Here is a 72,089-nt window from a genome sequence, read left to right as displayed (position 1 = left end):
TGTATGATATGTGTGTGCTGTGTGTGTGCTGTGTGTGTTGTGTGTGTGCTGTGTGTGATATGTGTGTGTGCTGTGTGTGTACGTGCTGCGTGCAGTATGTGTGTTGTGTGCTGTGTGTGTGCTGTGTGTGTGCGCTGTGTGTGCTGTGTGTGTGCTGCGTGCTGTGTGTGTGCTGTGTGTGTGCTGCGTGCTGTGTGTGTGCTGTGTGTGATGTGTGTGTGTGCTGTGTGTGTACGTGCTGCGTGCGGTGTGTGTGCTGTGTGTGTGCTGTCTGTGTGCTGTGTATGATATGTGTGTGCTGTGTGTGTGCTGTGTGTGCTGCGTGCTGTGTGTGCTGTGTGTGTGCTGTGTGTGTTGTGTGTGTGCTGTGTGTGATATGTGTGTGTGCTGTGTGTGTACGTGCTGCGTGCGGTGTGTGTGTTGTGTGCTGTGTGTGTGCTGTGTGTGTGTGCTGTGTGTGCTGTGTGTGTGGTGTGTGTGGTGTGTGTGTGTGCTGTGTGTGTGCTGTGTGTGCTGTGTGTGTGTGCTGTGTGTGTGTGCTGTGTGTGCTGTGTGTGTGCTGCGTGCTGTGTGTGTGCTGTGTGTGTGCTGCGTGCTGTGTGTGTGCTGTGTGTGTGCTGTGTGTGTGCTGTGTGTGTGTGCTGTGTGTGTGTGCTGTGTGTGTGTGCTGTGTGTGTGCTGCGTGATGTGTGTGTGCTGTGTGTGTGCTGTGTGTGTTGTGTGTGTGCTGTGTGTGTGCTGTGTGTGCTGTGTGTGTGCTGTGTGTGTGCTGTGTGTGCTGTGTGTGTGCTGTGTATGATATGTGTGTGTGCTGTGTGTGTACGTGCTGCGTGCGGTGTGTGGGTTGTGTGCTGTGTGTGTGCTGTGTGTGTGTGCTGTGTGTGCTGTGTGTGTGGTGTGTGTGTGCTGTGTGTGTGCTGTGTGTGTGCTGTGTGTGTGTGCTGTGTGTGTGCGCTGTGTGTGCTGTGTGTGTGCTGCGTGCTGTGTGTGTGCTGTGTGTGTGCTGCGTGCTGTGTGTGTGCTGTGTGTGTGCTGTGCTGTGTGTGCTGTGTGTGTGGTGTGTGTGTGCTGTGTGTGTGCTGTGTGTGTGTGTGCTGTGTGTGTGTGCTGTGTGTGTGCGCTGTGTGTGCTGTGTGTGTGCTGCGTGCTGTGTGTGTGCTGTGTGTGTGCTGCGTGCTGTGTGTGGGCTGTGTGTGTGCTGTGTGTGTGTGCTGTGTGTGTGCTGTGTGTGTGCTGTGTGTGTGTGCTGTGTGTGTGTGCTGTGTGTGAGCTGTGTCTGCTGTGTGTGTGCTGCGTGCTGTGTGTGTGCTGTGTGTGCTGTGTGTGCTGTGTGTGTGCTGTGTGTGTGCTGTGTGTGCTGTGTGTGTGCGTGCTCTGTGCGTGAAAATAAAACACCACCGCCGCTGTTGCTGCTGTTGTTGTCACTACGACTACAACAACAACAACACCACCACCATCATTACACACTTGGGCTCTCCGGCTCCTCCACGGCACCCTAATCTGAGTAAATCTCGCCTCGCAAACTCCTCCATCCCCTTACACCCGGGACGACAACAACTACAACACAACAACAACACAACAACACAACAACACAACAACAACAACAGCGGGGGCAGTGGCGGCCGATCTCAAATCCTCACCACCCCCCTCCCTCTTGCAGGATACATGTGGCCAGCTGGGGGCGGGGGCGATGGGGGGCGGGGGGAATGGGGGGCGGGGGGAATGGGGGGGCGGGGGGAATGGGGGGTAGGGGGACGGGGGGGATGGGGGGCGGGGGGAATGGGGGGTGGGGGGGGCGGGGGGATGGGGGCGGGGGGAATGGGGGGTGTTTTCTCCTACAACATCAGAGTGTAGCGCCACATTAAATACGCACTACAATGACAATAGTTCAAAGCGATTTGAAGCATGTTTTATTTTTTGGGGGGGAGGGGCAGAGCTTTGTGACGTCATATTTGAGGGGGGGGGGTCTGACTTTTTGTGACGTCGTGTGACGAGGGGGTCAAAAATCGTCCAAAATCGCGTGACGTCATTTATGGACGGCCCCTATGGGCGCCGCGGTGGCTATGAGATGTTAACTACCTCGCCTGGTGTACAGGAGGTCGTGGGTGCGATCCCTACCCTAACCGCATGCTGCTGTATATTTGGAGTTTGCGTGTCTCTCTCTCTCATCATCATCACGGTGGCTGGAGATGTTAACTACCTCGCCTGGTGTACAGGAGGTCGTGGGTTCCATCCCGACCCCAACGCTGCTGCTGTATATTTGGAGTCTGCATGTCTCTCTCCACGTGGTCGCGTGGATTTTTGCTCAGGGTCCTCCGGTATTTCCCTCCGCGTTTAGAATCGACATCGCGACGCGTTTAGAGTCATTCGGCCGCTGCTGTACATGCCCACGTGATGGCGATGGTGGTGATGATGATGACGATGAGAATCCACTTGGTCGAGCTTTCATTTGTGAGAGCCCAGGAGGTCGCTCCTGAAAAGGTGCCACGTAGCTCAGCGGGTCTTACACCTGGTGACATCAAGAGTGAGTTCATAGGAGTGACTATCTTCTTGGTTCTTTCGGTAAAGTCACGTAGAATGGATATAATAAAATTTTAAAAAATTAAACATAATAAAGTAATATTATTGTATATTTGATTATATTATATTATTAATATATAATTGCATTATGTTTTATTATTTTATTATATCCATTCTACGTGACTTTACCGAAAGAACCAAGAAGATGAATCCCTGCAGTCACGAAAGCTTTAAATCGAGGAGTGAGTATGTCTGTGGGTGTTGGGATTCTCTCGTGCCGGAGCGGTGGCGCAGCGGTTAGCACCACGATGCGCCACGAACCCCGGCCACCCGAGTTCGATTCCCGCTCGCAGCCAACAACCAGTGACGAGTGTCTAAATATGGTCCTGGGCCTCCCCTAGGTCGACTCAACCTCAAATGAGTACCTGGTGCGGTGTGTGGTAAACATCGCCACTGGGGAGACAAAGGCGGCCGGGTGTGGTGCTGGCCACCCACCCCTTCGTGTGCCACAGTGCCGGCCTTCATAGGTGCTTCTCGCTAACAGCACTTGCCCCTACAGTCTGTTCAGGCTATGGGGGGATTTTTGTCTTTGCTTTTTCTCCATGGTGACCCCGCGTGAGTGCCCACGTGATCCCCGTTGGGACCCACGTGATCCCCGCCCACGTGATCCCCGGCCACGTGGCTCCGGTGAGCACAGCAGTCGCGTTTCAGACTCTTATCAACCGGACCATATTTTGTTATGTCGGTATCAGAATTACGAGAAAAATAAATAAACGTTACCCTTTCCGGCAAATAACACAGGAGTTGTGTTGATGCTAATTGGAGGATGGGTCAGTGTGTGTGTGTGAGTGACCATGTGAGTGGGTGAGTGACTATGTGAGTGGGTGAGTGACTGTGTGAGTGGGTGAGTGTTGAGTGACTGTGTGAGTGGGTGAGTGACTGTGTGAGTGTGTGTGTGTGAGTGACTATGTGAGTGATTGAGTGACTGTGAGTGGGTGAGTGACTTTGTGAGTGTGTGGGTGAGTGACTGTGTGAGTGGGTGAGTGACTGTGTGAGTGGGTGAGTGACTATGTGAATGTGTGAGTGACTGTGTGAGTGGGTGAGTGACTATGTGAGTGGGTGAGTGACTGTGTGAGTGACTGTGTGACTGTGTGAGTGTTGAGTGACTGTGTGAGTGGGTGAGTGACTGTGTGAGTGTGTGTGTCAGTGACTGTGTGAGTGGGTGAGTGACTGTGTGAGTGGGTGAGTGACTATGTGAGTGGGTGAGTGACTGTGTGAGTCTATCAATGTCATAGCCATAGAGTCAACATTGGGGGGGACCAAATCTTCCAGGGTGTCTGGGGGTCCCAACCCAGAAAAATATCGAAATTTTATAACTCGTTTCCTGCCTAAAATAAATATATATAAAAAGTCACTAACACATGGGATGGACTTTATTTATTTATTTTGACAATAATGTCTAATAGCGTATTGTATTACATTGCTCTGTTTTTACTTTTTAAACATTTCTTCAATCATTGAATGCAATGGCAGAGATTATGGATTAATAAAATACAACTATAACCACAATCACATAAACAGAAATCTATGCATTGATTTCTATGAAGACAAGTCCAGATATTTTGGCCAAGTTTTAGCAAATAGTTTTTTTTATTTACATAGCATAGCAATTCTTTATTTTTATAGCGATATATTGGGGGGGGGGGGATATTTTGAGCATATTTGAATATTGGGGGAGGTATACCCCCCCAATTTCTATTATAATTACGGCCTTGGAGTCTATGTGTGTACGTTGAACTTCTTTCGCACCGTACGTAGCTAACCATGCTTATCGGAGGTGTCGGGAAAGTACAATTAAAACTAAGCACAACGTGACAAAGTTAACACGAGAGATGTTCAAACACCTATTATCACTTACAGGGCATCATCAAGAAGTCCGCATTAGCCACACACCATCTTGTGCCACAACGTGCAAACGACCGTGCTCTGACAATGACGTCACGCACTGCCTTTGAAACCGATTGGCCCACAGCAGAGCTACGGCCTCGCGTCACCACCGACGTCAGAGTACAATGGCCGACAAGGCGTGCAGCACAAAGGGAATTTATATATGAAAGCGTTAATCGCTCGGGCTGAGCACTTCCATCTAACGGGGGACCCATTCTTTTTTGCGCGGCGTCCAATTTGGCGTTTGAACGTCTTCAACAGCCTCCTCGTATTGTCGCCCGAAAGGGTACGAAGCCGCGTTGCATTTTTCATGCGTTTCGCGCTTAATTCGGGGTTTCGTTTCATCTCGCGGCGACGCGCAACGGAGGAGTTCGGCCCGGCGTCAGCGGAGGGGAGAGAGGGGGGAGAGTGGAGGGGAGTGAGGAGCGAGAGGGGAGCGAGGGGTGAGAGAGGTGAGAGTGGAGAGAGAGGTTAGGAGAGAGAGAAGAGAGAAGAGAGATTTGAGAGTGAGGAGAGGTGAGAGAGGTTAGGAAAGAGGTGAGTAAAGAGGTGAGAGAGGAGAGGTCGTCACGCCGAGTCGTTGACATTGGTGGTGGGGGGGGGGGAGGCGCCACCCGCTCCCCACTCACTGACCCCCAGTATTCTCAGCTCAGCCAATCAGTGAACTCAATTTGTTTTGTATATAGCCACAACAGACGGCCAATTTGCCGCGTTGGTGGTGGTCTCCCGGCTCTAGCGAACAATGTCGGTCCGTGACCCGAGTTGAGTTCGTCTCGTCACGGTCCGTCACGCGCCGGTTGTGGTCATCGTCACGCTCGGTGGCTCCCCCGTCACGTTCGCCACCGCTGCCACCGCCACCGCCGTCACCGCCACCGTCACCGCTGCCGCCACCGCCACCGCCGCCACCGTCACCACCACGGCGGCGGTAGGGGTCACGGACACGGCTAGCGGCTGCTGGCGGCGCACGAGTTCTCCGGGCACTCCCTCCGGCACGGGGGTCCACCGCCAACATCCACCGCCGGCACCGCCACGTAGCCCGGCCGGCACTCGCACCGGGCGGTGCGGCCGTCGGCGCTCACGCGGCACCGCGACGTCTCGTCGCACCGCACGAGACGGCACGCCTCCTCCGGCTCCTCCGGCTCTGTTCCTGTGCCTGTTGGGAGAGGAGACGGGCGGTGACGACGATCGGTGACAATGTGTGGTGACGATGTGCGGTGAAACTCGGCTTGATCGCACCGGTGCAGACACGTGAAGGAGGAAGCTCGAGATGAGTGGGACAGCATGGAGGGAGGGCAGTTCGAGAGAGTTGGCAGCAGCTCTGGGGAGACTTTCATCCCACAGCGGAGAGATCACCGCTGACCAACAAATCTAGAACCTCAATGTCGCAGTGGCAAATGCAGCCGGGGGGTTGATATTGTTCCTCTGCTCAGGCTGTTTTTGCAGCGAATCCAAAAAGCAGAGATGCTGACCGCAGCGGTGGAGTGACACTGGGCATCACACTGGACTCGCCACCCCACGGGGGACCGGTTAGACTCCATCTCCCAGCATGGCAGTTGAACCGCAACGGAGCAGGTTTCTTAAATCCTCTCGCCCGCCACCACCGGCACCACCGGCACCACCGGCACCACCAGCTGCACCACCACCACCGTTGCCTCCACCACCACCGCCACTACCGCCACCACCGCCACTACCAGCTGCACCACTACCGCCACTGCCACTACCGCCACCACCAGCACCACCGCCACTGCCATCACCGCCACCACCAGCACCACCACCACCACCGTCGCCTCCACCACCATCGCCATTACCACCACCACCAGCACCACCGCCACCGTCACCACCGGGACCACCACCGCCACTGCCACCACCACCAGTAGCACCACCGCCGCCTCCACCATCGACGCCATCACCGCCGGCATCACCACCTCCAACACTGCCACCACCACCACCACCATCACCACCACCACTATCATCGCCACCTCTGCCACCACCACCACCGCCACCACCATCACCACCACCACCGTCGGTACGTAGTGCAGCGCCCTAACCGCTGCCCCACCGCTCCCCACACCACCACCGGTGCCACCCCACGCGACGTGCCGACCGTGGGCTCCCTGTGGTTAACCCGTTCACGCTGCTGGGTGGACAGAGCAGGTGCTGATGGTGGTGGTGGGGAGGAGGAGGAGGAGGTGGGTGGGGAGGGGATTGAAGAAACTTGCTCCGTCGTGTCGACCGTGGCGCCAGGAGATGGAGTCGAACCCGGCGACCTCTGCGTCTCCACCCTGTGGCAGCAGCGACGGCAGTCTCCATGTGCAGCAGCGTGCAGCAGGATGCACTATGCAGCAGCTTGCAGCAGCGTGCAGCAGGCTGCAGCGGGGGCCGCAACAGTGTACAGCAGAGTACATCGTGCCGCAGTGCAGAGCGTGCATGGTGCAGCGTGCAGCAGCGTGCAGGGTGCAGCAGGGTGCACTATGCAGCAGCTTGCATCAGCGTGCAGCAGCGTACAGGGTGCATGATGCAGCAGGGTGCAGCAGCAGGGTGCAGCGTGCAGCAGGGTGCAGCGTGCAGCAGGGTGCAGCAGCAGGATGCACTATGCGGCAGCTTGCAGCAGCGTGCAGCAGCGTACAGGGTGCATGATGCAGCAGGGTGCAGCGGCAGCAGCAGCAGGGTGCAGCGTGCCAGACGACGCGTAAACCTTGGCGCACTCCCCCCCGTTGATGAATGGCCGGCGTGGAGAAATCATTTGGCTCCATTAGAATTTTTTTTTCTTTCCGCTTTTCTCATGAATGCTGCACGAAGTTCATTCGTGACTGTAATTGATGTTGAGCGGATTTAACTCGGCGATTAATACTCCACTGCCTGAGAGGCAGCCAGCCCCCTGCACTGGGCAAACCGAGCCGATGAGAGAGCCTCTCTCAGTGCTTCGATTTAAAGCTTTCGTGACTGCAGGGATTCATCTTCTTGTTTCTTTCGGTAAAGTCACGTCGAAGGGAAGTAATAAAATAATAAAAATAAAACATCATAAAATTTCGATTTAAAGCTTTCGTGACTGCAGGGATTCATCTTCTTGGTTCTTTCGGTAAAGTCACGTAGAAGCGAAATAATACAATAATAAAAATAAAACATTAAATTTTGATTTAAAGCTTTCGTGACTGCAGGGATTCATCTTCTTGGTTCTTTCGGTAAAGTCACGTAGAAGGGAAGTAATCAAATAATACAAATAAAACATAATAAAATAATTCTCACGACGTTTCGGCCACAACGCAAGCAGCCGTCCTCAGGTGAAGAACAGGTCTGTCGGGAAGACAGCGTCTGAATGAAACACCCCAGGCTTGGAGCGTATATTTAAGCTGGGTTGGAGGGGGAAGAGCGCCTTGACAAAATAATTTGCATATCAAGAGGAATTTTGCATATTTATGGGAAATGCAGATATGGGATTGTGTACAACTTGTGAAATGCGTAGGAGGTGGGCGGGGGTTTTCAAAGTCATATTATGCCCGTGCATTATGCAAGGATTAGCATAATGCACGGGCATAATATGATTTAATTATTTCCATTCTACGTGACTTTACCGAAAGAACCAAGAAGAAGCCTCTCAGCGCTTCAACTAAGCAATTTTATTTTACTCGGTGGAATGCCCCGCGGAGCTACGCAGTTCTTTTATTAGAAGCAACCTGGCCATCACAAATGATAACCCAACGGAGTTGGGGGACTCCACATCATCGTGTGGACATGTATAGCAGGAGGCAAATACTCTTAAACGCGTGACGTCGATTCTTCATGTGGAGGGGGAAAAACCGGAGGACCCGGAGAAAAATCCACGCGACCACGGGGAGAGAGAGAGAGACACGCAGACTCCAAATATACAGCAGCAGGCGTCAGGGTCGGGATCGAACCCACGACCTCCTGTACACCAGGCGAGGGAGTTAACGTCTCCTAGCCACCGTGATGATGATGAGAGAGAGAGACACGCAAACTCCAAATATAAAGCAGGCGTCAGGGTCGGGATCGAACCCACGACCTCCTGTATACCAGGCGAGGTAGTTAACATCTCCTAGCCACCGTGATGATGATGATGAGAGAGAGAGAGACACGCAGATTCCAAATATACAGCAGCAGGCGTCAGGGTCGGGATCGAACCCACGACCTCCTGCACACCAGGCGAGGTAGTGAGGGGCAGGGCCCGTTCTGACATCGCTCACCGCTGATGTTGGCCGTGGGTGCTAGCGGTGTGGCTAGGGTGCTAGTGGTGCTAGTGGTGCTGCTAGCGGTGCTGCTAGTGGTGCTAGTGGTGCTGCTAGTGGTGCTGCTAGTGGTGCTGCTAGTGGTGCTAGTGGTGCTGCTAGTGCTGCAAGTGGTGCTGCTAGTGGTGCTGCTAGTGGTGCTAGTGTTGCTAGTGGTGCTGCTAGTGGTGCTGCTAGTGGTGCTAGTGGTGCTGCTAGTGGTGCTGCTAGTGGTGCTAGTGCTGCTAGTGGTGCTAGTGGTGCTAGTGCTGCTAGTGCTGCTAGTGGTGCTGCTAGTGGTGCTAGTGGTGCTGCTAGCGGTGCTGCTAGTGGTGCTAGTGGTGCTGCTAGTGGTGCTGCTAGTGGTGCTAGTGGTGCTGCTAGTGGTGCTGCTAGTGGTGCTAGTGGTGCTGCTAGCGGTGCTGCTAGTGGTGCTAGTGGTGCTAGTGGTGCTAGTGGTGCTAGTGGTGCTGCTAGTGGTGCTGCTAGTGGTGCTGCTAGTGGTGCTAGTGGTGCTGCTAGTGGTGCTGCTAGTGGTGCTGCTAGTGGTGCTAGTGGTGCTGCTAGTGGTGCTGCTAGTGGTGCTGCTAGTGGTGCTAGTGGTGCTGCTAGTGGTGCTGCTAGTGGTGCTGCTAGTGGTGCTAGTGGTGCTGCTAGTGGTGCTGCTAGTGGTGCTGCTAGTGCTGCTAGTGGTGCTGCTAGTGGTGCTGCTAGTGGTGCTAGTGGTGCTGCTAGCGGTGCTGCTAGTGGTGCTGCTAGTGCTGCTAGTGGTGCTGCTAGTGGTGCTGCTAGTGGTGCTAGTGGTGCTGCTAGTGGTGCTAGTGGTGCTGCTAGTGGTGCTGCTAGTGGTGCTAGTGGTGCTGCTAGTGGTGCTGCTAGTGGTGCTGCTAGTGCTGCTAGGGTGCTAGTGGTGCTAGCGGTGCTGCTAGTGGTGCTAGTGCTGCTAGTGCTGCTAGTGGTGCTGCTAGTGGTGCTAGTGCTGCTAGTGCTGCTAGTGGTGCTGCTAGTGGTGCTGCTAGTGGTGCTAGTGGTGCTAGTGGTGCTAGTGCTGCTAGTGGTGCTAGTGGTGCTGCTAGTGGTGCTAGTGCTGCTAGTGGTGCTAGTGGTGCTAGTGGTGCTAGTGGTGCTGCTAGTGGTGCTAGTGCTGCTAGTGGTGCTAGTGGTGCTAGTGGTGCTAGTGGTGCTAGTGCTGCTAGTGGTGCTAGTGGTGCTGCTAGTGGTGCTAGTGCTGCTAGTGGTGCTAGTGGTGCTAGTGGTGCTAGTGGTGCTAGTGGTGCTGCTAGTGGTGCTAGTGCTGCTAGTGGTGCTAGTGGTGCTGCTAGTGGTGCTAGTGCTGCTAGTGGTGCTGCTAGTGGTGCTGCTAGTGGTGCTAGTGGTGCTAGTGGTGCTAGTGCTGCTAGTGGTGCTGCTAGTGGTGCTGCTAGTGGTGCTGCTAGTGGTGCTAGCGTTGTGCCACCACCTCCTCCGTCGTCATCGCCGCCCACGTCGAGCGAGTTGCGGTCGATGTTGATGTCGGCGCTCGCCGGCGCGGCGCTGCACAGCTCCCGCAGCAGGCACAGCAGAGCGGCACGCGGCGTGGCGGCTGCACCGGCGTCACCGTCACCGTCACCGTCACCGTCACCGGCGTCACCGTCACCGGCGCCGGCGCCGTGGCGGTGGCGGCGAAGGCGCACGGTCGCCCCCCGCGCCAGCGTGACGCGGCTGCGCACCACCACGCTGCCGCGCTCGAAGCGCACGATCTCCAGCTGCTTGAAGCCCTCCAGGTTGGCGCCGATGTAGGGCACCAGCTGGGGGCGGGAGGGGAGGGGCCGGAGTCAACGTTGGTGGAGGCGGGGGGTGGCGGGGACATGCGCCGTCGCACTCACTAACAAGGCACACGCGCATCATCGTCAAGCCCACTGACCTTGCGTCATCATCGTCGTCATCGTCGTCATCAAGCTCACTGACCTTGCGTCATCATCGTCATCATCAAGCCCACTGACCTTGCGTCATCATCGTCATCATCGTCGTCATTGTCATCGTCAAGCCCACTGACCTTGCGTCATTATCGTCATCATCGTCACCATCGTCGTCATCAAGCCCACTGACCTTGCATCATCATCGTCATCATCGTCATCATCAAGCCCACTGACCTTCTGTAATCATCGTCATCATCGTCATCATCGTCATCATCATCGTCATCAAGCCCACTGACCTTCTGTTAATCATCGTTATCAAGCCCACTGACCTTCTGTAATCATCGTTATCAAGCCCACTGACCTTCTGTAATCGTTATCAAGCCCACTGACCTTCTGTAATCATCGTTATCAAGCCCACTGACCTTCTGTAATCATCGTTATCAAGCCCACTGACCTTCTGTTAATCATCGTTATCAAGCCCACTGACCTTCTGTAATCATCGTTATCAAGCCCACTGACCTTCTGTTATCATCGCTATCAAGCCCACTGACCTTCTGTAATCATCGTTATCAAGCCCACTGACCTTCTGTAATCATCATTATCAAGTCCACTGACCTTCTGTAATCATCGCTATCAAGCCCACTGACCTTCTGTAATCGTTATCAAGCCCACTGACCTTCTGTAATCATCGTTATCAAGCCCACTGACCTTCTGTAATCATCATTATCAAGTCCACTGACCTTCTGTTAATCATCGTTATCAAGCCCACTGACCTTCTGTAATCATCGTTATCAAGCCCACTGACCTTCTGTAATCATCATTATCAAGTCCACTGACCTTCTGTAATCATCGCTATCAAGCCCACTGACCTTCTGTAATCGTCGTGATCAACGTCAAGCCCACTGACCTTGTGTCATCATCGTCATCATCGTCGTCGTCGTCATCGTCATCATCAAGTCCACTGACCTCGTGTAATCATCGTCATCGTCGTCATCAAGTCCACTGACCTTGTGTAATCATCGTCGTCATCATCATCAACAACAAAAGACCCACTGCGTCTCTCGAGATGCGGTGGGGTTTTTGCACTGATTGCTATTCTCTTCATCTGCCGCGCGAGTTACACTCCACATCACGGCTACCTCTCGTTTTACGGGGGGGGGGGGGTTGTGTTCTTGAAAAACGGCGCCTAACTCAAAATCGCATGGATTAAAACGTAAAGTTTTTTCCCCATAAGAAATCAAGGAAACGTTTGGGGTTAGGGGAGGGCATGCTCTTACGTCTATATATTTCCTTGCTTACGGTAACATTATATTTATGATACCACCATACGTGTACTAAAGATAGTAAACAGACGATTTAAATAATTTTTTTAAAAACAAAATAAGTGTAAATTAATAAAACGTGCGCCCATTTTTAAAACCGCATCACGTAAATGCCCGTAGAACGCGAGCCAGACGGTTTTTTGCTTTTGGCTTCTCTCATCTTTGGTGTTACGCAAACAACCCCAGGTCGGTGACTCCACTCCAAACGTGGCTCTTTCTACCCCCCTCCCATCCTGCGCCCCCCTCCCGAGTCCCCTCGAGTACTCGCGCACCCCCCCCCCCCCGGGGTTCCACAAAACAGAACGGACCCGGACCGGCGGACTCGACCCCAACCCTCACCAGGTCCAGGAACTTCTTCTCGAGGTCCCTGTACTCGGCGGACTCCCTGTCGAAGAGCGCCTCGCTGAAGCGCATGTTGGTGACGCGCATGCTGAACAGCACCGACACGTCGCCCCCCGCAGCGTCCGGGGAGCCCCGTGGCTCCTTCGCCGCTTCGTTCACTACGTCCGCTCCAGGTGCCACGTCCGCTGCAGGTGAAACGTTCGCTTCAGGTGCTACGTCCGCTGCAGGTGAAACGTTCGCTCCAGGTGCTACGTCTGCTCCAGGTGCTACGTCTGAATCAGGTGCCATGTTTGGTTTGGGTGCTACGTCCGCTGCAGGTGCCACGTCTGCTCCACGTGCTACGTCCACTCCAGGTGCCATGTTCGCTCCAGGTGCTACGTCCGCTGCAGGTGCCACGTCTGCTCCAGGTGCTACGTTCGCTTCAGGTGCCACGTCTGAATCAGGTGCCATGTTTGGTTTGGGTGCTACATCCGGTTCGGTCGCTACATCCAATTCAGGTGCCATGTCTGCTTCAGTCGCTACGTCCGGTTTGCCACCACCACCGTCAGCGCCACCAACACCACCGGCGGCGAGAGAAGGAGGAGGAGGTTCAGGAGAGACGCCGAGGCCCTTGATGATGGTGGGGCGTCGAGAAGAGGCGTGGAGACCCTCGACGGCGGCAGGAGGTTGAGGAGACGCGACGAGGCCTTCGTGAACTTCTCTTCGTGCTGTGGGTTCGTGTGACGCATCCGGGCCTTCCATCAAGGCTGCAGGTTCAGGAGATGTGTCGGGGTCTTCTATCATAGCTGGAGCTTCAGGCGAAGGGTCCAGATCGTTGATAACGGTTCTAGATTCAGGTGAGTTGTCAATGCCTATATCTGCTGCAGGTTCCGGTGACTCATCTACTCCTGCTGCAGCTGCAGGTGACTCATCTACTTCTGCTGCAGCTGCAGATTCAGATTCAGGTGACTCGTCTACTCCTGCTGCAGCTGCAGGTTCAGATTCAGGTGACTCGTCCACTCCTGCTGCAGCTGCAGGTTCAGATTCAGGTGACTCATCCACTCCTGCTGCAGCTGCGGGTTCAGATTCAGGTGACTCGTCTACTCCTGCTGCAGCTGCGGGTACAGATTCAGGTGACTCGTCTACTCCTGCTGCAGCTGCGGGTTCAGATTCAGGTGACTCGTCTACTCCTGCTGCAGCTGCGGGTACAGATTCAGGTGACTCGTCTACTCCTGCTGCAGCTGCGGGTTCAGATTCAGGTGACTCGTCTACTCCTGCTGCAGCTGCGGGTACAGATTCAGGTGACTCGTCTACTCCTGCTGCAGCTGCGGGTTCAGATTCAGGTGACTCGTCTACTCCTGCTGCAGCTGCGGGTACAGATTCAGGTGACTCGTCTACTCCTGCTGCAGCTGCAGGTTCAGATTCAGGTGATTCGTCTACTCCTGCTGCAGCTGCGGGTACAGATTCAGGTGACTCGTCTACTCCTGCTGCAGCTGCAGGTTCAGATTCAGGTGACTCGTCTACTCCTGCTGCAGCTGCAGGTACAGATTCAGGTAACTCGTCTACTCCTGCTGCAGCTGCAGAATCAGATTCAGGTGATTCGTCTACTCCTGCTGCAGCTGCAGGTTTAGATTCAGGTGACTCGTCTACTCCTGCTGTAGCTGCAGGTTCAGATTCAGGTGACTCGTCTACTCCTGCTGTAGCTGCAGGTTCAGATTCAGGTGACTCGTCTACTCCTGCTGCAGGTTCAGATTCATGTGACTCGTCCACTCCTGCTGCAGCTGCAGGTTCAGATTCAGGTGACTCGTCTACTCCTGCTGCAGCTGCAGGTTCAGATTCAGGTGACTCGTCTATTCCTGCTGCAGGTTCAGATTCAGGTGACTCGTCTACTCCTGCTGCAGGTTCAGATTCAGGTGACTCGTCTACTCCTGCTGCAGCTGCAGGTTCAGATTCAGGTGACTCATCCACTCCTGCTGCAGCTGCAGGTTCAGATTCAGGTGACTCGTCTACTGCTGCAGCATCTGTAGGTTCAGATTCAGGTGATTCATTTACTCCTGCTGCAGCTGCGGGTTCAGATTCAGGTGACTCATCTACTCCTGCTGCAGGTTCAGATTCAGGTGACTCGTCCACTCCTGCTGCAGCTGCAGGTACAGATTCAGGTGACTCATCCACTCCTGCTGCAGCCGCAGGTTCAGATTCAGGTGACTCGTCTACTCCTGCTGCAGCTGCAGGTTCAGATTCAGGTGATTCATCCACTCCTGCTGCAGCCGCAGGTTCAGATTCAGGTGACTCGTCTACTGCTGCAGCATCTGTAGGTTCAGATTCAGGTGATTCATTTACTCCTGCTGCAGCTGCGGGTTCAGATTCAGGTGACTCATCTACTCCTGCTGCAGGTTCAGATTCAGGTGACTCGTCCACTCCTGCTGCAGCCGCAGGTTCAGATTCAGGTGACTCATCCACTCCTGCTGCAGCCGCAGGTTCAGATTCAGGTGACTCGTCTACTCCTGCTGCAGCCGCAGGTTCAGATTCAGGTGACTCATCCACTCCTGCTGCAGCCGCAGGTTCAGATTCAGGTGACTCGTCTACTGCTGCAGCATCTGTAGGTTCAGATTCAGGTGATTCATTTACTCCTGCTGCAGCTGCGGGTTCAGATTCAGGTGACTCATCTACTCCTGCTGCAGGTTCAGATTCAGGTGACTCGTCCACTCCTGCTGCAGCTGCGGGTTCAGATTCAGATGACTCATCTACTCCTGCTGCAGCTGCAGGTTCAGATTCAGGTGACTCGTCCACTCCTGCTGCAGCTGCAGGCACAGATTCAGGTGACTCGTCCACTCCTGCTGCAGCCGCAGGTTCGGATTCAGGTGACTCGTCCACTCCTGCTGCAGGTACAGATTCAGGTGACTTGTCTACTCCTGCTGCAGCTGCAGGTTCAGATTCAGGTGACTCATCTACTCCTGCTGCAGCTGCAGGTACAGATTCAGATGACTCGTCTACTCCTGCTGCAGGTTCAGATTCAGGTGACTCATCTACTCCTGCTGCAGCTGCAGGTACAGATTCAGATGACTCGTCTATTCCTGCTGCAGCTGCAGGTTTAGATTCAGGTGACTCATCTATTCCTGCTGCAGCTGCAGGTACAGATTCAGGGGACTCGTCCACTCCTGCTGCAGCTGTAGGTTCAGATTCAGATGACTCATCTATTCCTGCTGCAGCTGCAGGTACAGATTCAGGTGACTCGTCTACTCCTGCTGCAGCTGCAGGTTCAGATTCAGGTGACTCGTCTACTCCTGCTGCAGGTTCAGATTCAGATTCAGGTGACTCGTTTACTCCTGCTGCAGGTTCAGATTCAGGTGAGTCGTCTACTCCTGCTGCAGCTGCAGGGTCAAATTCAGGTGACTCGTCCACTCCTGCTGCAGGTTCAGATTCAGGTGAGTCGTCTACTCCTGCTGCAGCTGCAGGTTCAGAATCAGGTGACTCGTCTACTCCTGCTGCAGCTGCAGGTTCAGATTCAGGTAACTCATCCACTCCTGCTGCAGCTGCAGGTTCAGATTCAAGTGACTCGTCCACTCCTGCTGCAGCTGCAGGTTCAGATTCAGGTGACTCGTCTACTGCTGCTGCAGCTGCAGGTTCAGATTCAGGTGACTCCTCTACTCCTGCTGCAGCTGCAGGTTCAGAATCAGGTAACTCATCCACTCCTGCTGCAGCTGCAGGTTCAGATTCAAGTGACTCGTCCACTCCTGCTGCAGCTGCAGGTTCAGATTCAGGTGACTCGTCTACTGCTGCAGCATCTGTAGGTTCAGATTCAGGTGATTCATTTACTCCTGCTGCAGCTGCGGGTTCAGATTCAGGTGACTCATCTACTCCTGCTGCAGGTTCAGATTCAGGTGACTCGTCCACTCCTGCTGCAGTTGTAGGTTCAGATTCAGATGACTCATCTACTCCTGCTGCAGCTGCAGGTTCAGATTCAGGTGACTCATCCACTCCTGCTGCAGCTGCAGGTACAGATTCAGGTGACTCGTCCACTCCTGCTGCAGGTTCAGATTCAGGTGACTCGTTTACTCCTGCTGCAGCTGCAGGTTCAGATTCAGGTGACTCATCTACTCCTGCTGCAGCTGCAGGTACAGATTCAGATGACTCGTCTACTCCTGCTGCAGCTGCAGGTTCAAATTCAGGTGACTCATCTACTCCTGCTGCAGCTGCAGGTACAGATTCAGGGGACTCGTCCACTCCTGCTGCAGCTGTAGGTTCAGATGACTCATCTACTCCTGCTGCAGCTGCAGGTTCAGATTCAGGTGAATCGTCCACTCCTGCTGCAGCTGCAGGTTCAGTTGAATGATCTGCTCCTGCTGCAGGTGCAGGCGGTTCGTCAACTCCCGCGTGCGGCCGCCGTGACTCTCCCGCCGTCGCGAGCTCCGTGCTCGTGACGGCGCCCTCCTGGGACGCCCCGAGCTCCTCATCCTGCAAGGCGCCCAACGCATCCTCGTCACCATGAACCTCCTCCTCTTCCCCCACCCCCTCCTGCCCCACCTCCTCTTCCCCCACCCCCTCCTGCCCCACTCCCTCCTCTTCCCCCACCTCCTCTTCCCCCACCCCCTCCTGCCCCACCCCCTCCTGCCCCACCCCCTCCTGCCCCACCCCCTCCTCTTCCCCCACCTCCTCTTCCCCCACCCCCTCCTGCCCCACTCCCTCCTCCTCCCCTGCGGACGGAGCGAGGATAACGAGCAGCTCTTCGGCGGATCCTTCAAGGCCGCCTCCGTCTGGCGAGGAGGAGAGGAACGGGCCGGGGTTGATGGTCGTTGTCGTCTTCCTCGCCCCGGCGGTCCGCACCTCCTCGCCCGTCTCCTCCGAGCGAGAGGCGGGCACCGCTGGCGCCAGGGAGATGCTCGCGGATGCGCTTGGGGGTGCGGGGGCGGTCGACGGCGCCCACTCGTCCAAGAGCGCGACTGCCGGAGGACCTGCAGGTAGACTTAAATATAAACTAAAATATAAACTTAAATATGAGCTTAAATATAAACTAAGCTATAAACTAAACTATAAACTAAAATATAAACTTAAATATAAACTAAACTATAAACTAAGCTATAAACTAAAATATAAACTTAAATATAAGCTTAAATATAAACTAAGCCATAAACTAAACTATAAACTAAGATATAAACTAAGCTAGAAACTAAACTATCAACTAAACTATAAACTTAAATATAAACTGATCTATAAAGTGAACTATAAACTTAAATATAAACTAAGCTATAAACTAAACTATAAACTGAACTATAAACTAAACTATAAACTAAGCTATAAACTAAACTATAAACTACACTATAAACTAAGCTATAAACTATAAAATAAACTATAAACTAAGCTATAAACTATAAAATAAACTAGTAACTGAACTCTCAACTAAACTATAAACTAAACTATAAACTGAACTAATAAACTATAAACTAAACTACCAAACTATATTGTATTTCATCAGGTAAAGCCCCACTGAGCTGCGAGAAAACCCTTTCTCAGCAGCAACCTGCTCATGAAAAGTTATCACCCAACGAAGTGCTTTCTTCTTCTTGGTTCTTTCGGTCAAGTCACGTAGAAGGGAAGTAATACAATAATAAAAATAAAACATAATAAAACAATTCTCACGACGTTTCGGCCACAACGCAAGCAGCCGTCCTCAGGTGAAGACCAAGTCTGTCGGGGAGACAGCGTCTGAATGAGAATTATTTTATCATGTTTTATTATTTTATTATTTTATTACTTCCCTTCTACGTGACTTTACCGAAAGAACCAAGAAGATGCTTTCTCATTGTTGCGTGATTATAAATCAACCGGAGGAGGCCGGAAAGATGAGATGAGTCGACCAAAATACGTCTCTGCCGCTAACTCGAGTTGGGGAGGCTCCTCCCGCCAGCGGCGGTGGCGTTCGTGAGCGCGCCAGCGATTGCAGGGGCTGCGCCTTCACCCGCGAGTGACGCAGGAGCAGAGGTCGCAAACGGGTTTTGATTCCTTACCCGTACCCGGCCGCACCAGGGTCGCAAATGGGTACCCGTACCCGTACCCGGCCGGGTACGGGTATCAGGTACCCGATTGCGACCTCTGGGATGAAGCCATGTTGCAGGCGCGGGTGGGTTGATTCGAGGAACTTGAATTGTGAGAAGAGACAAGACGTTGGGAAATGAGTGACAAACGGTGACTCACCAGTGACTCACGGCCTACCCGTACCCGGCCGCACCAGGGTCGCAAACGGCTACCCGTACCGTACCCGGGTAAGGGTAGCCGGGTATCGGGTAGGGTACGGGTATCGGGTACCCGGTTGCGACCTCTGCGCCGGAGGGTGAGGTGGCTGGGCCGTGTGTCCAGGTGAGAGAGGAGTTGGATGGTGAGTGCGTGCTCCGACATCAAAGACAAAGTTCTGTTGGCGGGCAGCAGCAGCAGCACCTGTGCAGGCAAGCACCACCCCTGACCCGCGTCATCGTACCTGAGGACATCTGCAGGTCGTAGTGGATGGCGTCCACGGGGAGGTCCGTCAGGAATTCTGCAGCGCGCACAAACACAAGTTCAAGTTTCATGTATTAGGTATAGCCCTGTGAGCCATTCGGCTCTTGAATCGGGTGCAACCGCAACAAACAAAAAACTAAAACATGAACAAAAAAACATCTTAAAGTGAATATGTGACTAAGTGCAAACAGAAAATCCAAGAAAAGACAGCAAAATATTGCAGAAAAAAACAACGTACACCAACGCTGTGTGCAAAAATCCCTGTGGGATGCAAGTCAAACAACAACAACAACCACAAGACAACTTAGATTAAGGCCATCAGTCTAACTCTGTACTACAACAAACAAACATGGCTAAACCAATACACTTTTCGAAATCACCAAAATAAAGCCATGAAAGCAATGAAAAAGCAATCATAGGAACTGTGACGGAATTTTCACACGCCGAAGACAAAGACGTCCCATATACACAACACACACACACCACACGCAGCGGGTCACAGCGGGACGCACCGCGCGTCAGCTGGAAGGAGTCGGGATCGATTCCCGTCAGCTGCTGCTCCTTAGGCTGCTGCTGCTGTCTGTGCAGAGCGTCCGAGACCATTTGTGGCAGAGCCTGGATGGACCCTGGCGTGGCCCACCCAGCCTCCTCCTCCCACTCCTCACGGGGGTCATCTCCATCTCGTTCCCCCTCGGCTCCCGGAGCCAAGGCGAGGTGCTCGTCCCGTTCGGACTCGTGTGTCTCCTCCTGCTCCTCCTCAATGTCCAGGTCTTCCTCGGAGTTGGCAAACTCATCAAGGCCACGGCGATCACCGGAGGCATCATCGGCCGAACCTGGATTCCTCCCCGAACTGCGGAGGTCATCGGAGTCCACGGCCTCCACCTCCTCCTCTCGCGAGACGTTCGGCTGATCCGTCCGTCCATTCGGCTGCGTCTCCTCGACAAGGCCTCCTCCTCCTCCACCATCTCCTCCATCTGCTGCTCCACCTGTTCCTGCACCTGTTCCTGCACCATCTCCTCCACCTGCTCCTCCACCACCTCCTCCACCTGTTCCTGCACCATCTCCTCCACCTGCTCCTCCACCACCTCCTCCACCTGTTCCTCCACCACCTCCTCCACCTGTTCCTGCACCATCTCCACCACCTCCTCCGCCTGCTCCCAATCCTCCTGGTCCGAGCTCACCCCCCGCTTCAGGACGAGGGCCGGCCGACAGCGGTGGCGGTGGAGGCGGAGGAGGGAGGCTGCTACCCGCACCCTCCACCTGGTTGGTCTCCATAGCCACGAGCTTTGCCTCCCCGTTGTTGTTGTTGTCGTTGTCGTTGTTGTTGTTGTTGTTGGGCTGCCCCTGCTGCTGCCCCGGACGACCGCCCTGGAAGACTGCGGCGTAGTGCACCACCTTGTTGCCACACCTGCGTTCGCACGGACGCACGTGGGACAAGAGGGGAGAGGAGGTGGATGGGTGGTGGGTGGGTGGGTGGGTGAGTCGGGGTGGGTGCGGGGTGGGCAAGCGGTAATTGACAGGAACGAGCGACGCCATCGGGGTTGGAGTGGCACGGTGGTCAGAGCGCTCGGCACGGTTTAACCCCGTGTCCTTGTACAGGGACATTGAGTCTGCAGGTCCACGCGGCGAACAGCCGGTTCAATACGGGCAGAGAAATGCGTATTTGTTTATTTGTTTGTGTTTCTCCCGTGTGATGGGACTTTGTAGGATGAACGTTGAGATGTTTAAGGGGCACGGGGTGACCAATAAGGTCTGAGTTGGTCTGTAATAAGGTAGGCACAGATACGAGGTGGCTAGGTATGAAGTATGTATGTGTGTATGTGTTAAACGGGATAAATAAAAACGTGTGTACATATGTTGAATTTCTTTTGCGCCGTACGTAGCCAAACCATGCTAATCGGAGGATGGGTTAGTGTGTGGGTGAGTGACTATGTGAGTGGGTGAGTCACTGTGTGTGTGGGTGAGTGACTGTGTGAGTGCGTGAGTGACTATGTGAGTGGGTGAGTGACTGTGTGAGTGGTTGAGTTACTGTGTGAGTGGGTGAGTGATTGTGTGAGTGGGTGAGTAACTGTGTGAGTGGGTGAGTGACTGTGAGTGGGTGAGTGACTATGTGAGTGGGTGAGTCACTGTGTATGTGGGTGAGTGACTGTGTGAGTGGTTGAGTGACTGTGTGAGTGGGTGAGTGATTGTGTGAGTGGGTGAGTGATTGTGTGAGTGAGTAACTGTGTGAGTGGTTGAGTTACTGCGTGAGTGGGTGAGTTACTGTGTGAGTGGGTGAGTGATTGTGTGAGTGGTTGAGTGATTGTGTGAGTGGGTGAGTAACTGTGTGAGTGGGTGAGTGACTGTGAGTGGGTGAGTGACTATGTGAGTGGGTGAGTGACTGTGTGAGTGACTGTGTGAGTGACTATGTGAGTGACTGTGTGAGTGGGTGAGTGACTATGTGAGTGGGTGAGTGACTGTGTGAGTGGGTGAGTGACTGTGTGAGTGACTATGAGTGGGTGAGTGAGTGACTACGTGAGTGGGTGAGTGACTGTGTGAGTGGGTGAGTGACTGTGTGAGTGGGTGAGTGACTGTGTGAGTGACTATGAGTGGGTGAGTGAGTGACTATGTGAGTGGGTGAGTGACTATGTGAGTGGGTGAGTGACTGTGTGAGTGGGTGAGTGACTGTGTGAGTGACTATGAGTGGGTGAGTGAGTGACTATGTGAGTGGGTGAGTGACTGTGTGAGTGAGTGAGTGACTATGTGAGTGGGTGAGTGACTATGTAAGTGGGTGAGTGACTGCGTGAGTGGCTGTGTGAGTGACTATGTGAGTGACTGTGTGAGTGGGTGAGTGACTATGTGAGTGGGTGAGTGACTGCGTGAGTGGCTGTGTGAGTGACTATGTGAGTGACTGTGTGAGTGGGTGAGTGACTGTGTGAGTGGGTGAGTGACTGCGTGAGTGGCTGAGCTGATGAGTGACTATGTACAGCAGTGGATCGATCGTGGCCGATGATGACGGTGATGAAGATGATGATGGAGTCTTTGTGTTGCGTAGCGGTGGTGGTGATGTGTGCCGGGGTAGGGTTGGGTGAGATTACAAAGTGTGCCCAGGCCGCTACAATTCTCCCCCCCCCCGCCCCAGTGGGAAATGAGATCGTACGTCTCAGTGGGGGGCACGCGCTCTGTTAAGTGAATGACGCTGAATTTTAAAAGGGTCCCTTACGACTCAGTCAGGGCCCCGGAGAGAGACTCAACGCCTCACGCTCTCTCTCTCTCTCTGTCTCTCCTCCGTTCTCTCTCGCTTTCCCACCCTCTGTCTCTCTCCTTTGCTCTCTCTCTGTCGCTCTCTCGCTTATTGTTCTCCCTCTCTCCCCCTCTCTCTCCGGAGAATGAAACAAATTCTCGGGTTTGCACAATGTGATGACTTCAAAGGCGTCGCCGTTGACATCGCGCGCACGCACGCGCATACATACACACGCACGCACATACACACGCACGCACGCACACACACACGCACGCACATACGCACGCACATACACACGCACGCACATACACACGCACGCACATACACACGCACGCACAAACACACGCACGCACGCACATACACACGCACATATAAAGATCCCCCGTATAGCCTTAACAGACTGTAGAGACAAGTGCTGCTAGCGAGCACGAGCACCTATGAAGGCCGGCACGGCACACGAGGGGGTGGGTGGCCAACACCACGCCCGGCCGCCTTTGTCTCCTCAGTGGCGATGTTTACACATCGCACCAGGTACTCATTTGAGGCTGCGTCGACCTAGGGGAGGCCCAGGATCGGTTCAGATAATCGTCACCGGTGTTGGTCGTGAGCGGGAATCGAACCCGGGTCGCCAGGTTTGTAGCGCAGCGCGCTAACCGCTACACCACCGCTCCCCACAGCACACGCGCACACGCACATGCGCGCACGCGCACACACACGCGCACACATGCGCACACGCATGCGCGCGCACACACGCGCACACGTACATGCGCGCACGCGCACACACACGCGCACACATGCGCACACGCATGCGCGCACACACGCGCACACGCACATGCGCGCACGCGCACACACACGCGCACACATGCGCACACGCATGTGCGCACACACACGCGCACACATGCGCACACGCATGCGCGCACACACACGCGCACACGCACATGCGCGCACGCGCACACACACGCGCACACATGCGCACACGCATGCGCGCACACACACGCGCACACATGCGCACACGCATGCGCGCACACACACGCGCACACATGCGCACACGCATGCGCGCGCACACACGTGCACACGTACGCAAAAACATACACGCGCGCACACACACGCATGCACAAACACACGCACGCACACACGTGCACACACGTGCACACACACAAGCGCGCACACACGTGCACACACACACGCGCCCACGCGATGTTTCTCAAATGTGAATTAATCTCTGTCGCGCAAACACCGCCTCTCCGCTCCGCGTGGCTGTGTTTTGGCGTTTGCTCGGTGGAGTCACAAGGCTCTTTACTTTTCATTAAAATAAAAAAGCTAAACAAACACGCACACACACACGAGCACAACAACAACAACAACCGCCATTTGCCACTAAGTGGCGGTGATGTCACCACGACGCTTGTACCAGGCTATGTGCATGTTGAGGCTACCACGTGAAGTGTCGAACGCCCGCTGGCAGGTCACGGGGCACGACCTCTTGCAAATCAGGTGAGGAAGTTAACATCTCCTAGCCACTGCGGAACACCTTAGGCAGGACCCTCCTGGAAACGAGTCTTGAGACTCGGTGTGAGGCTCGCCTGGCTGAATGAGGGCAGTAATAACAATACTAATGTTTCACCTGAAGACGGAAGCTTGTGTTGCCTCCGAAACGTCGTGAATTTATTATTTTTATTTTTTATTAATAAAAATTTCATTTTTTTACCTACGTGACTTTACGGAAAGAACTAAGAGTATGAATCCTCGCAGTCACGAAAGCTTCAAATCTAGAAATACTGATGTCTCCTTTGGTGTTGGCCACCCACCCCCTCGCGTGCCGTGCCGGCCTTCATAGGTGCTCACTAACAGCACTTGCCCCAACACTCTGCCACAGGCTATACGGGTGACTTTGTCTTTGTTGTCACTCAGTTTGCGATGCACCGCTGCCTGATGACCACCCCCGCACCGTGATGTCTCCATGACCTAATTTTGTAATTGTCCTGCGATCGGTCTGAAAGGTGATCCTCCGCGAGACGGGGAATGTATCGCTTCACGTTGATTGATGTTCGCACGATTCTCTTCCGATGTCTCGCGCGAACACGGCGGCGGTTATGTTTGGGGCCGATGTCTATCCATATCTTGCTGTTTGTTTGTCGTGCGTACATTTAAAAAAAAATTCGGATTTGATTTGAGTTGTGTTTTTGTTTTTAATCATCGTAGTGGGTCACAGTTCCTACGATTGCTTTTTCATTGCTTTCATAGCTTTATTTTGGTGATTTCGAAAAGTGTATTGGTTTAGCCATGTTTGTTTGTTGTAGTACAGAGTTAGACTGATGGCCTTAATCTAAGTTGTCTTGTGGTTATTGTTGTTGTTGTTTGACTTGCATCCCACTGGGATTTTTGCACACAGCGTTGGTGTACGGTGTTTTTTTCTGCAATATTTTTCTGTCTTTTCTTGGATTTTCTGTTTGCACTCACTCACATATAGTCACTTTAAGATGTTTTTTTGTTCATGTTTTTTTTTTTGTTGCAGTTGCACCCGATTCAAGAGCCGAATGGCTCACAGGGCTATACCTAATAAATGAATTTGAAACTTGAAACGCTTGCAAATGAGACTCCTGGGTTTCCTTGCTGCCTCACCTGGTCACAAATAAAAAATAATCGTCCACTCTGATAATAATCATCATCATCATCATGATGATGACGATTATTTGCCTTTTGGCGATCTCTGGTCTGACACTGGTGAGACGAGGCCCTAAAGAAGCCTGTCTCTTGTGTAGGCCAACCAGTTGCAAAGACAATGCCATACATTTCGATTTGAGACCCCCCCACCTCCTACGCATTTCACAAGTAGTGACTAATCCCATATCTGCATTTCCCATAAATATGCTAAATTCCTCTTCATATGCAAATTCCTTTGTCAAGGCGCCCTTCCCCCTCCAACCTCAGTTTAAATATACGCTGCCAAGCATGGTGGTGCTCATTCAGACGCTGTCTTTCCGACAGACCTGTTCTTCACCTGAGGACGGCTGCTTGCGTTGTGGCCGAAACGTCGTGAGAATTGTATTTTATTGTTTTATTTTTATTATTTTATTATTTCCCTTCTACGTGACTTTACCGAAAGAACCAAGAAGGTGAATATCATACATATGTAGAGGAGTAAAATGGGGACGTGACGTCATGTGTGCCGTTCAGTGCGATGACGTCACGTCTCCTGGGGTACTTAAGGGAGACCCCGTGATGTAAGCGGGGTCACTGTGGGAACGGGTAGAGTAAGCAGGGTGAAGAGGGAACCAGTGGGTAGAGAGAGGGATCGAGTGGTGAGTCTGGGGAGAAGCCGGTGGTAGCCGTAGAGGTGCTTCTCTCTCCGCTCGGTGGAGTCGGCAGAGTCCACGATCCGACACGAGAGAGAGAGACCGGAGCTAGCCGGCAGGGACCCGGACTCAGAGTAGGACCCCTAGCCCCTGGGAGTTGTGTGCCCTGCTGTGTGTTATTGTTCACCTTTAATAAACCCTGGCAAAAGCCCTTAACTTACCACAGCCTCCGAGTGCGTCCGTGGGAACTCCTCAACACATATTTAGAGCATTCAAATATGGGACCCTTCTTGGGTGTCGAGATGTTAAATCACCAAATAGAAACCTTTTGCAAGGAGTCCCGTCTGCATTGACCACACACGGTACTTGTGGTGAACACGCAAACACAAAACATGCTCTGATAATATAGGCATGGTGTGGACCAATCAGTTTCAAAGACAATGCAAATATTATTAGAGAAAATACGTGTCGTTAATGCAGACAGGATTCCTTGCAAAAGGTTTCTATTTGGTTTTTAAACATCTTAACACCTCCTGTTTTTTTTTGCCAGAAAGAGCAAAACACCCTTTTTCTCATCAACATGATGATAACTTCGTACATAAGAGGTTTTTTTTAGTTTTGGGGGCAGGGGGGCAGATCGTGTAAATATAAATGTGTCGTCATTACCGCCACTGCCACCGCCACCCCGAGGCGGCCAATCAGGAAGGGGTTTGTCACGGAACACAAAATTTGCCCAACTAGTCGCTGGATCAGCAACTTCCCGCAATTTGTATATTTCCGCCATTTTACATAGCGGCCCGGCCACCATGGGTATAGTCTGCCAATGTAGGCGGCAGAGCGTTAGGTGTGAATAGCGAGGATATTCTCCATGTGGGGTGCACTGATAGTTGGGGGGGGGGGGGGGGGGGTGGTTATGTGGAAGTGGGCAGGGCTAACGGAAAAGCTGGGGGAGGGGGGCACTGTGAGCCTGTGGTCACGGGACAGACCCAGCAGGTGCCATGGGTTGACTGGCTAATTTGTGCCAACTCGATGCGTTTTAGCCGCCCCGGTGCTCCGTTCGTTGTTGTGAGTGTCGCTCCTCTGCCCTCCGTTGTTGCCGGAGGGCGACTGTTCTCCAACTTCCCAGTAGCAGCAGCAGCAGCGTCCTTCACGAGCCCTATCCACAGAGGCCGATCGTGACACCGCTGACCTCCGGTGACACGGCAAAGTCCCCTCAGCTCCACATCCTCCTCCCCCCTGTACCCCCACCAGCTTCCACCTCCTCTCTCTGGCCCGCGTCACAAAGGCGTCGTGGTGACGTCACCGTCACTCGCTGTGGCTGCACGTGGCGGGCGTCGTCGTGCTGTGCCGCCGCCACCCCGCCACGCTGAGCCTCCCACGGGGGCCCCCTTTCGTTGGCTTACCGGAAACCCAGGACGTGCAGCTTCTTATATCCGGGCATCTTCTCGAACACGGGCAGCATCTGCGCGTGGTAAGACGAGGGGCGGGGACAGTCGACGAAAGGGAGGAGGGGAGGGGGGACTTCAATTAGAGCGAGAATCAACGCGGCGCTACGATCACGTCGCCCCGTGCTAACCGTGGTGCCACCACAGCCGCGTCTTCCACACCCCTCACCTATTTCCTCTCTTAACAACGCCATTAAGATGGCCCACAATTCCCCTCCGCTCCCACTCCGGGCGTAAAACTGGGCCGGCTAAATCGTCACGATCGTAATCATTGTGTTCAGTTTGTTGTCCTTCCCCCACCACCCTTTCCCCCCACTACCGCGCATTCGGTTAGCACGGTTGGAAAGGTACGGTGCGAAAGAAGTTCAACATACACACACATAGACTCACATAGTCACTCACCCACACACACAGTCACTCACCCACTCACATAGTCACTTACCCACTCACACAGTCACTCACCCACTCACATTGTCACTCACCCACACACACAGTCACTCACCCACTCACATAGTCACTTACCCACTCACACAGTCACTCACCCACTCACATTGTCACTCACCCACTCACACAGTCACTCACCCACTCACACAGTCACTCACCCACTCACACGGTCACTCACTCACTCACACAGTCACTCACCCACTCACACAGTCACTCACCCACTCACATAGCCACTCACCCACTCACACAGTCACTCACCCACTCACACAGTCACTCACCCACTCACACAGTCACTCACCCACTCACACAGTCACTCACCCACTCACACGGTCACTCACTCACTCACACACAGTCACTCACCCACTCACACAGTCACTCGCCCACACACTCACCCATTCTCCAATTAGCACGGTTGGCTACGTACAGTGCGAAAGAAGTTCAACAAACATATACACTACTGTACAGTACACTATACACTACACACCACTAATATGCACTACACCACGATACTACACGACTATACACTACAATATACACTACACTATACACCACTAATAAACACTACACACCACTAATATAAACTGCACTATACACTACACTAATATAAGCTGCACTACTATAAACTACACCATACACTACACTAATATACACTATACTACTATACACTACACTATACACTACACTAATATACGCTACACTATACACTACACTAATATACACTACACTATACACTACACTAATATACTCTACACTACACTACACACTACACTAATGTACACTTCCACTACAATACTACACGACTATATACTACAAACTACACTCATATACAATACACCATACACTACACTAATATACACGACACTACTATACACTACACTAAAATACATTACACTATACACTACACTACTATACACTACACTATACACTACACTAATATACACTATACTACTACACTAATATACGCTACACTATACACTACACTAATATACACTACACTACTACACTAATATACACTACACTACACACTACACTAATATACACTACACTATACTAATATACTCTACACTACACACATATACACTTACACCACGATACTACATCGACAACGCTCGCTCTGGCCGAGGGAGTGGCGACAACTTTCGCCAGCCCCCCGCCCGCCCACCCCCTACGCGAGTGGGAAGGGGGGGATGCCGTGAACCGCCTCCGATGACGTACACGGGAGAGAGACAGGGACATACCAAACGCACGTCATCGAAATGGGGATTCGGAAGCAAAACTGATGACTTGTACACACGGCCATCGGAACCCGAAAAGGGTTTTTAACTGGCGCACACTCGCTGACTCTCACTCGCTCACCCTCGCTCACCCTCTATCGCTCACCCACGCTCGCTCACACTCGCTCGCTGACCCTCGCTCACCCTCTATCGCTCACCCACGCTCGCTCACACTCGCTGACCCTCGCTCACCCTTTATCGCTCACCCACACTCGCTCGCTGACCCTCTAACCCTCTCTCGCTCACCCACGCTCACTCACACTCGCTCGCTGACCCTCATTAACCCTCTAACCCACGCTCACTAACCCTTTAACCCACGCTCGCTCACCCTCTAACACTCGCTCACTAACCCTATAAACCACGTTTGCTAACCCTCTAACTTTCGCTCGCAAACCCTATAACCCACGCTCCCTAACCCTCTAACCCACACTCGTTAAACCTCTAACCCACGCTCCCTAACCCTCTAACCCACGCTCGCTAAACCTCTAACCCACGCTCGCTAACCCTCTAAACCCACGCTCGCAAACCCTCTAACCCACGCTCGCTAACCCTCTAACCCATGATCGCTAACCCTCTAACCCACGCTCGCAAACCCTCTAACCCACGCTCGTTAAACCTCTAACCCATGCTCGCTAACCCTCTAACCCACGCTCGCAAACCCTCTAACCCTAGCTCGCTAACCCTCTAACCCACGCTCGCTAACCCTCTAACCCTAGCTCGCAAACCCTCTAACCCTAGCTCGCTAACCCTCTAACCCACGCTCGCAAACCCTCTAACCCACGCTCGCTAACCCTCTAACCCACGCTCGCAAACCCTCTAACCCTAGCTCGCAAACCCTCTAACCCTAGCTCGCTAACCCTCTAACCCACGCTCGCAAACCCTCTAACCCTAGCTCGCAAACCCTCTAACCCTAGCTCGCTAACCCTCTAACCCACGCTCGCAAACCCTCTAACCCACGCTCGCAAACCCTCTAACCCACGCTCGCAAACCCTCTAACCCTAGCTCGCAAACCCTCTAACCCACGCTCGCTAACCCTCTAACCCTAGCTCGCAAACCCTCTAACCCTAGCTCGCTAACCCTCTAACCCACGCTCGCAAACCCTCTAACCCACGCTCGCAAACCCTCTAACCCACGCTCGCAAACCCTCTAACCCTAGCTCGCAAACCCTCTAACCCTAGCTCGCTAACCCTCTAACCCACGCTCGCAAACCCTCTAACCCTAGCTCGCTAACCCTCTAACCCACGCTCGCAAACCCTCTAACCCACGCTCGCAAACCCTCTAACCCACGCTCGCAAACCCTCTAACCCTAGCTCGCAAACCCTCTAACCCTAGCTCGCTAACCCTCTAACCCACGCTCGCAAACCCTCTAACCCTAGCTCGCAAACCCTCTAACCCACGCTCGCAAACCCTCTAACCCACGCTCGCAAACCCTCTAACCCACGCTCGCAAACCCTCTAACCCACGCTCGCAAACCCTCTAACCCTAGCTCGCTAACCCTCTAACCCACGCTCGCAAACCCTCTAACCCACGCTCGCTAACCCTCTAACCCACGCTCGCAAACCCTCTAACCCTAGCTCGCAAACCCTCTAACCCTAGCTCGCTAACCCTCTAACCCACGCTCGCAAACCCTCTAACCCACGCTCGCAAACCCTCTAACCCACGCTCGCAAACCCTCTAACCCTAGCTCGCAAACCCTCTAACCCTAGCTCGCTAACCCTCTAACCCACGCTCGCAAACCCTCTAACCCTAGCTCGCAAACCCTCTAACCCTAGCTCGCTAACCCACGCTCAACATTCCCGCGTTGAGCAGACGAACTTGGGGGCGGCCGCGATTAAGCTCATTACGAAGCGCGCGGCCTCTCATCCGCGCTCCCATTAATCGGGGACGGGACACGCCGCCTCGCACCCCAGTGACCGTCGCTCCGTCTCGCTAATTGATGCAACCGATGATAACCGCGCGTGCTCGACCGACGTAATTGGACGGGAGTGGCGACGGGCGCATTCGCCAATTTGCAGGCCCCTTAAATTGACGACGCGCCGCTTGGCTACGGCCGCGACGCTCGCTGGGGGTGGGTCGCGCAGCGCGTAGCTTCCAAGGCGCAATGATCATTTCCCGTGCGCCGCTTAAGACCTCCCAAATAAAATCAACGGTAATTAGAGCGCGACCCGCCGATGCATCAACCCTCCGCCCTCCCGCCCCCGAACTACCGCATCCGCGTGCACGCGCGCGAACCCGAACGCGACTCGGCAATTGCATTCGGAGTGACGAGCCTGCCACAGCCGCCACCACCACCAGGGTAATAAGCCGCCACGTCGAGCCATCGTTTGTGATGGGCCAGGGTCCCTTCTGAAAGAGGAGGAACAAACAAAGGAGCCGTACAGCTCAGTGTTGCGTGGGCCTCGCCTGGCAAAGGAAACGAAATAAAATCACAGTTTTGGTGTCGGTGCCACGGTGAGAGGCGCGCACCGGATTGCAGCGCAGAATCGGTCCACGGTTCGACTCCATCTCCTCCGGTGGGCAGTTGAAAAGCAATGGAGGGAAGTTTTATGAAATCACCCACCCCCCCCCATGCCCAGCCGCCACTGCTTCCGTCCACCACCCGGCAGGCGCGGTCCACCGCGGTTAGTCAACGGCGGGCAGGTTCGCGTGCGGCGGCGGCGTCCCGTGGCGGTGGCACCGGTGGCGTAAAACGTGGGTTACCCTCTAGGCGGCGCCTCCGCTAGAGCGGCCCCCCCACGCGGAGGCCACCTTCCTACTGGCGGTGGCGAGGGCAAAGCACTTGCAGCGGAGGGGAATGCGAGCAGAAGCTGCGCCTTTGCCCTCCTCCAAAAAAATAAATGCTGGATAAAACGTCTTCTCAATTCGACCTCCGCTGGAACGCAGGCGTGAATCCGCGGCGCAGAAAACCCGACGTATAATTAATTCCTCTCTCCGTACCTCTGACTAACGACCACCCCTTCGCACGCGACCTTCGCCGTGACCTTCCTGCTGCCGGGGGCTGTGGGGGGCGGTTTCCGGGGCCGGGGAGGTTGGCCGTGGCCGGTGGAAAGTTGTCGAGTTCCATGTATTTGTCGCACCAAGCGGAGGACTCCGGACGCCAGGGGTTAGTCGGGTCGTCCCCTGTGTGGGCGATCGAGGGTGATCGAGCCGCGGCGGTCGTCGTCGGATGTGCCGGCAGAGAACGTGGAGATCGAATCGAATCAGAGCAGGGTAAAGCGGTGACGTACGTTTAACTTTTTTGGCACCGTACGTAGCCAACCGTGCTAATCTAAGGACGGGTGAGTGTGGGGCGAGTGACTGTGTGAGTGGGTGAGTGACTGTGTGAGTGGGTGAGTGACTGTGTGAGTGGGTGAGTGACTGTGTGAGTGGGTGAGTGACTGTGTGAGTGGGTGAGTGACTACGTGAGTGACTGTGTGAGTGGGTGAGTAACTGTGTGAGTGGGTGAGTGACTGTGTGAGTGGGTGAGTGACTATGTGAGTGGGTGAGTGACTATGTGAGTGGGTGAGTGGCTAAGTGAGTGGCTATGTGAGTGGGTGAGTGGCTATGTGAGTGGGTGAGTGTCTGTGTGACTGTGTGAGTGGGTGAGTGTCTGTGTGAGTGGGTGAGTGACTGTGTGACTGTGTGAGTGACTTTGTGAGTGGGTGAGTGACTATGTGAGTGGGTGAGTGACTATGTGAGTGGGTGAGTGGCTAAGTGAGTGGGTGAGTGACTGTGTGAGTGGGTGAGTAACTGTGTGAGTGGGTGAGTGACTGTGTGAGTGGGTGAGTGACTATGTGAGTGGGTGAGTGACTATGTGAGTGGGTGAGTGACTATGTGAGTGGGTGAGTGGCTAAGTGAGTGGCTATGTGAGTGGGTGAGTGGCTATGTGAGTGGGTGAGTGTCTGTGTGACTGTGTGAGTGGGTGAGTGTCTGTGTGAGTGGGTGAGTGACTGTGTGACTGTGTGAGTGACTTTGTGAGTGGGTGAGTGACTATGTGAGTGGGTGAGTGACTATGTGAGTGGGTGAGTGGCTAAGTGAGTGGGTGAGTGACTGTGTGAGTGGGTGAGTAACTGTGTGAGTGGGTGAGTGACTGTGTGAGTGGGTGAGTGACTATGTGAGTGGGTGAGTGACTATGTGAGTGGGTGAGTGACTATGTGAGTGGTTGAGTGGCTAAGTGAGTGGCTATGTGAGTGGGTGAGTGGCTATGTGAGTGGGTGAGTGTCTGTGTGACTGTGTGAGTGGGTGAGTGTCTGTGTGAGTGGGTGAGTGACTGTGTGAGTGGGTGAGTGACTGTGAGTGGGTGAGTGACTGTGTGAATGGGTGAGTGACTATGTCAGTAGGTGAGTGACTGTGTGAGTTGGTGAGTGACTGTGTGAGTGAGTGGGTGAGTGACTGTGTGAGTGGGGGATGCGACTGTGTGAGTCTATGTATGTATGTTGAACTTCTTTCGCACCGTACGTAGCCAACCGTGGTAATTAGAGGCACTGTTACCATGAAAGTGGTATAGCGGTCGGTATCACACTGGACTCGCCATCCTGGCGAGGTGTTACCTCCCTCGCCTGGTACGCAGGAGGTCATGGGTCCGGTCCCGACCTTGACGCCTGCTCTATGTTTGGAGTTTGCATCTCTCTCTCTCTCACCATCATCACGGTGGCTCGAAGATGTTAACTACCTCGACAGGTATACAGGAGGTCGTGGGTTCGATCTCTCCCCGTGGTACCGCGTGGATTTCTCTCCGGGTCTTCCCGTTTTTCCCTCCACATTTGGAATCAACGCCACGCGTTTAAGAAACTTGGCTGCTAGCTATAAGTTTCCACCTATTAATTAAAATAGTAGTTCATTTTCCTCGAGTGCTACGTTTCTGAATCGATGTTGTCCACGATGCTGCAAGGCTGGCTCAGAGTAGGGATTATCGGCATACGGCACTACCACTAGAGTTAAAAACATTTCCATATCCATAATATTCCTACGTTATTCTCCCTCTAGTCCTATGAATGGGTGGTTTGTACCAAACCACAAGGGAAGATGGATGCAGCCGGGTGCCAAAATAATTCCCGGAACGATGTTCTGGCGTTCCGACGTTCCGGACGGTTCTGGATCGTTTTGGCGTTCAGGACCGTTGCCGGACCGTACCGACATTCCAGACCGTTCCGGCGTTCCAGACCGTTCTAGTATTCCGGACTGTTCTGGCGTTCCGGACTGCCGCCGGCGTTCCGGATCATGCCGACATTCCGGACTGTTCCGGACCGTGCCAATGTTCCGACATTCCCGACTGTTCCAGACCGTGCCAATGTTCCGACATTCCCGACTGTTCCAGACCGTGCCAATGTTCCGACATTCCCGACTGTTCCGGACCGTGCCAATGTTCTGACATTCCCGACTGTTCCGGACCGTGCCAATGTTCCGACATTCCCGACTGTTCCAGACCGTGCCAATGTTCCGACATTCCCGACTGTTCCAGACCGTGCTGACTGTTCCGACGTTCCGACGTTTCGGACCGTTCCAGACCGTTCCGGCTGTAATAAATTTCTTTTTGACACCGCAGGTCGCACGCGCGCACGCAGTGGCGGCGGCGGCGGTGGTGGCGGCGGCGGTAGGGTAAAGCGTGCGTACTCGCGGCCGCGAGCGCACCTTGCGTCGGAGTTGCTCGGTGATCCGGTGGAGCTGCGTGGAGCTGGGCGGAGCCACGCAGGGCACCGGCTGGGTCACGCGCACGCTGAACTCCACCACCTGCACCAGGGGGTGCTCCGGAACGGCGTTGGGAAGAGCCGGCTCCTGCGGGACGCCACCGCCGGCCCCCACGTTGCCCAAACACAACGCCACACAGCGCGAACGAGGCGCCGGTCACGAATAGTGTCTTTTTTTTTCTTAAACAGAAATCAAACGCTGTTTTTGCAGTTTAACACGTAGCAACAGATAACAACTTAATTTGGAGCTTTCGTGACTGCAGGAATTACTCTTTGGTTCTTTCGGTAAAGTCACGTATAAAGAGAAAATAATAAATTAAATACTAGCATACGATGTTTCGATTGCAACACAAGCAATCATCATCAGGTATAAATGAAATGGAAACACAAATCTAGTATACTTAGAAATGTAAATACTAGATTTGTGTTTCTATTTCATTTATACCTGATGATGATTGCTTGTGTTGCAATGGAAATGTCATATGCTAGTATTTAATTTATTATTTTCTCTTTATACGTGACTTTACCGAAAGAACGTAGCAACAGTAGTAGTAGTGTACGGCTTTCACAACCAAATGTTATCCATAAGTGAGGTTATTATTTTTTCCGGTTAGATCACGTAAATATATAAATCTGGTCGTTCAATCGGCCACCACCGATTAGTAAGGTTTGTTACGGAAACAAAACTGCCTAATTCGTGACTAGTTCAGCACTAAGCGGTTGTGTGTCGTAGAGTAAACCCACAACAACGTTTACAATTCGAGTAGCCTTGACGTTTCGCCAGTAATTGCAACAACCAGCATCATCAGGCGACAGACAAAATTGTGGACATATCCTGTTTTGATTGCGCCTGCAAATTGTTGAAGCTATCACTCTGCCACTTTTTGACGACTGTGACGCCGCTTGCAGATCAGCTACTGATTCATCGCTAAACATACTAAATGAGCTTCACCATTCTGCTCTGTGCTTTGCACTGGATGTACCGTACAGGATCCACCATTGTAACCTCTACTTAAATACGATTTCACATCACTTGGTGCAAGAAGAAATCTACATCGGGCCCTGCTCATCCATAAAATAATTGTTGGCAAATCTGCTCAATACTTAGCTAATTCAAACCCAACAAGCCCATGACGTCCATCTCATGGCTTATTATCTATCCATTGCCTGGTATACAGGAGGCCGTGGATTCAATCCCGACCCTGATGCCTGCATATTTGTAATTTTCGTGTCTCTCTCTCCCCACGGTCACGTGGATTTTTTTACGGGTCCTCCAGGTTTTTTCGCCCCACGTTTAGAATCAACGTGACGTGATGGTGTTGAGCCACTTCGTCGAGTTATCATTTGCGACAGCCTGGTCGCTTCTGAAACAGAGCTACAAAGCGCAGTGGGCCTTAGTTTTATATTTACACGGCATACAAAGCTGCAGATGCCGGCATTGTGCAACGGTCAGCACACACTGTATTCAACCTTACTTGATACCAGGGACACGTCTTGTTAATGCCTATCCCACCTGAGCTCCTGCCTACACTGCAGTCGGGGTGAAGCGATGGATTAAACCTCGCGTGCAGATGGAGTGTGACGGCATTTGCCGCGAGGGATGTCCGTGCCTCGAAGAGGCCTTCTTCCAGTAGTGGATAGACCACGGCTGGTGGTGTTGATGTCATTGGTAGCGAGCGTGTTTTACCGTGCCAGGCCCGGCCGCGCTGCCGATGATCTCGTTGGAGGAAGAGGCGTTCCCACTGCCACCGACATCACCCTTCCCCGACGCCTCGGCTGCACTACCGCCTTCTTCAGCGGCGATGCTGCCCTCTTCAGCGGCACTACCACCCTCTTCAGCGGCGCTACCACCCTCGTCAGCTGCACTACCGACCTCTTTGGTACCGCTACTGCCCTCTCCAACTACACTAACAGCGTCTTCAACGGCGCTACCGCCCTCTTCAGCAACTGTTCTCCCCTCAGCTCCAGAACTACCCTCTTCAGCTCCAGAACCACCCTCTCCAGCTGCGGTACCACTCTCTTCAGCTGCGGCACGAACCTCTTCAGCGGTGCTACTGCCCTCTTCAACTGCGACACCATCCTCTCCAGCTGTAGCACCATCCTCTCCAGCTGTAGCACCACCCTCTTCAGCTGCGGTACCACTCTCTTCAGATGCGGCACGACCCTCTTCAGCGGTGCTACTGCCCTCTTCAACTGCGACACCATCCTCTCCAGCTGTAGCACCACCCTCTTCAGCTACGGCACCACCCTCTTCAGATTCTTCGGCTGCGGCACCATCCTCTTTAGCTGCAGCACCACCCCCTTCAGCTGTGGTACTGTCTTCAGCGGCGCTACCACCCTCTTCAGCTGCACTACCGACCTCTTTGGTACCGCTACTGCCCTCTCCAACTACACTAACACCGTCTTCAACGGCGCTACCGCCCTCTTCAGCAACAGTACTCCCCACAGCTCCAGAACCACCCTCTACAGCTGTGATACCACTCTCTTCAACTGTGACACCACCCTCTCCAGCTGTAGCACCACCTTCGTCAGCTGTAGCACCATCCTCTCCAACTGTGGCATCACCCTCTTCAACTGCACTAGCGCCCTCTTCAGCGATGGCACCGTCCTCTTCAGCTGCGGCACCACCCTCTTCAGATTCTTCGGCTGCGGCACCACCCTTTTTAGCTGCACTACCGCCCTCTTTAGCTGCACTACCGCCCTCTTCAGACGCACTACCACCCTCTTCAGACGCACTACCGCCCTCTTTAACTGCACTACCGCCCTCTTCAGACACACTATCACCCTCTTTAGCTGCACTACCGCTCTCCTCAAATACACTACCGCCCTCTTCATCTGCACTACTGCCCCCTATAGCTGCACTACCGCCCTCAGCAGGTGCACTACCACCCTCTTCAACTGTGCTACTGTCTTCTTCAGCGGCACTACCACCATCTTTAGCTGCACTACCGACCTCTTCAGTAGCGCTACTGCCCTCTCCAACTACACTAACACCGTCTTCAACGGCGCTACCGCCCTCTTCAGCAACAGTACTCCCCACAGCTCCAGAACCATCCTCTCCAGCTGTAGCACCACCCTCTTCAACTGCACTACTGCCCTCTTCAGCTGTGGCACCACCCCCTTCAACTGCACTACCGCCCACTTCAGCTGCACTACCGCCCTCTTCAGCGGCGGCACCACCCTCTTCAGATTCTTCGGCTGTGGCACCACCCTCTTCAGATTCTTCGGCTGTGGCACCACCCTCTTCAGCTGCGGCACCATCCTTTTCAGCTGCACTACCGCCCTCTTCAGACACACTACCAACCTCTTTAGCTGCACTACTGCCCCCTTCAGCTGCACTACCGCCCTCTTCAGCTACACTACCGCCCTCTTCAACTGCACTACCACCCTCTTCAGCGGCGGCACCATCCTCTTCAGATTCTTCGGCCGCGGCATCACCCTGTTCAGCTGCGGCACCGGTGACCTTGGGCGGCGCTGGCGTCCCGGCGTTCCCAACAGCGGCGGGCGCCACCACCGTCGGCGTTTCTATCGTCGTGGCGAAAAACCCGGCAAATGCAGTGGTCACGACCCTCACGGCTGTCGAGAGGATAGAGCCGGTGACCCCCGGGGGGGTCGTGGTTCCGGTCAAGGTCACCGGCGGCGGCGGCGGTGTCGTGAGTTTACCGGCTTCGGGGGCGGCTGGGGGCGGCCCGGTGAGATATGGAGGCGGCGATTCTCGTGTAGTTCCTGCGGGGAGGATGAGGCGGGGGGTTAAGATCGCGAGGGGTTGAGTGTGGACAGCCTACGGGGTCCCAGGGCACCGTGGGAAGCGGAGCGGGTCGGTCAATAACAACGATCTCTCAACCGTCATCATCATCATCACCACCACAATAATCAGTCATTATCATCATTGTTATCATCATCATCATCATTTGATGCCATTCCCATCCTTTTATTGCTAAACCTCACTCCATCATCGTTTGCATGGAAATCATCAAGATCGTAATTTTTTAATCGTAATTTTCACGATCATCATCATCACCATTCATCATCGCATCTCTGTGATTGGTTAAGCCATCATCACCCGGGGGCCGCAAACACTCTCGTTGTCAGGCCCACGTGGTCAAGTAATCGTCACCGTACGGACAGACATTCCACTCTGCCTTGCCATGAGCACGTGGAATTGCCTCGCTGGCATCAGCCAGGCGAAGGAGAAGGATCAACGGTCCCATTTGGGAGGCGCCTCTGAGGCTCTTGAAGACACCTCTGGGGGGAGTGGGCAACCGACGAAAACAAGGGGAGATATTTAGCCTCGAATTCGGTCAAACAAGAAACTCAAGGACCACTCAACATTTCAAGAGACGCACCGATGCACCCGCGGGGAATTCCCCGGAAACGGTGGGCCCCTTAAAGAGTCTATGGGCAATGGTGGGGGGAGGGAGCCTAGCCCTCACACACGGCTCTGGGCGGCATACAGATCCCCGGGGAGGTCCTTCGTCCAGCAGCGGATTGAGCAAGGCACGGGGGCAATACGACGCGTGAGATCGTAACTACGAGAGGAGTTGGAAGAAAGATGAAAAAAAAAATTAAGAATTAAAAATTAATATTAATAAAATAAGTTAATATTGGGATGTGAATGTAAAAAAGAAACCCACTAAAATTTACTGACTAGGAAAATAAGCACAAAAATATCGAGTAAAAAATAAAAGGTTAAAATAAAATGAAAGTCTCCACACAAAAATATCGTGAACATAAAACAAACAGCGTGGAGGGATTTGTGACGCGGCTGTGCACATCAACACCGAGGACTGGCGGCAGAGGACAAACAATAACGAGGGGGTCGTGAGCAGCGCCATCATTCACACTGCGCACTCAAGCACCGTCAGAGCTCTCGCATGCCACCACCACCACCACTCCTGCCACCGCCACCACCACCGCCACCACCACCACCACCACCACCACTCCTGCCACCGCCACAACCACCGCCACTACTACCACCGCCGCCACCACCACCACCGCCACTACTACCACCGCCACCACCGCCACCACCACGGCCACTACTACCACCGCCGCCACCACCACCACCGCCACTACTACCACCGCCACCACCACCACCACCACCGCCACCACCACCACTGCCACCACCGCCACCGCCACCGCCGCCACCACCACCACCGCCACCACCACCACCGCCACTACTACCACCTCCACCACCGCCGCCACCACCGCCACCACCACCACCACCGCCACTACTACCACCACCACCACCGCCGCCACCACCACCGCCACCACCACCGCCACCACCACCACCGCCGCCACCACCACTGCCACCACCACCGCCACCACCACCACCGCCACCACCACCGCCACTACTACTGCCACCACCACTGCCGCCACCACCACCGCCACCACCACCGCCACCACCACCACCACTACCACCACCACCGCCACCACCACCGCTACTACTACCGCCACCACCACTGCCGCCACCACCACCGCCACCACCACCGCCGCCACCACCACCGCCACCACCACCGCCACCGCCACCACCACCGCCACCGCCACCACCACCGCTATAATCTGTCTCGTCAAACCGCCTGGAGGCCACCCGGGGACGCTGGTGGATTTCTCGCGCGACGGCGGCAGCGGTGACGGCGGCGGTGACGGCGGCGGCGAGAGATTCATCATCGGCCGTCGCACGAGATGTGAGGCTCCCTCCCCCCACCGAGGAAGCAAGGTGTCAAAACCTCGATTTTTTTTTCTCTTTGGTTATGGTGGGGGGAGAGGAGGGGAGGGAGGTGGGTGGGTGGGGGGGCCCAGATCTTAACGGCGTGGGTTTGGCTGAAGAGTGCCAGGGCGCGGGATACCGGGGCGCGACGAGGCATGAGGTCGACGCAGAGGTCACCCTGCGGGACGATTTTTTTTCCGCACTTCCATCGCCGCGACGGCGGTCACCGCTCCCGTGAACGTCACTCGCCGGACTCCTCCTCCAGCCGTGTGGGAGACAGCGGCAACTTGTAAGGACCTCAAATCCACTCTGAATCAAGACCTAAACACCATGGGGGAATATTTCCGGAAATGGAGGCTCAAGCCAAATCCCCAGTAAACAACAGCCACTGCATTTCATCTTGATAGTAAGGGCGCCAAGCACACAGCGAAAGTGACCTTCTGCGGCAACACCGTGCGACACGACCCCGCTCCGACCTATCTCGCCGTGAAGCTGGACCCGACGCCAACCTTCCATGACCACCTGAAACAGGAGGCCACCAAGACCAAGATCCAGCAACTGGCGAGCACCCTCAGTGCTAGGGGCATCAACGATGGCGCTTGTGTAGCCGAATACTGTGCACCAGCATGGACCAGAGGGAGTCACCACTCGACTCGATGATGTCCAACTGAACCCTCCAGTCGACCCCGACACCCTGGGGCTGCCCGTGCTGTCACCAAATCTCTCCCCCAACGCTGCAACCCACCGGACAGCCCCTTCTCAATCATCGGGACCTCAACAACGCCCCTCGCCATCGCTTGAAGTCACGCGGCAAGCCCTTTAGGACCCACGGCGCTTCACCTACAACGATGCGACTTCAACCCCCCGGTGAAGCTTGGATAGCTGAATGGAGTTCAAAATAACTCACAGACACCTTGTTGTGAAAGAACCAACACAGAACTCCCCTGGGTTTGCTGTTCCAATAAGCTCATGGTCCACCATATTCTTAGGTTTTTTCGGTAAAGTCACGTAGGTAAACAAATTAAAATTAATAAAAGTAAAATAAAAATAAAATAAAAATCACGACGTTTCGGAGGCAACACAAGCTTCCGTCTTCAGGTGGAACCGTCACAGCACGATAGCTGTATCAAGTGAGAGAAATTCCAAGAACACAGTATTTGTATATATACTGGTTGAGGGTGGGGTATATTTCTAACATTAATTAATTTAGTTGTATTATTTATTTATTTACCTACGTGACTTTACCGAAAAAACCTAAGAATATGAATCCTTGCAGTCACGAAAGCTTCAAATCATGGTCCACCCTAAATCGCACCCAGCACACAAACCAGGCTGCAGATGCGGATAGCTGATGCACAAATAGAAAATTAAAAACTCTCCAGGAGTGGTGCGACTGCGATCATCCAGAACAGATTTCATAACGTATGACGCAATCTCCAATCCACAAATACAAAGGAGACATCGCAGCGATGATACACTCCGCTGCTCCTGATGCAGTTGTCTGGCTTAACCCACTTGAATGTTAAATTGTTTCTCTCCAACTACATCAGCCGTACTAAAGCAAAATACTTTCACCACCACCACTCACTCACCCGCCCACTCAATCAGTCACTCTCAATCACTCACGCACCCACAATCACTCACCCACTCACAATCACTCACCCACTCACTCGCTCACAATCAATCACCCACTCACTCACCCGCCCATTCAATCAGTCACTCACAATCACTCACGCACCCACAATCACTCACCCACTCACTCACCCACTCACTCACCCACTCACTCGCTCACAATCAATCACCCAATCACTCACCCGCCCACTCAATCAGTCACTCACAATCACTCACGCACCCATAATCACTCACCCACTCACTCACCCACTCACTCGCTCACAATCAATCACCCAATCACTCACCCGCCCATTCAATCAGTCACTCACAATCACTCACGCACCCACAATCACTCACCCACTCACTCACCCACTCACTCGCTCACAATCAATCACCCAATCACTCACCCGCCCACTCAATCAGTCACTCACAATCACTCACGCACCCACAATCACTCACCCACTCACTCGCTCATAATCACTCGCTCACAATCAATCACCCACTCACTCACCCGCCCACCCAATCACTCACTTACAATCACTCACTCACGCACCCACAATCACTCACCCACTCACTCGCTCATAATCACTCGCTCACAATCAATCACCCACTCACTCACCCGCCCACCCAATCACTCACTTACAATCACTCACTCACGCACCCACAATCACTCACCCACTCACTCGCTCATAATCACTCGCTCACTCACCCAACCCATCCACTGAAACCACAAGGCTGCTCACGTTGAGTCTGCTCGCCCTCGGAGCCGCCACGCACTCCGTGCACGTGCAAAGTGGCAACAGCGCAAACTGCTGCTGTGTGAAAGTTGACCCCTTCTGGGTCAACTGGGTGGAGGAGTGGAGGGTGTGGGGGGTGTGGGTTGGGGTGTGGGAGGTTGGAGTAAGGGGTCGTGCCGACGGCAGTGTGTGCGTGTCACTAACGACCCGTCAAGACGTCTTCAGTGAGACGCGGTGATGACCCCCCGTGAGTGGTCAGGGAGATGGATGGGGCGGGTTCCCTACAGCTGATGACGCCCCCCACCACTCCCAACCTCCCCCAACCTCCCCCCTCACCTACACCCCCCCACCTCCCCCTCCTCCCCACCACCCCACTCACCACCCCCCCCCCACCCCGCCTCCCAACCTCCCCCCCCCACCTACACCCCCCCTCCCCCCCACCACTCGCCCTACCTCCCCCCCCACCTTCCCCTCCCAGCTCCCCTCCACTTCCCCCCCACCACCTCCCCCACCACCCCCCCACCTCCCCCTCCTCCCCACCACCCCACTCACCACCCCCCCCCACCTCCCCCCCCCACCCCGCCTCCCAACCTCCCCCCCCCACCTACACCCCCCCTCCCCCCCACCACTCGCCCTACCTCCCCCCCCACCTTCCCCTCCCAGCTCCCCTCCACTTCCCCCCCACCACCTCCCCCACCACCCCCCCACCTCCCCCCCACCACCCCTCCCAACCTTCCCCCCCACCTACACCCCCCCTCCCCCCCACCACCCACCCCACCTCCCCCCCCACCTCCCCCCCTACCTTCCCCTCCACCTTCCCCTCCCACCTCCCCTCCATTTCCCCCCCCACCACCTCCCCCACCACCCCCCTACCTCCCCCCCACCACCACCTCCCCCCCTCCCTCCCACCACCCCCCCTACCTTCCCCTCCACCTTCCCCTCCCACCTCCCCTCCATTTCCCCCCCCACCACCTCCCCCACCACCCCCCCACCTCCCCCACCACCCCCCCACCTCCCCCCCACCACCACCTCCCCCCCTCCCTCCAACCTCCCCCCCCACCTCCCCCCCATCTCCTGTTCAGTCTGGACACCACGCATCATTTAGTACTGATAATAGTAACAGAATAATTGATCATCATACGACTACTACATTACAGCCGAATTAGGCTGCCAAATCGCAACCGTGACGAGTTTTTGCCCTCTTGAAAGTGTCGGCGGTAAACCAAAAATCCGTGGCCCGCGAAGTCATTTGAAGTCATTTGATGCGACGATGGCGATGATTATAATTATACCGCCTTCCACGGACTACAATACGCGCTGTGTTCGCCTGTGTATTTTAAATGTAAAGTCGGAGGGCGAGTCTTATCATGGTGTGTGTGTGTGTGGGAGCGGTGGCGCAGCGCTTAGCGCTACGCTGCGCTACGAACCCGGCGACCCGGTGACGATTATCTGAACCGGTCCTGGGCCTCACCTAGGTCGACTCAGCCTCAAATAAGTACCTGGTGCGGTGTGTAAACATCGCCACTGGGGAGACAAAGGTAGCCGGGCGTGGTGTTGGCCACCCACCCCCTCGTGTGCCGTGCCCGCCTTCATAGGTGCTCGCTAACAGCACTTGCCCCTACAGTATGTTAAGGCTATACGGGGGATCTTTGTTTTTTCTCTTTGTGTGGGGGCACAGTAGGGGGGTACAGCAGGTGCGTCTGCCAGTCGTCTCAGTCAGCCAACCCATGGCACCTGCTGGGTCTGTCCCGTGACCTCCTCCTGTTGTCAGCAGCGAGCACTTTGACACTTCACGTGGCCTCAAGGTGCACATGGCCTGGCACAAGCGTCGTGGTGACGTCACCGCCACTTAGTGGCGAATGGCGGTTGTTGTTGTGTTTCTGTGTGTGTGTCTGCGTGTGTGTGTGTATGTTTCTGTGTGTGTGCTTCTGTGTGTGTGTGTGCGTGTGTGTGTGTATGTTTCTGTGTGTGTGCTTCTGTGTGTGTGTGTGCGTGTGTGTGTATGTTTATCTGTGTATTTCTGTGTATGTGTCTGCGTGTGTGTGTTTCTGTGTGTGTGTTTCTGTGTGTGTGTGTGTGCTTCTGTGTGTGTGTCTGCGTGTGTGTGTTTCTGTGTGTGTGTTTCTGTGTGTGTGTTTCTGTGTGTGTGTTCTGTGTGTGTGTCTGCGTGTGTGTGTCTGCGTGTGTGTCTGCGTGTGTGTGTCTGCGTATGTGTGTCTGCGTGTGTGTATTTGTCTGTGTGTGTGTCTGCGTGTGTGTGTTTCTGTGTGTGTGTCTGCGTGTGTCTGCGTGTGTGTCTGCGTGTGTGTGTCTGCGTATGTGTGTCTGCGTGTGTGTATTTGTCTGTGTGTGTGTCTGCGTGTGTGTGTTTCTGTGTGTGTGTCTGCGTGTGTGTGTATGTTTCTGTGCGTGTGTTTCTGTGTGTGTGTCTGCATGTGTGTATGTTTCTCTGTGTGTGTGTTTCTGTGTGTATGTATCTGTGTGTGTGTTTCTGTGTGTGTGTTTCTGCGTGTGTGTGTATGTTTCTGCGTGTGTGTGTGTGTGTTTCTGTGTGTGTGTATGCGTGTGTGTGTCTGCGTGTGTGTCTCTGTGTGTGTGTGTGGGGAGCGCTAGTGCAGCGGTTAGCGCGCTGCGCTACGAACCCGGCCGCACGAGTTCGACTCCCGCTCACGACCAATCCTGGTGACGATCATCTCTACTGGTCCCGGCTCTCTCCGAGGTCGACTCAGCCTCGAACGAGAGTCGGTGTGTAAACATCGCCACCGGGGAGGCACGAAGGCCTGTTCTAGGACGTTACCTGCTAGATGCGGGAGGCCGCCTGCTGACGTCTGCACGGTGGCGTCCTTGTGTCCGCACTCCACCTCCTTGCCGTCCCTGGGCGCAGACACAGCACATGGTCAATGCGCGTTGTCCGTGCCGTGATGAACCGGCGTGCACCGACCGCTGGGTGGACAGTGGCGACGGTGGCGGCGGCGGTGGCGATTTGGGAAAGTTGGCACCGTCGCTTGAACTGCCGTTTTCCGGGAGCCGGAGTCGAACCGGCGACCTCTGGGTCGCTGGTCGAGTGCGATGCTGACGCGTCGCTGACGCGTCGTGCCCATGTGTCGTGCCCACGTGTCGCTGACGCGTCGTGCCCACGTGTCCAGACGAGACGTTTGAATGGAGCGGCTGGGGCTCGTGGGATGGGAGAGTCACGGGCGGGCTCCTAGCCCAGTGCGACGCTCACCGTCACACCGCTACACCGCTACCCACCGTCACACCGCTACACCGCTACACCGCTACGCTACACCGCCACACTATCACACCGCCACACCGCTACACCGTCACACCGTCACACTATCACATCGCCACACCGCTACACCGTCACATCGTCACACCGCTACACCGTCACACTATCACACCGCTACACCGTCACATCGCCACACCGCTACACCGTCACACCGCTACACCGTCACACTATCACACCGCCACACTATCACACCGCCACACCGCTACACCGTCACACCGCTACACCGTCACACTATCACATCGCCACACTATCACACCGCCACACCGCTACACCGTCACACCGCTACACCGTCACACTATCACATCGCCACACCGCTACACCGTCACACCGCTACACCGTCACACTATCACACCGCCACACTATCACACCGCCACACCGCTACACCGTCACACCGCTACACCGTCACACTATCACATCGCCACACCGCTACACCGTCACACTATCACATCGCCACACCGCTACACCGTCACACTATCACATCGCCACACTATCACACCGCCACACCGCTACACCGTCACACCGCTACACCGTCACACTATCACACCGTCACACTATCACATCGCCACACCGCTACACCGTCACACCGCTACACCGTCACACTATCACATCGCCACACTATCACACCGCCACACCGCTACACCGTCACACCGCTACACCGTCACACTATCACACCGTCACACTATCACATCGCCACACCGCTACACCGTCACACCGCTACACCGTCACACTATCACATCGCCACACTATCACACCGCCACACCGCTACACCGTCACACCGCTACACCGTCACACTATCACACCGTCACACTATCACACCGCCACACCGCTACACCGTCACACCGCTACACCGTCACACTATCACACCGCCACACCGCTACACCGTCACACCGCTACACCGTCACACTATCACATCGCCACACCGCTACACCGTCACACAATCACATCGCCACACCGCTACACCGTCACACCGCTACACCGTCACACTATCACACTGCTACACCGTCACACTATCACATCGCCACACCGCTACACCGTCACAAGATTACACCGCCAAACTATCACACCTCCACACCGCCACACCGCTACATCACCACACCACCACACTATCACACCGCTACACCGTCACACCGCCACACCGCTACACCGTCACACCTTCGCGGCCGCTTCCCCTCGCTAGGCGGAGCGCGACGATGAATCTACGCTAACGAGGCGGTCGATGTCGCCGGAGGATTATGTCCCAACATCCTCAGCTATTAAACTGTGAACCATCTCCTCTGGCAGGCCCCTCCGTACACCGGGGCCGCCCTTCTAAGTCAGCACGGAAATTAAACTTCTTTTAATTCTAGGTAGTTAACATCTCCTAGCCACCGTGATGATGATGAGAGAGAGTGACACGCAAACTCCAAATATACAGCAGGCGTCAGGGTCGGGATCAAACCCACGACCTCCTGTTCACCAGGCGAGGTAGTTAACATCTCCTAGCCACCGTGATGATGATGAGAGAGAGCGAGACACGCAAACTCCAAATATACAGCAGCAGGTGTCGGGGTCGGAATCGAACCACGACCTCCTGTACACCAGGCGAGGTAGTTAACATCTCCTCGCCATCTTGGCGCCCACTATTACTTGAGGTCTCAGAAGTGGCTCCGTGAGGTCAACTTCCGCAGGCCGTTCTCTGACACTGGGCGAGGCGCTGTATTGTGGGAGATTCGAAGGGACAAGTCACCTCGTGACACGAAATCGCTGGTTAACGGCTTATGACGGTACTAAGAGTCATCGCCTGTCTTCTAGGTTCTTTCGGTAAAGTCAGGTAGAAGGGAAATAATAAAATAAAAATAAAAAAACATAATAAAATACAATTCTCACGACGTTTCGGCCACAACGCAAGCAGCCGTCCTCAGGTGAAGAACAGGTCTGTCAGAAAGACAGCGTCTGAATCAATCAGACGCTGTCTTTCCGACAGCAAATTGTATTTTATTATGTTTTATTTTTATTATTTTATTATTTCCCTTCTACGTGACTTTACCGAAAGAACCAAGAAGATGAATCCCTGCAGTCACGAAAGTTTTAAATTAAAAAAAAGTCATCACCTGATCACCACGTGGTAGAAGTAGTAGTGGTAGTAGGGCTTTGGCGACCAATATTATCTACAACAGAGGTTTGTTCTTTTTTCGTGGGGTTAGATCACGCAAGTGCAGATGTGGTCGTTTAAACCCGCCGCCATCCCGACACGGACAACATTAGATAAGGTTTGTCACGTGACACAAAAACGTGCCGATTAGTTTACTCGAAAGAACCAAAGAGTATGGATTCCTGCAGTCACGAAAGCTTCAAATCAAGATTGATTATTCTTGGTTCTTTCGGTAAAGTCACGTAGAAGGGAAGTAATAAAATAATATAAATAAAACATAATAAAATTATTATTTTATTATGTTTTATTTTTATTATTGTATTATGTTTTATTTTTATTATTTTATTATGTTTTATTATTATTATTTTATTACTTCCCTTCTACGTGACTTTGCCGAAAGAACCAAGAAGATGAATCCCTGCAGTCACGAAAGCTTCAAATCAAGATTGATTCGTTTACTCGTTCGGCACCACACCGGTTGTCGTGCGTTGGTGAGTAAACCCACCACGGCATTTACCATTCGAGCGCCGTGACGTGATTACAACAAACAGCATCATCAGACGATCGGCCAGCGTTGTGGAGAAATCCTCCTCCTGATTTCGGTCATATATATTAAAAATAGAAATCTATTATGGACATCTTCTTGGTTTTTTCGGTAAAGTCACGTAGAAGGGAAGTAATAAAATAATAAAAATAAAACAATAAAATACAAATCTCACGACGTTTAGGCCACAACGCAAGCAGCCGTCCTCAGGTGAAGACCGGGTCTGTCGGGGAGACAGCGTCTGAATGGACAGTTATCACCTGGTTACACAAAAGCAAACTTATGCGACTGGCAACTACTCTTGAGCCCTTACCTGTGTGGCTCCTCGTGCATTGTAGAAATCTGTCAAGACGGGAGAATGAATGCGTTAAACATTAGCGGGATCATTCGCGGGACTCAAACACAAACACACACACACGTGGTTCTAGAGGTGGCCGGGTGGGTCAGAGGTCATCGGCGCTAAGTCGGCATCGCTGAGGTCCTGGGGTTTGCCTCCAGGTTACAGGTCCATCGACTCAGGCAGAGACACATAGACTCACATTTAAAACTAAACTATTTTTTTTTTTCGACCAGGTAAGGCTCCACTGTTCAATATAGCAATTCTTTGTCAGAAGCTACCTGGCTATCACAGATGATTGCTCAATGAAGTGGGCTCATCATCGTGGTATAGCGGCTAAACACTCTGAACGCGTGATATTGATTCTTACTGTGGAGGGAAAACCCGGAGGAGCCGGAGAAATATCCACGCGATTACGGGGAGAGAGAGAGAGACGCAAACTCCAAATATACAGCAGCAAGCGTCAGGGTTGGGATTGAACCCACGACCTCCTGTATACCAGGCTAGGTAGTTAACATCTCCTAGCCACCGTGATGATGATGAGAGAGAGACACGCAAACTCCAAATATACAGCAGCAGGCGTCAGGGTTGGGATTGAACTCATGACCTCCTATATACCAGGCGAGGTAATTAACATCTCCTCGCCACCGTGATGATGATGATGATGAGAGAGAGAGACACGCAAACTCCAAATATACAGCAGCAGGCGTCAGAGTTGGGATCGAACCCACGACCTCCTGCGTACCAGGCGAGGTAGTTAACATCTCCTAGCCACCGTGATGATGATGAGAGAGAGAGACACGCATACTCCACATACACAGCAGCAGGCGTCAGGGTTAGGATTGAACCCATTGAGAGAGAGACACGCAAACTCCAAATATACAGCAGCAGGCGTCAGGGTTGGGATTTAACCAACGACCTCCTGTATACCAGGCGAGGTAGTTAACATCGATCCACTGTGGCACCCCACAGGCTGGGTTGTGATTAGTGAGCTGATGGTCTCTGTTCGGTCCCCTTTTAGGAAGTCACCTGAAGAAGACCGCTTGTGTTGCGATCCAAACGTCGTGGGTTTTTTGCTTTCAATTTAGATTTTTGTTTTCTACATGACTTCACCGACAGAACCAAGAATATACTTTGAATCACCCAGATTGAAAACGAATTTCTTTAGAACTGCTTTCTGTGTTTGGCGTGTTGTCCTTCCCGCCGCACCTCCAGTTAGCACCATCAGTAACACAGAAGTTCAACGTACACACATAGACTCACATAGTCACTCACACAGATAGTCACTCACACAGTCACTCACATAGTCACTCACCCACTTACATAGTCACTCACCCACTCACATAGTCACTCACCACTCACATAGTCACTCACCCACTCACATCGTCACTCACCCACTCACACAGTTACTCATCCACTCACATAGTCACTCACTCACTCACACAGTCACTCACCCACTCACTCAGTCACTCACCCACTCACATAGTCACTCACCCACTCACATAGTCACTCACCCACTCACATAGTCACTCACCCACTCACATAGTCACTCACCCACTCACATAGTCACTCACCCAATCACACAGTTACTCATCCACTCACATAATCACTCACTCACACAGTCACTCACCCACTCACTCAGTCACTCACCCACTCACCCACTCACATAGTCACTCACACACTCACACAGTCACTCACCCACTCACATAGTCACTCACCCACTCACACAGTCACTCACATAGTCACTCACCCACTCACACAGTCATTCACCCACTCACACAGTCACTCACCCACCTACATAGTCACTCACCCACTCACACAGTCACTCACACAGTCACTCACATAGTCACTCATCCACCCATATAGCGACTCACCCACTAACATAGTCACTCACCCACTCCCACAGTCACTCACCCACTCACATAGTCACTCACCCACTCACATAGCCACTCACCCACTCACACAGACACTCACCCACTCACACAGTCACTCACCTACTCACACAGTCACTCACCCACTCACAGTCACTCACCCACTCACACAGTCACTCACCCACTCACACAGTCACTCACCCACTCACACAGTCACTAACCCACTCACTTAGTCACTCACCCACTCACACAGTCACTCACCCACTCACACAGTCACTCACCCACTCACACAGTCACTCACCCACTCACACAGTCACTCACACACTCACACAGTCACTCACCCACTCACTTAGTCACTCACCCACTCACACAGTCACTCACCCACTCACACAGTCACTCACCCACTCACATAATCACTCACCCACTCACACAGTCACTCACCCACTCACACAGTCACTCACCCACTCACACAGTCACTCACCCACTCACACAGTCACTCACCCACTCACACAGTCACTCACCCACTCACATAATCACTCACCCACTCACACAGTCACTCACCCACTCACACAGTCACTCTCTACCCCCTCTCTCCCTACTCCATGTCGATGTCCCCCCTGTTTTCTCTCTACCCCCCTCTCTCTACCCCCCCTCTCTCTACCCCCCTCTCTCTTTACCCCCCTCTCTCTCTACCCCCTCTCTCTACCCCCCCTCTCTCTACCCCCCCCCTCTCTCTCTACCCCCCTCTCTCTACCCCCCTCTCTCTACCCCCTCTCTCTCTACCCCCCTCTCTCTCTACCCCCTCTCTCTCTACCCCCTCTCTCTACCCCCCCTCTCTCTCTACCCCCTCTCTCTCTACCCCCTCTCTCTCTACCCCCTCTCTCTCTACCCCCTCTCTCTACCCCCCCTCTCTCTCTACCCCCCTCTCTCTCTACCCCCCTCTCTCTACCCCCTCTCTCTCTACCCCCTCTCTCTACCCCCCCTCTCTCTACCCCCTCTCTCTACCCCCCCCTCTCTCTACCCCCCCCTCTCTCTCTACCCCCTCTCTCTCTACCCCCTCTCTCTACCCCCCCCTCTCTCTCTACCCCCTCTCTCTACCCCCCCCTCTCTCTCTACCCCCTCTCTCACTACCCCCTCTCTCTACCCCCCCTCTCTCTACCCCCTCTCTCTCTACCCCCCTCTCTCTACCCCCCCCCTCTCTCTACCCCCTCTCTCTACCCCCCCCCCTCTCTCTCTACCCCCCTCTCTCTACCCCCTCTCTCTCTACCCCCTCTCTCTACCCCCCTCTCTCTACCCCCTCTCTCTACCCCCCCCTCTCTCTACCCCCCCCCCTCTCTCTCTACCCCCTCTCTCTACCCCCCCTCTCTCTACCCCCTCTCTCTACCCCCCCCTCTCTCTACCCCCCCCCTCTCTCTCTACCCCCCCCTCTCTCTCTACCCCCTCTCTCTACCCCCCCTCTCTCTACCCCCTCTCTCTACCCTCCCTCTCTCTACCCCCCCTCTCTCTCTACCCCCCCCCTCTCTCTCTACCCCCTCTCTCTACCCCCCCCCTGTCTCTCTACCCCCCTCTCTCTCTACCCCCCTCTCTCTACCCCCTCTCTCTCTACCCCCTCTCTCTCTACCCCCTCTCTCTACCCCCCCCCTCTCTCTACCCCCCTCTCTCTACCCCCTCTCTCTACCCCCCCCTCTCTCTACCCCCCTCTCTCTCTACCCCCTCTCTCTACCCCCCCCTCTCTCTACCCCCCCCCTCTCTCTCTACCCCCCTCTCTCTCTACCCCCCTCTCTCTACCCCCCTCTCTCTACCCCCTCTCTCTCTACCCCCCCTCTCTCTCTACCCCCTCTCTCTCTACCCCCTCTCTCTACCCCCCCTCTCTCTACCCCCCCCCCTCTCTCTCTACCCCCCTCTCTCTCTACCCCCCCTCTCTCTACCCTCCCTCTCTCTACCCCCCCATCTCTACCCCCTCTCTCTCTACCCCCCTCTCTCTCTACCCCCCTCTCTCTCTACCCCCTCTCTCTACCCCCCCTCTCTCTCTACCCCCCCTCTCTCTACCCTCCCTCTCTCTACCCCCTCTCTCCCTACTCCATGTCGATGTCCCCCCTGTTTTCTCTCCACCCGAATCAAACGCAAACGTCGCGCCTGGCAACGCGCCGCCGCCGTCTCTTGTTAATGGGTCGCGTTCCCCTCGGCGCGCGCGTTATTAATAATAAACGAACCGCGCCAAAGGCTCTCGCAGTGACGGATCGCCGTTATGATCGCGTTTTAATGCCTCTCAAATGGGCGGAGGAATTAATCTTAAGTTTCTTGGCACTCCCCCCACCCCCTCCCACTGGGATATTTGCACAGGGTTGTTGGTGTACGGTGATTTTTTCTGCAATATTTTGCTGTCTTTTCTTGGATTTTTTTTGCACTTAGTCACTTTAAGATGTTTTCTTGTTCATGTTTTTGTTTTTTTGTTTGTTGCGGTTGCACCCGATTCAAGAGCCGAATGGCTCACAGAGCTATACCTAATAAATGAATTCTAGATTTGAAGCTTTCGTGACTGCAAGGATTCATACTCTTAGTTCTTTCGGTAAAGTTTTTTATTTGACCTACGTGACTTTACCGAAAGAACTACGAGTACTAATAAATGAACTTTGAACCCCGGCACACCACGTCCGCTGCACCCCCAGGACGTGTCTGTGGCCACGGCGAGTCTAGTTGCCTGCTGCTGCACATCTCCGGACGGCGGCGGTAAGCCGCTCGTTTGAGCTGTCGCCTGTGATGGCCCAGGGTGGCTTCAGAAAAAAAAAAACAACGAAAAAATTAACCGGTAAAAACAAAGTTTTTCACTATAAATCCTTTATATGCGTGGCGGCTAGAGTCCTCTCGTCCTCTGGCTTGAGATGGCTGCCACCTATGGGTCAGATGATTGCCTGCCACCATTAAGCAATTGGTAATAAAATCTAATTTATTTTTTCCTAAAAAGTGTAACATTTTGGAATTTTTTTCACGAAAATAAATTGTCACGCACAACGAGTCTGTGTGCAAAATGTCAGCTCGATTGGATCACGGGAAGTGGGTTAAAAAACGACCGAAAGATTTGCACGGTCGTAAGCGCGCAAGCAAGCAAGCAAGTGAACTTAATATAAAGGATTTAAAAAAAGATACGTAGCTCAGTGGGGCGGTCTTCCGCTGGGAGAATAAATCGATAGTTGAGTTGAGGTCTCTCAGTCTTGACGAACTGAGACTCTTCCCTTTATCAGCTGGACTCATGACGACCCTCATCTCACACTGGTCACTCGAAATGAACCTCGAGCGAGTCCCGTCGCCGCGTCGGTTGAGATGAAAAAAAATAAAATCAAATTCTCCAACTTGTGCTAATAAGAATAATACTGTAATATCTTCTTGGTTCTTTCGGTAAAGTCACGTAGAATGGAAATAATAAAATAATAAAAAGAAAACATTATAAAATAATTCTCACGACGTTTCGGCCACAACGCAAGCAGCCGTCCTCAGGTGAAGAACAGGTCTGTCGGGGAGACAGAGTCTGAATGACACACCCCAGGCTTGGAGCGTCTATTTAAGCTGGGATGGAGGAGGAAGAGCGCCTTGACAAAATAATTTGCATATCAAGGGAAATTTAGAATATTTATGGGATATGCAGATATGCGATTAGTACTACTTGTGAAACGTGACTTTACCGAAAGAACCAAGAAGATGAATCCCTGCAGTCACGAAAGCTTTACATCGAAAAATACTGTAATAGTGTAGAGGAGTAAAATGGGGACGTGACGTCAGGTGTGCCGTTCAGTGCGATGACGTCACGTCTCCTGGGGTACTTAAGGGAGACCCCGTGACGTAAGCGGGGTCACTGTGGGAACGGGTAGAGTAAGCAGGGTGAAGAGGGAACCAGGGGTAGAGAGAGGGATCGAGTGGTGAGTCTGGGGAGAAGCCGGTGGTAGCCGTAGAGGTGCTTCTCTCTCCGCTCGGTGGAGTCGGCAGAGTCCACGATCCGACACGAGAGAGAGAGACCGGAGCTAGCCGACAGGGACCCGGACTCAGAGTAGGACCCCTAGCCCCTGGGAGTTGTGTACCCTTGTGTGTGTTATTGATAAGCTTTAATAAATTCTAGATTTGAAGCTTTCGTGACTGCAAGGATTCATATTGTTAGCTTTTTTCGGTAAAGTCACGTAGGTAAAAAATTAAAATGAATAAAAGTAAAATAAAAATAAAATAAAAATCACGACGTTTCGGAGGCAACATAAGCTTCCGTCTTCAGGTGGAACCGTCACAGCACGATAGCTGTATACAAGGACTGTTTTCTTGGAATTTCTCTCACTTGATACAGCAATCGTGCTGTGACGGTTCCACCTGAAGACGGAAGCTTGTGTTGCCTCCGAAACGTCGTGATTTTTATTTTATTTTACTTTTATTAATTTACATTTTTTACCTACGTGACTTTACCGAAAAAACATAAGAATAAGCTTTAATAAACCCTGGCGAAAGCCCTTAACTTACCTCCGTTCCGAGTAAACCCGTCGGAACTTCTCTACAATAGTATGGGGGAGGGGGGGGTTATTAGACCAAACTTCACCACGCTGTAAGAGTATCGACTGGGCTCGATTATCATTGCAACTCACCACTCTACGGAACGTCTGGCAATTTTTTTTTTTAGAAAGCTGCAGCGCGTACACAATTGCCTGGCACGTGGTCGTGGCGTGGTGCTGCAAGTTTCAAGTTTCATTTATTAGGTGTAGCCCTGTGAGCCATGCGACTCTTGAGTCGTGTGCAACCGTAACAAAACAAGAACATGAACAGAGAACATCTTAAAGCGACAACGCGCAACAGAAACATCCTGGATAAACCAGCTTAATCTTCCAGAAAAAACTAAAAACACCAAAACCCGGCAGTGTCTGTCCGGTGCCCGCTCAGCTGCCGGTTTCCGTACGAACACATTGAAAAGGTCAAACTCATTACGCACCAAACGCACGCCAAGAACGAACCACCATACCTCGCCGATCTTGTCAAGTAAGCGCGAACCATCGTCACGCGAGCTCCGGGTCGTCCTCGCGTCCCGCGCGTACAGATGCTCTTACTGCGGCCGTCTGGAACGCTCTCGCTTCCGATATTAGGACGGCACTGGGAGCTGTGGTTCCACTTTTAAATCGTCGTCGTACAGATTGACAAACTCATTTCTGTTGCAACTGCGTTTTGTGTGTTTAGTTTGTTGTCCTTCACCGCACCTCATATTAGCGCGTTTGGCTACGTGCGGTGCGAAAGAAGTTCAACACAGGTATATATACATAGACTCACATAGTCACACACCCCCTCACATAGTTACTCACCCACTCACATTGTCACTCACCCACTCACACAGTCACTCATCCACTCACAGTCACTCACCCACTCACACAGTCACTCACCCACTCACACAGTCACTCACCCACTCACATAGTCAATCACCCACTCACACCGTCACTCACCCATTCACATAGCCACTCACCCACTCACACAGTCACTCACCCACTCACATCGTCACTCACCCATTCAGATAGCCACTCACCCACTCACACAGTCACTCACCCACTCACTTAGCCACTCACCCACTCACATAGTCACTCACCCACTCACATAGTCACTCACCCACTCACACAGTAACTCACCCACTCACACAGTAACTCACCCACTCACACAGTCACTCACCCACTCACTTAGCCACTCACCCACTCACACAGTCACTCACCCACTCACACAGTCACTCACCCACTCACATAGTCACTCACACAGTCACTCACCCACTCACATAGTCACTCACCCACTCACACAGTCACTCACCTACTGACATAGTCACTCACCCACTCACACAGTCACTCACCCACTCACACAGTCACTCACCCACTCACATAGTCACTCACCCACTCACAAAACAACAACAACCGCCATTCGCCACAAAGTGGCGGTGACGTCACCACGACGCTTGTGCTTGGCCATGTGCACCTTGAGGCCACGTGAAGTGTCGAAAGCCCGCTGGCAGGAGGTCACGGGCAGACCCAGCAGGTGCCACGGGTTGACTGACTGAGATGACCAAGATGACTGGCTGATGCACCATCTGCGCCCCCTACTGTGCCAACTTGGTGTGCTTTAGACACCCGGCGCTCCACTCGTTGTTGTGAGCGTCGCTCCTCCGCCCTCCGTTGTTGTTGGAGGGCGACTGCCTCCAACTGCCCAGTAGCGTCCTTCACGAGCCTTCTCCACAGAGGCCGATCTTGACACCGCTGGTATCCAGTCATCGGCAAGTCCACTCAGCTCCACGTCCTCCTGTATCACATCACTCCATCTCTACTCTAGCCCGTGCCGCACCCGTTTAGCCCCCTCGATCCGGCCGAACAAAAGCTGTTTAGGCATGCGGTGGCTGGGTATACGGGCTACATGACCCAGCCAACGCAGCCTTGGCTGCCGGAGGAGCTCACCGATGGGACTTTGCCCAGATCTTTCAAGGATTTGTGAGCTCCTCACACAATCCAGCCTGGTTAAACCCAGGATGGATCGTAGGCAGGCCAGCCTAAATGTTTCCAACCAGCGAAGATGCTCCATTAGGGGGGTCCACGTTTCGCAAGCGTAGAGAAGGGAGGGAATGACTGTGGCCGAGAAAACCTGAAGCTTCGTGCGGAGCGACAGACCAGGTAGCTTCCACACAGCGTTACGCAACCGATGAAAAGATATTGCCGCTCGACTGATTCGGAGTGAGACCTCTGCTGTTAAACTGGAGCCGGTCATAAGCACACTGCCCAAGTATGGGAAACTCTCCACTCTCTCCACTACTGCCCCATCTCCGATTGGGAGTTGTGGGGGTGGAGTGTCCGATGGTACAAAATACCCAGGCAGGTGCTTAGTTTTGGTGGGGCTGATGGTAAGGCCCCACCTCTTAGTGGCACGCTCCAGTCTCAGCATCAGCGTCTCCAACTCCTCTTCTGAATGAGCAGCTATTACCAAATCATCAGCATACATAACTTAGTTGACCAATAGGGAGCCATCCCTTGATCGCACCCGGGCGTCGATCAGCCTCCCATTATATCTGTACCAGATGGAAATTCCCCCGGTACAGCTATTGAAGGTTTCACGAACTACGCGGTCAAAATAGATGTTAAATAATGTGGGAGCCAGAGGACATCCCTGTCGCACCCCAAGGTGTACAGGGAAAGGCTCTGACTCCCGGCCACGTAGTTTTACCCGGGCCCGCTCACCATCATGAAGGTCCATAATGATCGTGAGCAGAGGGTCAGGGACTCCGAAAGCACGAAGAACAACCCAGAGCCCAGGCCTACTGATGGTATCATAGGCCTTGACCAGGTCAATAAAGCAGAGATGTAGGTCTTGTTGGAATTTCCTACACCTCTGCTGTAGCAGACGGACAGAAAATATGGCATCTGTGCAGGACCGCCCTTTCCTGAAACCGCATTGGGGCTCCGCAAGCCTCTCCTCAGCGTGCCTGGCAAGGCGATGTTGAATAATCCTTGCCAGGACCTTTCCCGGCACATTGAGGAGTGAGATGCCCCTGTAGTTGTTACAGTCTGTGCGGTCCCCCTTCTTAAAGAGGGGGACCACCAGGACATCCTTCCAATCCTGCGGAAGCCGTCTAGTGGTCCAGACTGTTGTTATGATGTCATATAGGGCAGCCTGTGCACAAACGCCACCCTCCCTGAGCACAGTCACTCACCCACACTCTCACCCATCCTCCGATCATCAACGGCGAGGCTAACGCACTGCCCGCGTGCGCGCATGGACCCACGCGCGTATCCAAAAGTTGTCCCTCTCTGCGACGACGGGCGGAGAGACACAAGTCAAAACTTCTCCTCCCGTCGCATAAAGGTGGGCGAGGGGGGGGCGTGGACGGAAATTGACGGACGTCGTTCCCCGTCGCGCCTGAACCAGCGTCGAGTCGGAGCTGCGCGGTAATTGCGCCTCGTTAAAGCGGCCTCCGGGGGCCCCCCGGCTCGGACGATTACTGTCGCCCGCGAATGAGACGGATGCACGCGGGAAAGGTTAGGGGCAGCGAGCGTGCGAGCGCGTGTGTGTGTGTGCGCGCGTGTGCGTGTGTGTATGTGTGCGTGTGCGTGTGTGTGCGCGTGTGTGTGTGCGTGTGTGTGTGCGCGTGTGTGTGTGCGTGCGTGCATGTGCGCGTGTGTGTGCGCGTGTGTGTGTGTGCGTGTGTGTGTGCGTGCGCGTGTGCGTGCGTGTGTGTGCGTGTGTGTACGTGTGTGTGCGCGTGTGTGTGTGCGTGCGTGCATGTGCGCGCGCGTGTGTGTGTGTGCGTGCGTGTGTGTGTGTGCGCGTGTGGGGAGCGGTAGTGTAGTGGTTAGCGCGCTATGTTACAAACCTGGTGACCCGAGTTCGATTCCCACTTATAGCCACTAACACCCAGTGACGATTACATGAACCGGTCCCGTGCCTCCCCTAGGTAGACTCAGCCTAAAACGAGTACCTGGTGCGTTGCGTGTTAAACATCGGCAACTGAGAGACAAAGGCGTCCGGGCGTGGTGCTGGCCCCCCACCCCTCGTGTGCCACTGCCGGCCTTCATAGGTGCCGCTCGCTAATAGCACTTGCCCCAGCAGTTTGTTAGAGGCTACAGGGGGGGGGGGGGGGGAGCGGGACCTTTGTCTTTGTGTGCGCAGCCGAAATTGTCGCGAAATGTCACCAAGAGCGGCCGCGCTGTTATTGGCAAACAAAGGAACGGAGAAAAAAATACAAACAACATCGCCGGTGGATTTATTGTTGCTGCGGTGGTGATTGGGGTGGTGGCGGTGGTGGTGGTGGTGGTGGTGGCGGTGATGGTAGAGGTGGTGGCAGTGGTGGTGGTAGAGGTGGTGGTGGTGGTAGAGGTGGTGGCGGTGGTGGTGATGGTAGAGGTGGTGGCGGTGGTGGTATAGGTGGTGGCGGTGGTGGTGGTGATGGTAGAGGTGGTGGTAGAGGTGGTGGCGGCGGTGGTGGTGATAATAGAGGTGGTGGTAGAGGTGGTGGTGGCGGCGGTGGTGGTGGTGATAGAGGTGGTGGTGGAAGAGGTGGTGGCGGTGGTGGTGGTGGTAGAGGTGGTGGCGGTGGTGAAGGCGTTGGCGGTGGTGGAGGTGGTGGTGAAGGTTGTGAAGGCGGTGGTGGTGGAGGTGGCGGTGCTGGAGGTGGTAGCGGTGGCGTGCTTAACAAATTTGCTGCATAATTCAGGGCGAATGGGAACATTAACCGGCTCGCGGAGCTCAAATGAAACAAGCGAGGGCGATGCGCGTCCGCGGAGAATTGGAGCCAAGCGTTGGCCGTGAACCCCCCGGCGTTTCCGTCGGCGTCATTAGAGCGTTTGGTGCCTTATCATTTCTACCCCCGAAATGCGTCCGCGACTATCGCGATCGCGCTTCTTCCCCGTGTCATCGTCGTCGTCGCTGAGACAAAGAATCCGCTCTGGCTAACACACGGAACGATCCGTGTGGAAGCGGATATCACAGAGCCACCTCTGAGATGTTCAAGTGACACTCTGGCTAACACACGGAACGATCCGTGGAAGCGAATCTCACAGAGCCACCTTTGAGTTGTTCAAGTGACACTCTGGCTAACACACCGAACGGTCCGTGGAAGCGGATCTCACAGAGCCACCTCTGAGATGTTCAAGTGACACTCTGGCTAACACACGGAACGATCCGTGGAAGCGGATCTCACAGAGCCACCTCTGAGTTGTTCAAGTGACACTCTGGCTAACACACCGAACGGTCCGTGGAAGCGAATCTCACAGAGCCACCTCTGAGATGTTCAAGTGACACTCTGGCTAACACACGGAACGGTCCGTGGAAGCGAATCTCACAGAGCCACCTCTGAGATGTTCAAGTGACACTGGCTAACACACGGAACGATCCGTGGAAGCGGATCTCACAGAGCCACCTCTGAGTTGTTCAAGTGACACTCTGGCTAACACACAGAACGGCACGTGGAAGCAAATATCACAGATCCACCTCTGAGGTGTTCAAGTGACACTCTGGCTAACACATGGAACGGTCCGTGGAAGCGGATATCACAGAGCCACCTCTGAGTTGTTCAAGTGACACTGGCTAACACACGAACTGTCCGTGGAAGCGGATCTCACAGAGCCACCTCTGAGATGTTCAAGTGACACTCTGGCTAACACACGAACTGTCCGTGGAAGCGGATATCACAGAGCCACCTCTGAGGTGTTCAAGTGACACTCTGGCTAACACACGAACTGTCCGTGGAAGCGGATGTCACAGAGCCACGTCTGAGTTGTTCAAGTGACACTCTGGCTAACACACGGAACGATCCGTGGAAGCGGATCTCACAGAGCCACCTCTGAGATGTTCAAGTGACACTCTGGCTAACACACGGAACGGTTCGTGGAAGCGGATATCACAGAGTTACCTCTGAGATGTTCAAGTGACACTCTGGCTAACACACGGGACGATCCGTGGAAGCAGATATCAAAGATTTACCTCTAAGAAATTAAGTGAAAAATCTAATTTAAATGTCACGTTTTTTTGCTGTTGTTGCAGTCATTGGTGACTGGGCTTTGACCTTCACCGCGCGAGAATTGAGAACCCGGTTATGGGTCTCTATGTAGGGCTATGGGTATCTGCACGTCAAAAGATGTCTATGCGAGTCTATGCATATCTGTGTGAGTTCAAGGGTCTCTGTGAGTCTCGGTTTTTACGTGATTATTTGGGCCTCTGTGAGTCTCTATTTGAGCTTATGGATCTCTGTGTGAATCTATGGGACATACACGTGCGTGCGTGAATGAGTGCACGTGCGTGCGTGAGTGAGTGTGTACGTGAGTGCGTGAGTGAGTGCGTGAGTGAGTGCGTGAGTGCGTGAGTGAGTGCGTGAGTGAGTGCGTGAGCACGTGATTCCGTGAGTGAGTGCGTGAGTGAGCTCGTGAGTGAGTGCGTGAGTGAGTGTGTGAGTGAGCGCGTGAGTGCGTGAGTGAGTGTGTAAGTGAGTGCGTGAGTGTGTACATGAGTGCGTGAGTGAGTGCGTGAGCGCGCGAGTCCGTGAGTGAGTGCGTGAGCACGTGAGTCCGTGAGTGAGCACGTGAGTGCATGAGTGAGTGCGTGAGCACGTGAGTGAGTGTGTACGTGAGCGCGTGAGTGAGTGTGTGAGTGAGTGCGTACATGAGTACGTGAGTGAGTGCGTGAGCGCGTGAGTCAGTGAGTGTGTGCGTGAGTGAGTGCGTGAGCGCTTGAGTGAGTGCGTGAGCACGTGAGTGCGTGAGTGAGTGCGTACATGAGTGCGTGAGTGAGTGCATGAGCGCGTGAGTGCGTGAGCACGTGAGTGAGTGCGTGAGCGCGTGAGTACGTGAGTGCGTGAGTGAGTGCGTGAGTGTGTACGTGAGCGCGTGAGTGCGTGAGTGCGTGAGTGAGTGCATGAGTGAGTGCGTACATGAGTGCGTGAGTGAGTGCGTGAACACGTGAGTCCGTGAGTGAGTGCGTACATGATTGCGTGAGTGAGTGCGTGAGCATGTGATTCCGTGAGTGAGTGCGTGAGTGTGTACGTGAGTGCGAGTGCGTGATTGAGCGCGTGAGTGCATGAGTGTGTACGTGAGCGCGTGAGTGAGCGCGTGAGTGCATGAGTGTGTACGTGAGTGCGTGATTGAGTGCGTGAGTGAGCGCGTGAGCGTGTGAGTGCGTGCGTGAGTGAGTGCGTGAGTGCGTGAGCGCGTGAGTGTGTACATGAGTGCGAGTGCGTGACCACCCCACCTTGTCGAGGAGCTGCGCGTGCTCGACGGAGGCGCTAAAAGCGGCGCCGATCCCAGCGGCGCTGGCGCGGCCGTGCAGGCACTCCGCCAGCCAGGAGCGGTACTCGGCGCGCTCCGGCACGCGGTCCCAGAACACTCGGAACGCCTCCCACACCGCGTCTTGGCACGCTGGGGCGCGGCAGTCAGGGGTCAGCCGCCGCAAATCGAAATTCGACTTCGAGAAGACTTGTCGAAGTAGCACCAACGCCAATCCGTTCGGTTCACGGCACGTAATTCGTTCCACGCGACAGTGCCGGAAGGCCTTCCGTGGCGGGCGTGGCCAAGTTGGGATTAAAGGCAACACTGGGAACGTAGAAACTATAAACAATGTTCTCTATGGGAACCTCATTTGCCAGTAAAAATATGATAATTGGTTCTTTACCCTTCTATCTGGCAACAAAACTGACACCTTTTTACGAGGAGTCATGTTTGCATAGACCGCAATACCTGCAGTCATAATGCAAACAAAAGAACATAACTCTGATAATAAGGAAAGCTGTCTCGGGTGTGGATCAATCAACTTTAAGGACAGTGCGAAAGAGTATAAACAATGTTTCACGTCACCAAGTGAAAGGGCCCGACTGAACTATGGAGCTCTTTAATCGGAAGCGAACCTGGCTATCACAAACGATGGCTCAACGAAGTGGGCTCATCGTCGTCGTCATTGTCACGTGGGAAATGTATGGCAGCAGCCAAATGCTCTGAACGCGTGATGTTGATTCTAAATGTGGAGAGGAAGACCGGAGGATGCGGAGAAAAACCCACGCTACCACGGTGAGACAGAGAGAGAGAGAGAGACGCAAACTCCAAATATACAGGGCGAGGCAGGGTTGGGATCGAACCCACGACCTCCTGTATACCAGGCAAGGTAGTTCATATCTCCTAGCCATCGTGATGATGATGAGAAAGAGAGAGACATGGAGGGAGCCCACCCACTAGTACCCTTACTGACCTTACCCACCACTAAGCTTACTGACCCCACCGCTACCGCTACTGACCCCACCCACCCCTACCACTACTGACCCCACCCACCCCTACCTCTACAGACCTCAACCACCACTACCCCCACTGCTGCTCACACTCCGCTCCCCCTTCGACAACCCCCACCACTACCCATACCAGCCCAACCCCCGCGTGTGTCCCGGGGAGGGGTGGGGCCTAAACACAGATAGGCGGGGCCTAAATAGGAAGGTGTGGGGCCTAAAGAGGAAGGACCAGGCCTCTGGAAGTTGAACGTGCCTGTTGATCGAAGGCAATAAAAGCGTGGAAATAAATTTGTGTGGAAGGCAGAAGCACAGCTTTCCTGCTGGCAGATGCGGCCACATGCCGTCTAATAATATTCGTATTATTATTACTACGAGGCTCGTTTACCCAGGGGGGCGTTGATGGGTCTCGAGACTCAGGAGGGTTCTCCTAAGTTATATCCGATTCGCGTCGTGAAAGCAACACGCAGCGTTATCGGAGAACAGACTGTACACGCACAGCTGTGTCGGGAATCAAACTGGGGGGCCCTCTCCTTGCTGCGAGGGCGCGGGGCGTCGCCGGGGCATGCAGACTCGTCAAGAGGCGGCTAAAACTAAAAACTGAAAAACGAGCCACAGGAAATTTCGATTTAAAGCTTTCGTGACTGCAGGGATTCATCTTCTTGGTTCTTTCGGTAAAGTCACGTAGAATGGAAATAATAAAATAATAAAAATAAAACACAATAAAATAATTCTCACGACGTTTCGGCCACAACGCAAGCAGACGCTGTCTCCTCGACAGACCTGCTCTCCACCTGAGGACGGCTGCTTGCGTTGTGGCCGAAACGTCGTGAGAATTATTTTATTATGTTTTAGTTTTATTATTTTATTATTTCCATTCTACGTGACTTTACCGAAAGAACCAAGAAGATGAGCCACAGGAAATCGCGGCTCGCCACTCAACTGCGCAGCTTGTAGTGGGCGAGGTGGGTCTTCCTGAGCTCCTGGAGCGACTGATGAGGGCACACCCTGAGGCCCGATGGCAGCATCACAGCCTGCCTCCGCCTGACGCACCGCTGCGGGGGGGGCAAAACAACGTTCGCCAAAGTCCGGTGGATAACAACAACAATGTACGCAGTGGTTTCACATGTAGTAGTGCGTTCGCGAACAATATTATCCATAATAAAGGTTTTCTTTGGGTTAGATCGTGAAAGTATAAATGTGTCGTTAAACCCGCCACCACCACCAACTGACACAGCCAATTAGTAAGGTTTGTCGCGTAAACAACATTTGGCCAATTCGTTACTAGTACAGCACACACGAGGTTGTGTGTTTGAGATTAAACCCACTACAACATTTGACCAATTCGTTACTAGTACAGCACTAAGCGGTTGTGTATTGGAGAAGTAAACCCACTACAACATTTACAATTCGAGTACCGTGACGTATAGTGTAGTATACTAGTTCAACACTGACCGGTTAGTAGTGTATAGTGTAGTATACTAGTTGAGCACTAACTGGTTGTGTATTGGAAATTAACCCACGACAGCATTTACAATTCGAGTAGCCGTGACCTTTCGCCGGTAATTAAAACAACAACCAGCATCATCAGGTGACAGCCAGAGTTGTGGAAGAATCTTCCTCCTGTTACATATACACAGTGCATGGCACAGTCCCTCCTGCTATGACGCCGCTTGTTATTTTTTTCGTAATGTGAATCAGACATAAGGCGGGTGGCAATCGGATGTACAACGCGATCGAGTCAACAGAGTTACGCATCCTTGATTTGAAGCTTTCGTGACTGCAAGGATTCATATTCTTGGATTTTTCCGGTAAAGTCACGTAGGTAAAAAAATTAAAATTAGTAAAATTTTATTTTATTTTACTTTTCTTAATTTTCTTTTGTTAAATTAATACAATTTTATTTTATTTTACTTATATAAATTTTAATTTTTTATTTTACCTACGTGACTTTACCGAAAAAACCCAAGAATATTACGCATCCTTCTTGATTTCATTAGCGAAGTCGACCGCTGGCGAACAGCGTGGAGGTTCCGAATCGGACCCTCATCACGGACGTTCCGAATCGGATGCTCATCGACGACCACCGCACGGTTTGGATCTTCCGAGGAAACTGACGCGGTGCTTGCTGCCATCAACCGCTTTAGAATCAGCAGCGAACATCGGACGCCGCGGCCCACGCCTCCCTCGTTCCACCACGAGTGGAGAATTGACTCTTTGGTTCTTTCGGTAAAGTCACGTATGAAGATAAAATAATACATTGAATACTAGCATACGACGTTTCGATTGCAACACAAGCAATCATCATCAGGTATAAATGAAATAGAAACACAAATCTAGTATGCTTAGAAATGGAATGTAATACAACAGAGAGTCGGATAACATAACAGTCAACACCCTACCTGGTTGTATTACATTCCATTTCTAAGTGAACTAGATTTGTGTTTCTATTTAATTCATACCTGATGACGATTGCTTGTGTCGCAATCGAAACGTCGTATGCTAGTATTTAATTTATTATTTTATCTTTATACGTGACTTTACCGAAAGAACCAAAGAGTAATTCCTGCAGTCACGAAAGCTCCAAATTAAGATTGGAGAATTGACGACCGCCCGGCCTGGCACGGCACGGAGTGACCACGTGGGCCCACCCCAAGGCGTGTCGCCAACGACTGCGTCCCCTATGCGGCCCCTGCTATTTCACCTTGTCACGTGATTGGTTGATGGGCGTGGCTTGCGCGATGACGACGACCACCGCGTGACGTTTTTGTGTTGGGTTTGGAGCAGAGGTCGCAACCGGGTACCCGATACCCGTACCCTACCTGATACCCGGCTACCCGTACCCGGCCGGGTACGGGTACGGGTAGCCGTTTGCAACCCTGGTGCGGCCAGGTACGGGTACGGGTAGGCCGTGAGTCACTAGTGAGTAGCCGTTTGTCACTCATTTCGGGTAGGGTACGGGTATGGGTAGGGAACGGCTACACATACCCGGCAGGGTACGGGTACCCATTTGCGACCCTGGTGCGGCCGGGTACGGGTAAGGAATCAAAACCCGTTTGCGACCTCTGGTGTGGAGCGTCGAGCGCCACGTGCCGTAGCGCGTGGCTTATTTTTATTTATTGTGTTTGCTTATTTGTCGCTGGTGACTTTGTGTGTTTCGTATCGAAATCGGCTCCAGCGCTGTTTCTGCTGGCAGCAATAAAAGTGGTTTAAAAGTCAAAAGTCTTCGGTGGGCCGAGGTGGCATTGAGTCGCGGATTGACTCCCGAAAGCTGTCGTCTGGCTTGCGGACTCAAACAAACTCGGGCGTGCGGTTTGCAACAACGGACTTTGCCGTACGCCGGGACAACGAGCGACGCATATTGTCAAACTGAAAACACGGCGATTGCAAAGACGAACGCGTGCAAATCGACAGTAATCCAACAAGTTACGGTGCAAAAAAAAATGTCAAGTCATGTTGGTGCAGAGGTGTGGACTCGAGTCATGTGACTTGGACTCGAGTCAGACTCGAGTCATGAATTTGATGACTTGCGACTCGACTTGGACTTGCATAACAATGACTTTTTCCCACCTCTGAGATGTGGACTCGAGTCATGTGACTTGGACTCGAGTCAGACTCGAGTCATGAATTTGATGACTTGCGACTCGACTTGGACTTGCATAACAATGACTTTGTCCCACCTCTGAGATGTGGACTCGAGTCATGTGACTTGGACTCGAGTCAGACTCGAGTCATGAATTTGATGACTTGCGACTCGACTTGGACTTGCATAACAATGACTTTGTCCCACCTCTGTGTTGGTGTTTTCTAAACCTACTTACCCCTTAATTCCTCCATCAAATCGACGGTTATTAGAACGCGATCGCCCCCCCCCTCCCCATAACGGCGGTGTTCTTTCGTGAATGGGCCTACACCACGGCAGCGTTATAGCCTGACACGCGTGTCGCATGTAAGCCCAAGAAGTCTCTCTGCTGCGGTTCATCGCCTGCATGTTTTCGCTTCTGTGGCCGTCTGGAACGTTCTTCCTTACCGATATTAGGAAGCCTCTGGGAGCTACGGTGCACTTTGAAATCATCTCGATTGACAAACTCGTTTCTTTACAACTGCTCGTTGTTGTTGTTGTGTTTAGTTTGTTTGCTTCCCCCAGCACATCCTATTAACACGGTTAGCTACGTACGGTGCAAACGAAGTTCAATGTATGGTGGGTACACAAACACACATACACACAAACACACACAAACACACATACACACGAACACACAAACACACACGAACACAAACACACACACAAATACACGCAAACACACATATACACAAACACACACAAACAAACACACGTACACACAAATACACATACACACAAACACACACACACACAAACACACAAACACACATACACGCAAGCACACAAACACACACACAAACACACACACAAACAAACACACACATACACAAACACACCGTCGTGTTCCATGGCGGCCTTCATAGGTGCTGCTACTCGCTAACAGCACTTGCCCCAACAGCCCGCAAAGGCTATACGGAGGATCTTTGCCTTTGCGTGTGCAGTGATTATCTGAACTGGCCCTGGGCCTCTCCTAGGTAGACTCAGCCTCGAATGAGTCCCTGGTGCGGTGCGTGAAACACCACCACGAGGGAGACAAAGGCGGCCGGGCGTGGTGCTGGCCACCCACCCACCCTCTCGTGTGCTACAGTGCCGTCCTTCATAGGTGGCTATTACTAGCTAGCAGCACTTGCCCCAACATTCTGCCGAGGCTACACGGGGGATCTTCGTCTATGCAGTCTCCATCGCCACTGGGGAGACAAAGGCGGCCGGGCGTGGTGCTGGCCACCCGCCCACCCTCTCGTGTGCTACAGTGCCGTCCTTCATAGGTGGCTATTACTAGCTAGCAGCACTTGCCCCAACATTCTGCCGAGGCTACACGGGGGATCTTCGTCTATGCAGTCTCCATCGCCACTGGGGAGACAAAGGCGGCCGGGCGTGGTGCTGGCCACCCACCCACCCTCTCGTGTGCCACAGTGCCGGCTTTCATATGTGGCTATTACTCGCTAACAGCACTTGCCCCAACATTCTGCCGAGGCTACACGGGGGATCTTCGTCTTTGCAGTCTCCATCGCCACTGGGGAGACAAAGGCGGCCGGGCGTGGTGCCGGCCTTCATAGGCGCTCGCTCACAGCACTTGCTCCTGCAGTCTGTCAAGGCTACGCGCGGAGCGGGCGGGCTGGAATGGAGGTAATCTTTGTCATCGTCTTCTTATTGTTGTTGCAAATCTTCAAGGACCGCAGAATTACAGCAAGGGGTAGAATGGCCACTGGAAGGTTACAGGGGGGGGGGGGCAATGGGAAAGGAGGAGGAGGGGAGGGGTCGGTGAAAGGAGGGGGCCCCCCTCCCCCCTTTTTTGTGTGCGCGACGCATTCACCTCGGTGGCGTGACGGATCGTGTCGCGAGATGTCAAAAGACCCCACAGCACACAGGAGAGGTAAGAAGGTAAAAAGAGGGAAGGGGTGAGAAGGAGGAGAGCAGAGCGTGAAATATTTCATTTGAACAGGGGGGGGGGCACATAAAGCAAAGCATTGAAAAAAAAACTCCAAAAATAACAAAAAACGAAATGATGAACGAAGCAAAGTGACAACTACACCGAGCATCTTCTTGTTTCCGCTGATCGTAAAGAGAGAGAGAGGGGAAAGAGAGAGAGGAGAGAGGGGAGAGAGATATGAGCTACCTATCGGAGGCCGTCGGACTGCGAGAAGGGCTGCGTGCAGAACGAGAGAGAGCGAGAGAGTGAGCGAGAGAGTGAGCGAGAGAGTGAGCGAGAGAGTGAGCGAGAGAGTGAGCGCGAGAGTGAGCGAGAGAGTGAGCGAGAGAGTGAGCGAGGGAGAGTGAGCGAGAGAGTGAGCGAGAGAGTGAGCGAGAGAGTGAGCGAGAGAGTGGGCGAGAGAGTGGGCGAGAGAGTGAGCGAGAGAGTGAGCGAGAGAGTGAGCGAGTGAGTGAGCGAGAGAGTGACCGAGAGAGTGGGCGAGAGAGTGGGCGAGAGAGTGAGCGAGAGAGTGGGCGAGAGAGTGGGCGAGAGAGTGGGCGAGAGAGTGAGCGAGAGAGTGGGCGAGAGAGTGGGCGAGAGAGTGAGCGAGAGAGTGAGCGAGGGAGAGAGAGCGAGAGAGTGAGCGAGAGAGTGAGCGAGAGAGTGAGCGAGAGAGTGAGAGCGAGAGAGTGAGCGAGAGAGTGAGCGAGAGAGTGAGCGAGAGAGTGAGCGAGAGAGTGAGCGAGAGAGTGAGAGCGAGAGAGTGAGCGAGAGAGTGAGTGAGAGGTGGGGGTTTACATAAAGCAAAGTTATTATTTAAAAAATAAAAAACAATGAAATGATGAACGAAGCAAAGTGCCTACTACACCTAGCATCTTCTTGTTTCCACTGATCGTAGAAAAAGGAAAATAATAATAATACATTTTTTTACGAAATGATGAACGAAGCAAAGTGCCGAATACACCGAGCATCTTCTTGTTTCCACTGATCGTTAAAAAGAGAGAGAGGAGAGAGGGGAGAGAGTTAATTGAGGGGAGAGATTGGGGAGAGCAGCAGCAGAAGGACATCGCCTGCCGCCTCCACAACCACCACCACCGTCACCTTCCTCCCCGTCCTCGCAGCTCACGGTGTCGCCATGTCCACTCACGACTCGGGTGTGCAGTACCAGCTCAAAGGCATCCAGAAATATTTGAATGCTTACACCCTGATCGGCAGACGCAATTGCTTCCTCGACACATATGCAACCTTCTTCTTGGTTCTTTCGGTAAAGTCACGCAGAAGGGAAGTAATAAAACAATAAAAATAAAACATAATAAAATAATTCTCACGACGTTTCGGCCACAACGCAAGCAGCCGTCCTCAGGTGAAACCAGGTCTGTCGAGGCGAACCAAGAAGATGAATCCCTGCAGTCACGAAAGCTTTAAATCGAAACATATGCAACCATTGAGGGCATCGTTGTGTTTTTCGAGTTGAAGTCAAAAAAGCCCAAGCAGATTGAAGCTTCTTAAAGGAAACTTGATGAAGATGGGGACCATCCAACAACTCAACACTTGGATGTGAAGATATTCCTAAAGTAACAGCTACTCATCCTGCTGTGTAATGCCCCAATAAAGGAAATAAAAAAAGAGAGATAGGAGAGAGGGGAGAGAGAGAATTGAGGGGAGAGAGGTGAGAGAGAGAGGAGAGAGCTCACAAAAGGTGTTGTTCCCAGCTTTTGTGAGCAGCAATCATCTCTCTCTCTTTCTCTCTTCGTTGTCCGACAAGATACATATGAATCTGCGACAGATTGAATGATAAATGATGTTAATGTAAATCAAGCATAGTTATGATATTTTTAATACATGGGCCTATGTGTTCGAGCATGGATCAAGCATGGATCAAGCATGACTGTGATATTTTGAATATCACTGTGCCTATGTGTTCGAGCATGGATCAAGCATGACTGTGATATTTTGAATATCACTGTCTATGTGTTCGAGCATGGATTAATAATGGCTATGATATTTTGAATATCACTGTGCCTATGTGTTCGAGCATGGATCAAGCATGACTGTGATATTTTGAATATCACTGTGCCTATGTGTTCGAGCATGGATCAAGCATGACTGTGATATTTTGAATATCACTGTGCCTATGTGTTCGAGCATGGATCAAGCATGACTGTGATATTTTGAATATCACTGTCTATGTGTTCGAGCATGGATTAATAATGGCTATGATATTTTGAATACCTGTGCCTATGTGTTCTAGCATTGATCAAGCATAGATCAATCGGTTAATTACCGATTAATCGACCATTTTGAGCATTAAAAACATGTCGAATCCCGTTAGAGTATTCCTAAAATGGGTAAAGTCACCCTCAATTACTCCATATATGGGTCTTGAGCATGAACACAATTTATCATTCGTTTTCTCGCGGGTTCATTTGATCCTGTTACAGCTGCTACTTGCTGCTGCTGCTACTTGCTGCTGCTACTTGCTACTGGTGTTGCTTGCTTCTGCGAATTGCTGCTGCTACTGCTTGCTGTTGCTTGCTGATGCTACTGCTGCTGCTTGCCGCTGCCGCTGCTGCTTACTTGCTAATGCTACTGTTGCCGCTTGCTGCTGCTGCTTGCTGCTGCTACTGGTGCCGCTACAGCAGGTGTCATCATGGTGAGCACACCGAACTGCGCAATGCAGAGGTCGCCGGTTCGACCCCCATCTCCCAAGCGCGGCGAGTGAAATCGGTACTCGAATCGTCAATGTCGGGTGGTGGGGTCTACTCTCCGACACACAACCGGTGTGTGTGTGTGCTCAAGTGCTCACGAATTGGCCACGTTTTGTGTCACGTGACACACACCCTTACTACATCGGCTGTGTCGGTGTGGTGGCGGATTTCACGGCCGCATTTATATTGAACCGCAGGATATAACCCTCCCCCCCGCGAAAAGTCCCTTTATTGTAGTTGTGTTAAATTCCCATCGCCCTCCCAATCGCCACCATCAAGTAGAGCATTAAGGGGCCGTTCCTGAATGACGTCACGCACCTGGGGGGGGAGGGGGGTCAGACATTTGTGACGATGTGTGACGAGGGGGGGGGGGGGGTTTGAGAAATGTGACGTCACATCAAAATGCGCAACTTTGAATAAATATAGACAACACGTTCTACTTAATGAAATAGACTTCTTAATAAATTATTTCTCCTACAACATCAGAGTGCAGCGGCACATTAAATACGCACTACAATGACAATAGTTTAAAGCGATTTGAAGCATGTGTTTTTTTGGGGGGAGGCAGAGTTTTGTGACGTCATATTTGAGGGGGGGTCTGACTTTTTGTGACGCCGTGTGACGAGGGGGGGGGGGTCAAAAATAGTCCAAAATCGCGTGACGTCATTTATGGACGCCCCCTAACCACACACGTTACTTGTGGCAGAACATGCAAACGAACATGGTCTGGTAATAAATAATTAACGCATTGTCTTTGAAACTGATTGGTTTAGGGGCCGTCCATAAATGACGTCACGCGAT

The 72,089-nt window shown here is 53.2% G+C and overlaps 2 protein-coding genes across 2 annotated transcripts; both read right to left on the bottom strand.

The window, feature by feature from the left end:
- Positions 1-3,962: 3,962 nt before the first annotated feature.
- LOC144950397 (uncharacterized) lies at positions 3,963-13,136 on the bottom strand. The gene is made up of 3 exons (XM_078880511.1): positions 12,250-13,136; positions 10,150-10,477; positions 3,963-5,620 (listed from the first exon to the last, which is right to left on the bottom strand). Exons 1-3 carry the CDS (start codon positions 13,033-13,035, stop codon positions 5,412-5,414), a joined length of 1,323 nt encoding a protein of 440 aa, XP_078736637.1. The 5' UTR covers positions 13,036-13,136; the 3' UTR covers positions 3,963-5,411.
- A 3,351-nt stretch (positions 13,137-16,487) lies between these two features.
- LOC144950363 (uncharacterized) lies at positions 16,488-45,227 on the bottom strand. Its single transcript, XM_078880478.1, has 11 exons — positions 45,166-45,227; positions 44,924-45,000; positions 42,133-42,234; positions 40,288-40,392; positions 35,759-37,797; positions 34,016-34,159; positions 26,646-26,704; positions 19,236-20,131; positions 18,704-18,760; positions 16,859-17,183; positions 16,488-16,686 (listed from the first exon to the last, which is right to left on the bottom strand). The coding sequence occupies exons 1-11, from the start codon at positions 45,225-45,227 to the stop codon at positions 16,488-16,490; spliced, it is 4,065 nt and encodes a 1,354-aa protein (XP_078736604.1).
- Positions 45,228-72,089: the final 26,862 nt, after the last annotated feature.

Source organism: Lampetra fluviatilis, chromosome 57 (assembly GCF_964198595.1).
Source record: "Lampetra fluviatilis chromosome 57, kcLamFluv1.1, whole genome shotgun sequence".
Taxonomy (NCBI): Eukaryota; Metazoa; Chordata; class Hyperoartia; order Petromyzontiformes; family Petromyzontidae; genus Lampetra; species Lampetra fluviatilis.
The sequence above is the reverse complement of the archived record's forward strand: the minus strand, read 5'-3'. Positions and strand labels throughout refer to the sequence as shown.

Bases quoted from the DNA above. Each gene is read 5' to 3' on its own strand.
- LOC144950397 (XM_078880511.1), bottom strand. From the start codon at position 13,035: ATGATAGAAGACCCCGACACATCTCCTGAACCTGCAGCCTTGATGGAA. The intron at 10,478-12,249 runs GTGAGGGTTGGG...TCCCGCCCCCAG, and splicing joins AGAAGAAGTTCCTGGACCTG to CTGGTGCCCTACATCGGCGC. The intron at 5,621-10,149 runs GTGGTGGCACAA...CTCTCCCAACAG, and splicing joins CGGCGATGACGACGGAGGAG to GCACAGGAACAGAGCCGGAG.
- LOC144950363 (XM_078880478.1), bottom strand. From the start codon at position 45,227: ATGGGCACGACGCGTCAGCGACGCGTCAGCATCGCACTCGACCAGCGA. The intron at 42,235-44,923 runs GTAACGTCCTAG...TCCTCCACCCAG, and splicing joins CGGCCTCCCGCATCTAGCAG to TTGACCCAGAAGGGGTCAAC. The intron at 18,761-19,235 runs GTGCGTCCCGCT...TGCGCGCTGCAG, and splicing joins CTCCTTCCAGCTGACGCGCG to AATTCCTGACGGACCTCCCC.